We start from the raw sequence: 72,089 nt of genomic DNA on the forward strand, positions 1-72,089 counted from the left end.
GTCAGTGGCAACACCAACTTTGAAAGTCCTTCAATAAACTTCTGATAGTATCCCGCTAAACCGAGGAAGCTTCTGATCTCCGCTACAGATTTCGGAGAATTCCATTCCACCATCGTTCCTACTTTAGTAGGGTCTACAACAATTCCTTCGCTTGATATCACATGCCCAAGAAAATTCACCAATTCTAACCAAAATTCGAACTTTGACAGCTTGGCATAAAGTTGGTTGTCTTTCAAAAGCTAAAACACTATTCTCAGATGTTTCGTATGTTCCTCCTGATCCTTCGAATAAATCAGAATATCATCGATAAATACGACCACAAATGTGTCGAGGTATGGATGAAAAATCTGATTCATGCAATCCATAAACACTGAAGGAGCATTGGTTACACTAAATGGCATCACGAGATATTCGTAATGACCATATCACATCCGAAATTTTTTTTTCGGAATATCCTCTAACTTCATGCGTATTTGGTGGTATCCTCACCGAAGATCGATCTTTGAAAATATAGTAGCTCCTCTTAGTTGATTCATCAAGTCGTAAATTCTTGGCAATGGATACTTATTATTGATGGTGAATTTGTTCAATTGTCAGTAGTCAGTACACAACCGCATAGCGCCATTCTTCTTCTTCACAAATAGCACCAGAGCACCCCATGGTGAAACACTAGGTCTGACAAACTGTTTCCGTAGCAAGTCTTGCAATTGCTTTTTCAACTCCGTTAACTCCAATGGTGCCATCCTATAGGGAGCTATAGAGATCAGTCCAGTTCCAAGAACCATATCGATAGCAAACTCTATCTCTCGCACTTGGGGCAAACCAGGAATGTCATCCGGGAAAACTTCGGAGAAATCCCTAACCATAGGTAAGTACTGAATCTCTCCTCTACCTTTCTTCTCCAATGATGCCAACATCATAAATATTTGGTTGGCAATGGTTCTTTTGGTTTCATAACAGGATTCAATGAGGTTCTTAGGATCACTAAAGATTACTATTTTGCTAAAGCAGTTTATAAGAACATGGTTGTTAGACATCCAGTCCATCCCTAAGATGATATCTAATTGGGATAAGGGTAGCCATATCAGGTCTACTGCAATCATCAAAGTTATAGGACATTCAGGGCACATAGTTGACACTATGATGGGTTCATTAGTGGGTATGAATACAATTATGTCATAGGGTAGGGATACTATAGGCAATGTTAATCGGTTGACAACATCATTAGATATGAAAGAATGGGTCGCACCCGAATAAACAACATAGATAAGGCAGTCTCATTAATACGAAACATACCTTGTATGAGGTCCTCATTACCCTCAATCTCAGCTCAGCTCATGGTGAACATCCTTCATTTGGCCTTACGTCTTGATGCTTGAACAATATTCACTTATTCCATTTTCAATTTAGGGCACATCGGCTTGATGTGTTCAGGCTCGTTGCAGTGATAGCATACAGGGCAGTTGACACTGAAGTGCTTCTCATTGCACTTCGAACACCAGGGTGGCGTGTTATTGTAAGAGTTCCCAACCGAAAAAACTCATTTTGTTGTCGTTATTGTTGTTATTGTAGTTGGTGTTACTTTTGTTCCCTTGTTGGAAACCTCTATTGTTGTATGGACTGAAATTTCTCTGCTTATTTCCTGATGACGAAGCATGGGGTTTTTGGTTGCGGTTGAAGGGCTTTCCCCTTCCATGTCCTTGCCTAAAATTCCTTTCTGCACCATAGGAATTTCCGGGTGGTACGACACTTTTCAACGCCACATTCCTTGCCTTCACGCTTTACACATAAAGCCGTCATCGGATAACCATAGTTGCTAAATCCGGTATCTGGTGATGTACAAACATCACCTTCAAGTCCTGTCTGAGTCCATCCTCAAAGTTGGCACATTTGGATCTTTCATTCCCCACTTGATTGTAGTGTGAGGCACACCTCGCTAAATCTTCAAATTTGGCAATATACTCCCCAACTGTTATACTTCCCTGCTGCAGACGTAGGAACTCCATCTCTTTCTTGGTCCTCATATCCGCAAGAAATCGGTGTATTGATTTAAATAAAATGAATATGATTTAGGGAGGGGAAAGGCAAAGGTTTTTCAAATGGTGAATGGTGTAATAGGTAGATGAATGGTTTAAGGGATTTTGTGTAAGAGATGAGTATTTTTGTTTGCTTGACAAGCAAGTTTCACTCGTGAAAGTGATGTGACCTTTTCGGATAAATTTTTTTGATTGAACCATGTCCGAGCATTGTCGGCTTATACTCGACTCGATATTAAAAATCTTCCGATTTTGGTTTACGGTTAGAACTTCGAACACAGAATTTGGGGTGAAAAATATTTAGAAATGCGTCATGGACAAACTTGATGTCTATCTTGACTCGAAATAATATTTCAAATTCAATCGCGTACTCGGAATTCGATTTCGAGCTTTGGAACTCAAAAACAAGTTACCGAGCCGAATTTGAGCCCGACAGCAGCTCAAAAACTTTATGTCACAGAAAATATAAAAATTTACCAAAAATAGGAATTCACAAAACAAGACTAACACTCAATTACGGTTTAGCTAAATTATTACCGATTAATTTCTAAAATTATTTTTTGTTAAAATAAATAATTAATAAATCATACATCGAAAATTCATGGTGTTACAATTATATCCTACAATTGATTAATAGATCAAATGTTCGAGTTTTGGGTGCGACACTTTTTTGTAGAAGCAATCACAGACTTAAAAGGGATTAGTTTCTTGCCTAAAAAGGATGAGGGGATACCTTAGTTATACCAAAAATATTATCTATGATTCATTTCTTGTTTTGTTTGGAAACTCTTTAGACAAAAACTTCCAAGAAAAGTAGAGTTACTCAAAAGACAAGTTATTCATAGTATTTAAGATGTTAAGTGTGTCATTTGTATGAATCATGATGAATCTGTTGATCATCTTTTTCTCTTATGTGACTTGGTTGCTTATGTTTGGAAAGACTTCCATTCTTAGTTTCAGGTTACTTCTTCGATACCAACTTCATTATTAGATTTGTTGCATATTCATGCCATAATTCATACTAATGCCAACGGGTCAGATTTGTTGAGGATACTTTGGTTTGTTGTTGTGTGACATTTAAGGAATGATCTATTTTTTCATAGAAGACGTTTAATTATGTGCACATTATGAATTTGATCCAAGCTAGAACTTGAACTTAGTTTTTGACAAAAACAACCCCCAATTTACTAGTTTTTGCAAATTGGTGTAATGATCCAAACACTTGTATTTCTTTAACTTCTAAAAAGATCAATTGTTAATATTTCTTTTGATATTAGATTAACACCTCCTTCTCATTCTAATGTATTTCGCTTATAAAAAAAATATTGTATATTTAACCATAATGAGAAACATTTAAAGAGAAAATAATTTGTTAAATGATATTGTATGATTTTTAATGCTCTCAATATATTTTTCATTATTCATAATGCCAAAATAATTATTAATTCTTAAATAAATTAAAAATAATATAAATAAATGATAAATGATGTATTAATACGGTAAAAAACTTTATATTAACAAAATTCATTTTAGAAGTTATATTTAAAACATTCAACTCTCATTTCCTTATATAACAAACTCTTATAAGTACCCAAAAAAATGTACCCAAAAAACTCTTACTATAATTTTATCATTTAATTATAACTATCTACAAAATTATCATTTAATTTAAAATTATATTTAACTAATTATATGTTATATTTGTTAATCTAAAGTTTTTTATATAATCAATATATTATTTATTATTCATATATTATTTTAATTTTATAGTCAATAATAATTAATAGATCAATGGTAAGTAAGAGTGCAATATTAGTGTAATGTTAGCATAAAGATTTATATACACTTAATAATTATTCACCATTTATTTGTATTACTTTTTCAAAGAGTGTAGTTAATTATGATTAAACATGAATGATGAATAATGTACTAACAATATATAAAACTCATACAATGTTAACACATATATAGTAAATTTCATATGAGATGACAGAAGAAGAAAAAAAAGAGTGGCAGTATAGAGTTAAAAAAATCATGAAATGTAATCGTTCTAGGAGATAGGGGTGAAATTAAATGGAGTTATTACTCAAAAAATAGCTTACTTAAGTAAGTAATTAATGCTTGAAGTTATTCATGATTCTTATCACAATAAGTATCACTCTTATAAATCGAACATTTTGCATGATACAATACCTAGAGATATAGTGGAAGATCACTAGACTAACCATTTCTTGGTTTTATTATTATTATTATTATTATATATATATATATATATATATATATAAGAGATCTGTTGACACCCAAGTTAAGTTACATTAGTTACACTTAATTTCAACTATTCATTTTCTTAAATTCAACGGACCAGATGAGTGAGTGAAATAAATAATGAGAGACAAAAAAATAAATATTAAATAACTTTTAAGTTTCACTCATCTGATCAATTGGATTTATGAAAATAAATGACTGAGATAGAGTGTAACTAGTGTAAGTTAACTTGAGTGTAAATGGATCCTTCCATATATATATACATATATTTATATTTGAATGTATTGGGCAGTGTTGTTAAAACCGTATTGGTTATCAAACCGGTCAGGGTACTGGTATAGTGGTACAATGGTTCAACCGGAGGTTCAGTAATTAAACCGCATCCTGGTTAAACCAGACATACCTACTTATATTTATATATATACAAACCTATAACAAAAAAATTTCAAATAGGTAGATACTCAAATTTATAATCCATATTCATAATCTACTCAAAATTCACATAAACAAACAACTTTAAGTCTTTAACAAATTCAAAGTCTAAATTACAAAACATATATCAATTCAAAAGTTTCACTTAACAACCGCAAAATATAAATAAATGACACAAGTTCACAACTCACTCTACAAAACAAATAAATTTGGAGTTTTAACATTTAAACACCAAGGAGTCAAAGTTGTCTCATATCGATATTATATTTTTTCATCAAATCTTAGCTTCAGACATTACTCCAAGATGAACAAATGTCACTGAGATTACACACAATGTTAGGAACCAAAAGAAGTAATCTAAGTATGCCTTGAAAATATGTGTCTTGAAGTGTTGAAGAAGTGTTAGAAAGATGGGTCACCTTGTAATGAGTTTTTAAGTTTTTAAGTTTTTTCTTCAAAAAAAAATATGTGTATAAACCGGCTGATTTAGTCAAATACCGGCTAGTTCACCGATTTGACCAGTTTTGACCGGTTTTGATACTTGGTTAGTTCAACATCTGTACCGTACCAGTTATGGATCCGGTTCACCAGTTTTCCGATTGAACCGGTCAGTACGGTGCAGTTTTTACATCACTGGTATTGGGTTAGAGAAACACTTGTATCTATTATAAATAGTGAATCTTATGTTTTATTTATTTATTAATAGACACTCTTAAGTTTCAAAAAATTTACTATATCATTGGAGAAGTTTTTTATTATTTTCAAGGATAATATTAAATGCCATTTAACGTTTAAAAAATTATTACAGCTTGAACATGATTGAACTATAAATAATTATCAGTTTTAATTTCTTGATACTTATATAACGAGTAATTGGTTTAGTTTGTGTATGTGTAGATGTATATCCTTCTTTCTTCATTTTCACATATCAAATATATATAATAAAGCATATTCACTACATGAAACATGTAGACCCGCATGTATACACGAATAAATACTCTAGATTATTTTCCCTCAGTATTGCATATTTTATAATAATATGCTTGTGTGGTATGAGATAAATAAATTGCATGTTTTGATAGTATTAAACATCTGCTCCATTTTTTCCTTTAGTAAAAATCTTTTTATACATGAGCTCCATATTTTTTTTTCTTTTAGTAGAAATCTATTCATATATGATATTGAGATAGATTATAACATACATACATTCAAAATTGTAAAGATAGTTTATAATCTTGTTCATACATGGCTAACTATACCAGTATTCTTTAATAAAAGAGATATACTCCAAAATACATATAGAAGTAAGCAAGTTGTTAACATAGTTAGTAAATAATTGAGTTTTAATTTGTTTTTTATATAACCAGTTAATCGTTATTACGAGTGCATGTAAAAAAACATAGTTGACAAAAAAAGAAAATTTGATAATTTAACACCAAAAAGATATTATTTTTCATTTGCCTCGGTCGAAGCACATTACTGTGTGTAAAAAATTATTCATAACAATATATCTACATGTATTTTTGTTATTAGCCCTTTTTTTGTCAGTAATAAAATTTCTTAATAAGAAAAATTAAAACTAGGAGAACGAGGGGTATTTTTATCCACTACTATTACATTAACAAGTAGAAAGATACATAGATAAAGTTCAGCACCCAATCTAAAATAGAAAAATTAAAACTATTACAATGATTACTTGAGATGTCCCAAGAGGGTAAGAAAATAAGATCTAACACATCGTTAAAGTGGAACCGAGAGTTCTGAAATGTAACCTTATTCTTTACATGCTAAATAGTCCAAATAATGATAAGCCAAGGGGATATCTACCTTTTTTTTTACTCTTGGTCTCCAAACAAAGCAAACCCAAAAATGAGTAGAAAAGTTTACCTTAGTATTATTAAAAAAGAATTGAGGCCGAAGTTTTGCCAAACAAGGTAAGACTTTGAGCAAGTGAAAAAGGAGATGGTTTATTGCTTCCTCCTCTCCACAAAGAACACAACACATACAACTTGTGCATCTAAAACTCCTCTTTCAGCAAGACATAACTTTGTTGGAACTCCACCCAAGAAAATTTTTCACACTAAACATTTCATCTTTCGTGGGACATTACAATCCCATACCTTTTTGAAAGTCATATTGACAACTCCTCTACCTTCATGAGATAGCACTTTATATGCATTACGAACCGAGTAATGACCTCATTTGTGTCATGAATCCAAATCCATCTATCTTTTGTATCTTGAACCGGTATGGAATTCCCAAGAAGTTTTATGAGGTCCCCAAACTCTTCTTACTCCCAAAGGAAAAGATTTCGCCTCCATGTGAATTTCTCCATTTTTCCATTCTCCCAAAGAATTGATCGAGACATCTTTATCAAGAAACACATGAAATAATGTCACAAATAAATTTTTAAGAAGGTCCTTCACCCATAAATTTGACCAAAAACTAACTTCTCTTCCGGACCATAAGCTCATTGGCCTTTTATCATGGCACTTGCAACACATGCTAGGAAAATGTATTGTTGGATGTTCCCACTTCAGTACTTCACCATATTTTAGATAACTGATCTCTCACTTATTAAATATAAGATTACTCTTGTAATAAAAATGTTTGATTCTATATATGTTTATGTTGGATTTTCTAAGTGTGAAAAAATTTCATGTTGTGTGTAGAAGTAAATGAGTTGAAGAATATATGAGTGGATGAACCTATGGACTTAGTACCTTAAAGTTTTGGGTCAAAAGTGTAGTGTCAAACCACTCAACGAAGAATCTTGATGTGAAGTTTAGGATTATTTGAATAAAAAAATAAAAAATGTAACAATATAAGATTAATTGAGTAACATGTTAATTCCAAATAACAATAATTAACAATTAAAAACGTTAAAAAATTAAAAAATGGGCATTCATTTTAAATGTTGCTATTCGTTAAAGACGTCAACTCATCAATGATTAAATTAAGGGTAAAATTTACAGTTTTTATTTTCAATATAAATTACCATGTTGTCTACAATAAATTTATATTCTATTTTACTACATAGTTTTCTTTGGTTGTCTTTGTTGCCGAAAATAATCTTTATATAGTAGTTAAACCAGAATAGTGAAGATAAGACAAATAATTAGATCAAACAAATAATATGTATTAACATTTTTCATATCTTCAAGTTCCACTTAATTCAGATATGGTTGAGAGTTTTTTAAATATGAATGATTAATAACATCAACAATAAAACGTTGAAATTGACATATAAAGCAAAATGTCTCTCACTCGCTGTGTTGAAATCCACATTGTAGAATTTTTTCAAAAAATATTAATGTTTATTATTATTAAACGTTTTATAAAAATCCATAGAATCTTAGAACTTTTGGTGCAAAGTTTGACAAAGGCAAATTGTAATCCCATAATATATTTCATAAATGTAAAATCATTATGAAATCAAGCAAAGTAATAGTATTATAAGCAATATCAACATTTACATATGTAAAATTAGTATATCTATTATCTATACTTTTTAGAAGGACCATACAATTTGGAGAAGGTAAAAAAATTAAAAAAAAAAGTAAAAAGCAAATATTTAAAAAATTGAAATAAAAATCCAGGAGCACAGTTGCCCCAACTGCCTCAGCCAAGTTCCATCCCTGAACCTACTTATATCTTTTTTTCATTTGTTACATAAAATATGACATTCCATGGCCTTATCAATATATGTTCATGGAAGAATTTAAGTCACGTAAGTATATGATTGTTAGACTTATTTATACGTAAGGAACACAACTAAAGGATTAGACATGACAAGATATAGACAATAAATTAGTTTTTGATAGTCATCTATGCTACCGTTGAAAATTGTTTATTCAAATGATATACATTTGATTCTTTTTAAAAAAGGTGCTAAGGATATATAATCTGAGCATGTTATAAAACTTCTCAACTTAGATGTAATTGTCTATCTTCAAAAAATGCCCATATGGTCTTACAAAATATAGGACAACCTCTGCTGTACCATAAAGTGTCACTCCATATACCACTATTTGTGATTGGTTAAAAAAATATATTTAAATTAAAATTTTAATAGTTAATTACTTTTCTGACCAATCACAAGCAATGTCACATGGAGTGACACACTATTTTGAGACGGCAGATATTCACCCGGTGAGTTATTAGCTTTTCACTATGATCACCAATCAGAATTCTATCTAATACCATAGAGAGAAGATGTTATATTTTTTGTTCTTATTTTCAAGTATAAAAATATCATTATTATAGGTATAGTGCTATATATTTTTTTCTATTATTTTTTATATATTCTTCTCTCAATATTGTAGAGCATGGTCGATTATGATCACCTACCTAATTTAAGTGACCCAATAGACCCTACTTCATTGTCTAATCCTATAGATCTCCTTCAACATCTAACGCATTTTTATTGCCGTTGTTAGACTTTAGATGAAGAAAACGTCAAGTGAAATATTAAATATCATTTCGAATTTGTGATGTTGATTTGTGATTTAACTAAGAAGTCATCCAATCAAAATAATATTATTTACAACGGCTTGAATTAGAATAGATTACATCTATTATGAAAATCAAGCTAAATCATATTTATTTGAATGATGTTGAATCTATCATATTATTTTTTTATTAGAAATTTAAATAATAGAAAATATTTACATAAACTAATCCAATTAATAAGGATTTAACCAATGTTATTAAAACCGGTTCGAACCGGCCGGTTCAACCAGAGAACCGGTCAACCGGTCCCATAACCGGTACGAAACAAGTGTTGTGCCGGCTAAGCATCAAAACTGGTGTAAACCGGTGAAAAACCAGTGAACCGTGTCAAAACGGTGAACCGGCCGAAATTTGATTGAACCGGCCGGTTCATACATGTAATTTTAAAGAACCCCACATAGGCACACATAGGCACATACCACATAAAATTAGAAGATGATGATGATGCACAACTAATAACTAATTTGCTTTTTATTTTTTTTCATACATGTAATGTTTTTTATTGCATTATCAGTTTTGGTTCTAATAACTAATTTATTTTATTGATAACTTGTACGAAAATTGATGTATGAAAAAATGATATTGTTGTAGATCAATTAAATTTAGAAGATGATGATGATGAAATGTGAACCTAGTTGAAGACAACATTAGTCAAGTTTTGGACTTAAATAGTGAAGAAATGGAACGTCAATATGAAATAACTTTGACTCTTGGGTGTTAAAGTTTTAAATATATAATATGTTTTGTAGACTGAGTTATGAACTTGCGTCATATGTTTTGAGTTTGTTAAGTAAGACAATTACTTGTGGATTACTATTTGTATTTGTAATTTAGACTTTGGATTTATTAAAGTTGTTTGTTTATGAGAATTCTTACTTTGACTATAAGTATAGATTATAAATTTGAGTATCTACATATTAGATAATTTTTGTTACAGGTTTATACACACATATATTTAAGCATGTATGTCCGGTTTAACCTGTTTAATCCCATGCGGTTTAATTACTGAATCACTGGTTGAACCACTAAACCACTAAACCAGTACCCTCACCGGTTTGATGACCGGTCCGGTTTTAATAACATTGGATTTAACTCATATATCTCAATTACGAGAAATTGAATCTATGTGAGGATTTCATCACTTGATAATATATAAGTAGGGTTGAAAATGAATTGAACCATCTCGGTATTAGTTTGAAATTCGATTTATTATTTAGTTTGATAAACATAATTCATGAATCAAATGAGCTGAACTTGAGTTCGTTAAATAAATGAGTTGAACATGAGTTGTATATAGTTCGACTCGTTAGGTTTATGAGTTGTCTCAATATATAAACTAATTTTTATGTTTATTATCACTCATACATTATTTTTTATCTTTATTGTTATTATATATATATATAATTATATTTATATATATAAAAAACATTTCGTAGTATTTTTCAAAATTTAATTAATTATTTGAGTTGTGCAAATGAATCATTCGAACTGAACCAAACAGTTCGCAAACTTAAATCAGGTCGAATTTGAGCTAAAAGTATCAAAATCGAGTTGAGATTCGAGCTAGGTCAACCTTATCGAGCGGAACTGAGCTCAGCTCTAATTCAACTTGTTTTCAGCTCTATATATAAGTATATTTATAAAAACTTTGATAAAGTTATTACAATGTTTACTCTAAATGTGACAACCCTTAAGACCCAACTTATTTAAATTCATTCAAAGAAATAAGGTGTCAAATCTATTTCCTTGTTAAACCCATCTTTAGGTTATCTTATTTGGGAAAGAAATGGACAGAAGATTAAAAAATAATATACTAAAGAAGAGACCGGAGAGAAAAGAATGGTTTTTAAGTGTGGTCCATCTTTACTTTTTGGTACATCATCACCAACTAATGGCTTATACTTTTATTTTTTAAAAGTTTGGGTGAATTTGGTTTTGGGTTTTTATTAAATGTTGTTACATTTGCATATTTCAACTCATTCATTGCCAACAAGATTAACTTTTTTGGTACATTGGAAAAGTTAAAAGGGAAAACTAGAGGATAGTGTGTAGGTTCAATTGTAGGATGTCAAGAGCTCATGTTGGTAGCGTGTCCCAAGACTTTGAAAAGACATTGAGATTCATACTATGTTTGGTCATGAATTATGTCATTATGTTTTTCTCTCAAAAGATATGATGCACACGTACATCCCAATTCACGTTAAGCAAATGAGATATATTTTGAAGAACTTGAGCCAATTGTTGTAAGTGATTTTGCATCTTATCAGTGACTATATGGATTGTTTCAAGACAATTACTCTCTAAGGTTACAACACGATGACTCTGGTTCTAAGCCAATTGAAGATCGTGCTAAATAGCAAGTAACTCAGCTAGGATGAGAGACTCATGTCCAAACTTACGAGAAAATACTGAAAGTCATTGGCCGTCATGACCCATCCTTGCTCATAATCCATTAGTAACTAGAGTTAGCTGAATAATATCATGTTGGACTATCCTACCAAATCCAAAAAACCATACTGCTCAAGAAATACGAGAACTGGAATTGGTTGAATGGCATCCTTCAAGTGAATAGGAAGTAAAGTATACATAGAACTAAAATCCTAGGAACAATCCTTCCAAAAAGAATTCAACTGAAGCTGAGTGCATGTAATATGAATAAAATCCACTAGATTACAAATGTCATTGTAGATTTCACAATACTCTTCTAAACCGGAGAAGGGGGAGGCCTTGTGAATGCATACACCATACAACAATTGTTGTTGGTCAATATTATTCGTCAATTAGAGGAGATAAATACTTTTCGTTTTTACAATGGAGAGAATACAAGCTAGATTAGGACAAACATCAACACCTTAAATGATTCCCTATATGTTCTCCTTTCATTGTTACTTCAAAAAAAAAATACCGCTTTAGAAAATCAAGAAACACTAACTTTATTTTTTCTTCTTTTTTCCTTATTGGGGAATATAATATGATGATAAATATAAATAGTTAAAAATATTTGATTCAAAATATATAATTTTATTATTGATAATTAATATATTTAGTAATTATCTTAATATTTGTGGATTACCTTTAATATTACAAGAGTCAAATAATATGTATCATGGTGGTTGTCTAAATGTAAATCTCTTGGAGGTTAAAAGCACACATAAAATAAAAGTTGTAAAGTTTTTTAAACAATAAGTATATCATTCATTAATCATTTGTATTTGTTTCAGCCAGTTATTAAAAATATATAATGACGAATGATATGTAACAATATAAAAAACTCTTATACAAATGTATAGATATTAAATCTAAAAGTAAATACTTCAAAGGACATTTATTTAAAAAAGAGTAAATTATACTTATATCCTTGAGTTTTAATGAAATTATAAAAATTACTCATCCATTTTTTATACATACATAAATCACTTCTAATTTATATACATACATTACACCAACTATCAAGTAGAAGAAATAAACGTAATCTTTTTAAACAAAAATGTGATATTTGTAATTAAGACAAACAAAATATGATATATTATGGAAACAAATTCAAATAATATAAGAGTCATCGTAACTTCATTATTTTTGGTTCGTTACAAAATAGTATAAGAGTAGTTTAAACATTTTCTTAGAATTATTTATGTAGTTTTTAACGAACCAAAAAAATAAGAGTGAAGAAACATCGACTTTATACTATTCAGACTTGACAATAATATATCATATTTTGTTTAACTTTCTTGTACTTATTAACAACGTCACACTTATCTCTTCTGCAAGAATAGTCAATATAATTATGTATATAAATTAATGGTGATTTTTATAAGAACATAAAAAAAGATGAGTAATTTAGGGAATGTGTAATTTACTCTAAAAAGATATAAAATAGATATGCAATTTTCGAGAGTGGCAGCAAAATATGGCTGAGTTCATAAAACATTATTTCCAATGAAGAATGGAAAAAGGTCCTCTCATTTTGAATTATTTATAATTCGAGGGTATTAATTTTCATGATTTAACCATTCATATTATTATTAAAAAGGCCCACCCAAACACAACAATCCCATCCCACCACAACTATCAGAAACCAACCCAAGCTGAGGCCCAAAACTAAAAACCAAACATATAATTAAACCAAAGTAACAAACACCATTGTAGACGAATTAAAGTTACAGAATATACCATAGGTGGAACACCATGGAAATTATGCAAATTCACCACACATTAAATGGGTACAAGGTTCTGAAGAATAAAGTAGTACATAAGGAGGTCACACTAAGTATGAAAACGCATGTTTTGGTCACTTAAGATTTTATTTATGTGCCAGAGTGATAGAGCCCAATCAATATAACATATTAACAATAAAACACCAACTTTATATTTCAGCAAGCCAAAGAAAATAAAATAAAACAAATTGTGAATATAAGTTCATGGGTGAATTGGGATGCTTATATATCAATGGATATCACCAGTGGAGAATCACCCTTGTCAAGAACAAATGTCTTAGAAATTTTCTTTGTATCAGTCACAACTTGGACATTGTATGTTCCATGAAAGCCTCTGAAGTTGAATTGACCTTGCTCATCAACATTACCATGTCTGTGAGACAACCACTCTTGTTTAAGAGCTAGGAATCTATTCCCAGCTTCATTGATATCACCTTCTGCATTCACCAAGTGTGCATTGTCCCTGCTCATAAACAACTCCCAAAAACCCCACAGCATTATACCTTCAACTGCAGGGTGAGCCAAAGCTTCCCTTAGCATAACTTCCAGATCATCTGCTCTGATATATTCGTTAATGGCAGATACGTCAAGCTCCGTAAACCAGATAGGTAGACCAAGAATACCCAGTTTATCAAGGGAAGAACAAACTATAGGCCCCACTGGAGTGTCTATGTGGCCTTGAATTCCGATTCCCCCAACGGGTGCACCTTGCTCTTGCAAATCGAGAATATGTTGAATGTATTTTTCTGGACATGATCTGGTGTCACATCCATCTTCAACATGATAATCATTCACAAAAAGAGTAGCTGATGGGTCTAGTTGGTTTGCAGTTTTGAACATGTTGGCCCTGATATCCTTGCCGAGTCTATCCGGGTAAAATGAACCATGTAGCATTTCATTGTTGACATCATAGTGATTGAACTTGCCCTTGTAGCGAGTCAGCAGGCCAGTTAAGCGATTCTGGACAGCTGTCATCAAATCATTTTTGTTTAGTGACTTAATCCATTGCTGGACAGTATCATCCACATCCCAAAAGATACAATGACCCCGAGTTTGTATGCTGTTTTTCTGACACAAGGTTAACAGATCATCAGCATCCCTGTAATTGAAACTCCCTTGTTGTGGCTCAGTCCAATACCACTTCAACTCATTGCCAAACACAGCCCAGTTAAAATGTTTCACCACAAAGTTAACGAAATCTTCATTGTCAATATTTGTTCTACTGATACATGTTCCAATTGGGAAATCGTTTCGTATTTGTCTAACTTGCACCGAGGTTTTGGGGTAGCTGCTAGAGTCCAGCCCAGGGAATTTCAGGATAACATCACGCTTGCGGATCTGCAGTGCAGCAACTGGTTATGTAATAAAAGATATTAAGCAATACTACTAGAATATATAATAGATTCCTTTTTTTTTCTGCCATGTAACATTTTGTTTTGTTCATAAGAATGATTCTTTTTTGGTAACCTTGTGTGGAATCTAAAGATAGCATGCTATATGCAGTAAGTGAGTCGGAATATCATATATGACAAAATATGGAGACAAACATGTATTATATTTCGATTCGATGGACAGAATAACAGAAATCTTTAATCTATATTCTGGTACCATGCAGATGCATCCTAAATATTTGATCCATTAAAAATATTATCGATTGTGTTCTAAATTTGTCACATTTGTGTGGCATTTGGTTAAAATCCTGGCCCATCCCCTCATACCATGATATAGGAGTAACCGGGATATAATATAGATATTATCTTACAATAAAAATAATTATTAACTTTAGAAGTAACCGAGATGTTACCTTGTCTGTCTGCATCTTTAAATATCTAAACCTTGCATGTCTATCAACAGGAAAAATTTGAAGTCCGGCAACCATCAAATCTACACCAGCAGCAGGGCCTTGGACATAAACCATAACATTTGATGGCTGCTTTTCAATTCTAAAGGACCCACCAATTTCATGCCACCTGTCATCAGAAACCTCAGTTTGTCCTCCATTGACCCACTGGTTGTCAACACTAAGGGCTACATTCACATTCTGTGGCCCATTTGATCCTGAACCAATCCGGACCCAAGCAGACACTTGATAAGTCAAAAAGAGCTTCAGTTTTTCAGTGATTGTCTGAGCAGGACCATTCCATGTTTGTGTGCGATTGGTTACAAGGATGTAGCGCCCGCTTAGGAGTTCATGAGGCCCGAGAGAATCTCTTGCCAGAGGTGGAATTATATGTGGTGAACCAGTTCTAACACTTAAAGTGCAATTACCAAGGGGAAACCATCCATTATTGCCATCAGCCAGACTGCTGTTCTCAATTACGTTAACCCCAAAAGCAACATTCTGCAAAACAAAATAAATTGTTCGGTGATTGAAACATACAGAATTGGTTATACAACTAAAGTATATCAATGTAACAGTTCAGTTCTTGTACGATGACTGTGTCAAGCAAAAATCAAGAATTACAAATATATTTTAACGTTACAAAAACTGTTTAAGAAGTCCAACCTTTACATCTGGTGGGATTGAAGGAGGTGCTTTAGCTGCATGCTTTATAGACAAAGTATTGACAAGAATGTCAGTGCCTGGAGGGGGGCCTTCTAAATAAATTACTACTTTTGATGGGGAACCATTTAGAAGGAATTTTCCCTGCATATTGACCCAATCTTTATCTGTTACCTGCACACTTCAGGAAATACCAGTTTTGTTCAGGATGCTTTCTAATATCATTAATGCATAAAATTCAAGATATAATCACACTATAAGTTTCATTTTGTTCTGTTTACCAATATTCAAGAATTATAACCAGGAAAGTCACATTCCTCAGAGTCTATGTGATGATATATAAAAACCACCCAGTATATGAGGCTCCCACCTAGTGGGGTCCAGAGAGGGTAGATGTAGGGTTGTACAAGAAATAAGACAGAGACTTACTTAGCAATGCCTATATACTGCTCTCGAAGATCTGGTGTTTGGACCCACAAAGTAGCTCGGACATCAGAAGTAGTAACATTGTTGCCAAATATTCGAACTAAAGCAGTGACCTCATAGGCAAGCTTGCGCTGCACTCGTGCAGTGATCTCTTGCTGAATCCCATTCCAGCTTTGTGTGCGTTCTGTTGCAGATGCAAAGCTTTTCCCAGACTGAGGGAGAATTTTCCCATCTCCCATGGAGTCATGCAACATAATCTTGCAGCCTCTTCCAGACCAATTATTCAGGCCATCCTCAAATTGTGGATTTATTATGATGTTGTCATCTCCAGTGGAAACACATCCTGTGCTTGTGGCCTTACGAGATAATGAGAAAGGCATCGCAAATTAGTGTGTAATAAATATAGATTTCACAAGACAATCAAACTTTGAAACTAATGCAGATTTATTGTGATTTCAATCTAGCTACCAAAAAAGTAATAACCAATGCATAAGTATGAGCTTGATGTTCACTAAAAATTACTTTGTCAAAATGTAGAAATGCACAAAGACATAGTAATAGTGGTTAAAATACATAATTAGACAATATACATTATCATTTGAACTGGAAGAGTGGATCTCTACTAATCGTATAAGAAGGTCAACTCCAGAAGCAGGTCCTTCCAAATAAAATATAACCCGATCAGCCACAGTTGACAAAGAAAATGTCCCTTCCAACTTTTCCCAGCTATCCTTTACAACAGATGTTCTGTAGAAAATAATGGTATCCAGTGTAAGAATTTTCCTGAATTCCTTACAACAAGGGAGATGAACAATGAAATAATAAAATTCTATACCTTCCGATGAACAAGTAACTAGTGGGTTTATCATGATATTCTAGTTTCACAGTAGCAATAACATCAGCAGATCCCTGAGACAGACCAGATACTCCAACTGAAGCTGAAACCGTGTAAGTAGAACCAATGGAAATTCTGTCTGTAATATCTTGCTCGAGACCTTGCCAGCATTCCTTTCGATCGGTGATAACAGCATAATTACTATCTGACCCCATTGAAACTCCTTTGTGAGAACCTGCTTCAGCTGAAATTACATAGCCATTGCAGCAATTGAGACGCCAAGAGTCCAGCCCTCCAGAGAAGTCGTGATTAAGTAAAACATTAGTAGCCATGCTCTTACTTGAACCAGAGATATTTCCCGCTATGATCTGTCAAAGAAACCATTATCAAAAATCAATTGGAGCTATATACCAAGAAGAAACTTTGTATCTGGTTGATACATGAACTCTCCCATTTGTGATCTTCCATATAGCACAGAAAGAGGAGGCAAGAGATTCAACAGACCTAGTGTTTAGTGTTTAGTGCCCATCAAGTTTTTTTTTACTACAAGGATCACATAAACAAATGTCATATTTACTATAACTTGCTTTAAACATGAAATAAGGTAATACAAACGCACACCTAATGTATGATCAATTATTGATTTCAAGGGGTAGGCTTATAGGACGCCTTACACGAGGACCGGGAACGGGCATTAGGGAATGGAAAAGGGGTGGATCACACCTGCTGAGGTTTGAACCCACACACTCATAATTCATGTCTAACAGCTTAATTAACTAAGTTGACTCTAAGGGACTAATGCATGATCAATTCATCATCATTAAAGAACACACTACCTGACCCACACTGTATCTAAAGTTAATGTACCTGAGGCTGAGATTGCTTGTGCTTCTTGTGAGAAAGAAACTTGGAGATTTTGTTTGTGAAGCAGCAGGCAGTGAACCTCTTCATTATATACCCACTCTCACCAAATTTGAGAGTGAAGGCTACTCTTATTTCCTCTTATGATCTGTTTGGATATATATTACTATCCAAACTTTGAGATCAAAATAATTTCTAACCAATTATGTAAGCATGAGCTTGACGCAATAGTAAGGTTGTTTGCCACCTGTCATGGAGGTAATGACTTCAAATCCTGAAAGCAGTCTCTTCGTTTGTGAGGATAAAACTACATACATATACCCTCTCAAATCTTATTACGTGGGAAGCTCTTACGCTGGACTGCCCTTTTATTAATAAAATAAATAATTTTTTTGCCTTGACTTGCAGGTTTATGATGCTTGAATTGGAATGGAAGCCTAATTAAGGATCTCTGGTTAAGGAATGATATTCTTTGGTTCCTTAATTTTAAATTAAGATTAAATCTATGATCCATCTGTATGAGACTTAGGTTACAAGATTTTGCAGAGTTAGGTGCAGATAGCCTTCACATTCCTACATATATGAAGTTATAAACTAACTAACGCTTTTTCATTTTCTACCATTATTCATAATAGTGCAATTAAAAACCAATCATAATGTGTATTATAACTTGCCTTGCTAAATTAAAAATGAGAAAAAGATATATGATGGTTATGTATGAGTTTCATTCACTATTCATGTTTAATAATCATTCTTCAGAAAAAGTGATTAAGTAATGAATAATGTAACCACAATGTATAAATCTTTACAATATTACGATAAGAGAACAAATGTTACACTCTTTAACATTTCATTTTCAATATGCAATAATAACGAATGATGCGTAAACCGGAGTGATGGTTACCTGAATCGGTTATTTGGTGTGTGACTCGGGTCCGGTCCAACAAGAAAAACCAACGGTTCGTTGCATTGTGAGGCTTGTGCTATCTGATTTGTTTGGTATTGGTCCAGTTAAGGTAAGATACTGCATTCCATGGTTTTAGAGGATTTTGATTTTGGGATTCAACCTGACAAATAATAACGACACTGAACCGAAGGAATCGCTGGATCGAAGAGAAACACTTTTTTCTTTATCTACTTTTCTTTTTCCCATTGTTGACTAAGATACAACTTTTGCCCGTTTTTTACATTTTGGATCCAAATTGTTTTTAAATCCTAAAATACCCTTTAGTATCTCCACACATATACTCTCCATTATGTTTATTCTCTTGTTTTTTTGGTTGAAAAAATTCACAAAACCCCTTAAATTTTATGTGTTTTGTAATTAAATATTGTAAATTATTTTTTATTATTAATTATTCATTAAACTTTTATTATTAGTAAAATGAATCCCTGTGTACATAAAATTTTAAATTATTAAAATGGAATTAGAATTAACACATTAGAAACATTAGAAGGTGTAAGATTTACGTATGCTATTCTGTTTGCTGATATGAAGTTAACAATCATAAATTGTGTGGTTATGGATTTGGCAAGCATATGATCTCGTTTGGCCTTCTATATTTTCCTTTCTAGTTAGATATAGGCTGAGATTTTTTCATGGCATTTCTTGCAAATACCAGTATATTTCCAATACTATATATTCCTGTCCAGAATAATCTTTAGTTTAGTAATGGGTGCTCCCTAGAAATCTCAACATATATAAGTCTCCTAGACCCAACAAACAAATACAGGCCTTCTTGTTCATCGTATATCCATATAGTTGGGTAGTTAGATATTAACTAGTAGTATGTTATTGAACTGAAGAAATTTCTGTTTTCCATTTACCTCTTAGTTATTCAAAAATGTACGTAGGTAGATAGGGAATAATTAAAGTTTAAAAAGTAATTAGGGAGAAAAAATAGTTTATAGTGTCCTATGAAGTACAGATACTGATACGTGTGTCGGGTACGATACGTATCCGATACGTCGACGCGTATTTTTTCCAAAATATAGGATACAATACGTTCAGAGATACATGTATAATATAATAAAAACACATAAAATATAAAAAAATTACAAGTGTAAATCAAAATATCCAAAGTAAAAAATATAATGGAAATTTAAAATCGTTGTTGTCCATAACAAATCTATTTTATCCTATTTTAATGAAAACGAATCTATCATAAAATCATTGCCCTCCATAATAAATATATCTTATCATATTTTAATGAAAACGGATCTATCTTATCCTATTTTATTGAAAACGAATTTATCTTATCCTGTTTTATTGGAAAAGAATCTATCTTATTCTGTTTTATTGGAAACGAATCTATATATCCTATACTTTACTGAAAACGAATCCATATATCCTATATTTTATTGAAAACGAATCGGATACGTGTCTTAATATTTATTTATTTTTTTAAATTTTGGATACTCTATGGACACGTATCCTTCGCGAATCTGAGCGTATCCGTGGCGGATACGTGTCGGACACCGACACGTGAGGGTATTTGACGAATCTGTGCTTCATAGATAGTGTCTACTTGCAAAACACATAAAGTTTAAGGGGGTTTTGTGATTTTTCCCGCTTTTTAATGATAAAAGTGAAATTTCATTGTAATCAAAGTGATAAATACATTATTAAAAGTTGCATTTTTGTTTTTGTTTTTATTTTTTCAAGTACTTGATTCTCCATTAATAGAGATGATCACCCAATTCCTACTCTTCAAATCTTCAAAGGCCTTCAATCTCATATTCCCTCAAACTCAAACCAATTTATTACTGATGTGTCATAATATTAGTAAGGTGGTATAATAGTTTAATCCGTAATTAATTAAATTTTGTATCGATAGTTCACTAATTAAGGTAAATTTAGATATACATATATATTATATTAATATTAATATTGAAAATTAATAAATAAAAAATACAATAATTACTTTTATTTATACCATTTTTTAAAATAAAATGTGTCATTTGGTGGTAGATGATGTTTTAAAATTATAAACAAATATAGTAGTGGTATGAAGTGTTATAAAAATCGGTTCGTTTTGGTCGGCTCAACCAATAAACCAATGAACCAGTCTCAATACCAATACGGTACGATAATTATATCGGTCATACAATCATATCAGTCAAAACTGGCTAAAACGGTCATAACAGTCGGTTTTCAATTGAACCGTACCGGTCATACCGACCTGTTTTTATTTAAAATTAATTTTTAATGAAAATAAAAAAAAAATTATTTTTTATTGTTTTTTCAATGTTAATATATTATATATGTATATTTAATGTTGTCGATATGCGGTTTAATTAGTGAATCACCAGTTGAACCGCTATATCATTGTATCAGTACCCTAATCGATTTGATGACCGGGACGGTATTAATAACATTGGTTGTATGTTTGATCCTCCATACCAATATTTTGGTAAAAGTTAAGTCATTTTCAATAAAAAAAAAAAATTTTAAATGAGAACTGGTCGGCATGACTAGTACGATTCAATTGAGAATCGATTGATATAACTAGTATAATTGTTGTATCATACCAGTATCGTGACCGGTTTTCTAGTTGAACTGGCCGATATGAATCATGTTTTACAATACTCCTTATTTCTCAATCTCATGTCTTATTCTCACTTATCTTCTTTGTCAAACCATAAACATCGTACCAAGAAGACGATGGTATATGGTGTAAGGTTCCACTGGACCCAAATAGACCAAAAAATCAATGTTTCGACTCTTGGTAGTGACACTTGTTATGAGGGAAAGCTTAGTTCCTTACTCATAGACAAGAAGTCATTTGTCTGTGTCAATTCTTTTAGCGTCAGGTATGATTACTAGCATGAGAAGTAAAACTAAATGATGTTAAGGCAGGATGGTTCGATGAGTCCAATCGCGACCCAATAATAAAGGTTTCTTCGTTTTGCCTAGAAACTCAGACACTATTGATGTGTGCTTTAAACTATTTCCAACCAAGTCGAATCGGGTTAATCGATAATAACTCAAGTGGTTAAACCGAGTGGTTTAATTAGGTTAAAAAAGAAAAAGATAGATGAAAGGTCAAAAGTAGGAGGTCAGAAACCCTTTTAGAAATACTGAAAAATCTAAGGTCATAAACTCTTTCAATGTATCATCATCTCCATCCCTCCAAGCATCATTTCTCTCCCTCCAAGTCGTCTTAATGGTTGTCACAATCACCTCATTGATGTTTGAAATCGTCGTCTAAATGTAATCTGAAACCATCGTCTCATAGTCATATGAGCTTGTTGAACTATTAGTATAAAGTCTTATTGGATTCTCATGTATCGTACTAGGTCAAAGGTCAAAGATTTGATTACCAAAAACAATACTTCTTGAAGGAAAATCATACACCCCAAAAAGAGATAAGGATACTCATTATATACCAAAAAATATAATATTAGCTTACAAGGATATTTAATAACTAATCACAACAATCATTAGTTCATCACCCATTACCCATTACAGGCTGCAACTAGACTAACAAAGGCAACTTTACTATTCAGATATCAATCATTTAGTGCAACATACAAATTATTTTCAGTTTTCAATCAATTAAAAATTCAATTTGTCCATAAATAATAACCAAGCAAAATTTATAATACAGGGGTTGATTAGTTAAGGATTATTACAAGCAAACACATTGTTTTGTCTCATAGTTGACTAGGTCCTTCAACTTTAGATGCCACCAACTTTATAACACCTTCACCCGACTCTTGAATGTCACTGTCCACTTTTCAGTTGGAGTCCCTTTTTGTAAGAGTAGCCATGGGAAGAGCTCCTTGTTGTGACAAAGAAAATGTTAAGAGAGGGCCATGGTCTCCAGAAGAAGATGCAACACTTAGGAGTTATATAGAGACTCATGGCACTGGTGGAAATTGGATTGCATTGCCAAGAAAAGCTGGTTTTTCTCTCTTCCTGTTACCATATATTTATTATTCTAAGATCTTTATTGTGTACCTTTTTTATGATCTTCATTCCTGAGTTAGGGTAACCAATAAACCATTCAAGTGTAACACATGAATGATAGATAATATACTAACCATATAAAAAAAAGTTGTTGGTGCATAAATTATTTTCTTTTTTTTCTATATACAAGGGCAATATGATTCTATGAAGCTTTGCCATTTTATTTCATAAAAAGAAATTGTATGTTTAGCTAACTTGAAATCATTGACTATTTTGTTTGATTTTTCTTTCTCCTTTGTTTTAACAAAAATATCCCATCATGGTATATATATATTGTGTGCAGACCTTAGACGATGTGGCAAGAGTTGCCGTCTAAGGTGGCTCAATTATCTTAGGCCAGACATCAAACATGGCGGTTTTACTGAAGAGGAGGACAACATCATTTGCACCCTCTATAGTCAAATGGGAAGCAGGCAAGCACTTCCAAATTATTTACATTTAATACTACATAACTTTTTACCATGGTTCGATCTATCTAGCCGGCTATAGCTAGTGAGATAAAAGCTTGATTGTTGTTGTTATAATACTATATAACATTTTAAGAGGGTAACTCTCGGCATACCGATAAGGTTGTCTCTAAATGTACAAGAAGTCACAAATTCAAATCCTGAAAATAGTCTTTCCGCTTGCGTAATTATATGCTTTGTTTTTTTTACTTTTTATTAATTGTAGATAATTGCTAAGTATTATGCTTATATACAACTACTATATTAAAACTTTGACCTATGATATTCTCATGAAATTTGTGGTCCTGTTCAGATGGTCTGCTATAGCCTCTAAACTTAATGGGAGAACAGACAATGATGTGAAAAACTACTGGAACACAAAACTAAAGAAGAAGCTTATGGCAGGAAAAGTCTGCATCAAAACATTGACTGATAATAACACTCTTACTTCAACTCCATTATTAACTCAAAATTCAGACTTCCATGCTTCACAGAAACAAAATTCTATACCAAACTTAAGCACTGATGCTTGTTCTGAATTCAACATTAGTGGAAAAAACATGAGTTTTGGCCTAATTAATCAGCTATTTAATCCAGAAGTTGGCTCAAGTTCAAGGAATAATAATAATAACCCCTTGATGTCATTGTCTCAAGAAGGTTCAAGCATTTCAGGTTCATCTTCAATTGCATTGGACAACAAGTGTGTATTGCTGCCAGAACATTCTAGTGATCATGAATCTACAGAAATGTTGATAGATTTTGGGTTTGAATTTCCTTGTGATCTTATCAATGGTCTTGATTGTAATGAGAGTGAATTTTCTCTAAGTGGATATCCTGAATGGGTTGATTTTAGCTTTGTTGACATTAAGCCATAATTATTTAACCAAAATTAATGTTGTCTAGTATATGTAACCAGAGGGGAATATGCAAACGCAAAAGCATATTTTTTGTTGTCTTTCTGACATTTTTCTTGTTTGTTTTAGTATAAATTGGTACTTGTGCTATTTCCATAGATAGGAACTGCATAGTGTAGGGTCAAAGATTGAGTTAAGATAGATTATGGATAAGATGCTCTTGTGTCTTTGTTTAGGTTTATGCGTGGTGACAATGTTGTTGTGGGATCCATGGGAGGATGATCGGTTACTTTTGCTTTTTGTATTGGGATAAGATTGTATATATATGGAATACAAGTTCACATCCTCTTCCATACTAGAATACAATGAGAAAATGATTTTATTAATATTAAAATTTATTTTATTGAAGATTTTATGTGTCATAATCTTATCCGGTATATGGAGAGCATATCTTCTGTTCCAAGATGTATACCACTTCATATATCATTCTCATTCGTGAAGAAATGTAAAATTAATATGTATTATTAGATAGAAGACATGATCCACCATCACATATGGCATCATTGGATGAGACTATTCCCGTGACCGAGGAAGATGTGCTAGAGTATCAGGCCATGACCGAGAGAATTGCACCAAAGTACTAGATCAGAACCAAGCAAACTCACCGAGCCTTATGCACCAATGCAGGAAAATCAAGCGAAGCCTTATGCACCAGAAATCTAGAAGTTGCTCCACCAGAGTCTCATCAAAGACCACACACCAAATGGCCATCCAATGCCCATATAATTAGAAACATAAAAGGCACAATTGCACCACATGATCAAACCAACTTGGGCGATGACAGTCTACATTTCTTGGATCACAAGTCATCCAATTATTGTCACGTTTTCTCTATTCAATCACATGTGTAAATAGAAGTAGGTTTTATTTAGTTTGTTAGGTTGTTATTTCAGTTAGTCTTCTCATATAAATAATGCTAGTTGGTGTTTGATCAATCAATCAATAATATACATAAATTTCATTCATCTTCTTCGCATTCTCCTTCTTCCCTATTCTTTCATAGAAGTGTTATTCACTTCATTTTGTTTTCATAATAGTTGAAGTTCTTTGGTGGTATCAGAGCTCTTTTCTTTAAAAGAGCTCTGCTACATTCAAGATGTCTTCAGTCACTTCTTCCATAATACCACAAGGAGATTTTTCACAAGATCCCTACTATGTTCATCCATTAGAGAATCCAGGAATTGCACTGGTTTCTCCTCTTCTTGATGGTGTCAATTACCACCAATGGAGCAGGTCTATGAAGGTCAGACTCATCACCAAGCATAAACTTGGTTTTGTCGATGGCAATATTCAAATGCCATACAGGGAAGATCCAACCTATAAAGCCTGGGAAAGAGCAAAAAACATGGTTATATCCTGGATTACAAGATCAGTCTCACCCTCCATTGCTCAAGGCATTTTGTGGATTGAGAAAGCCAATGAAGCATAGGAAGAGCTTGGGGAAAGATTTTCACAAGGAAATCTTTTTAGGATTGTAGAACTTCAAGAAACCATAGCCAATTCGAAACAAGGAAGTCTTAGTATATCCAAATACTTCACAGAAATGAAGATACTTTGGGATGAATTGGAAATCTTCATACCTCTTCCTAATTGTACTTGTGAAAGTAGGGAATTTAGAATAGAAGACAAGTTAATCAAGTTCTTAAAAGGATTGAATGACACATATTCAGGTGTGAGGTCCCGAATTATGTTAATAACTTATTGGACAAGACTGTTCCCCTGACCGAGGAAGATGTGCTAGAGTATCAGGCCATGACCGAGGGAATTGCACCGAAGTACCAGACCAGAACCAAGCTAATTGACTGAGCCTTATGCATCATCACAGGAAAATTTTGTTTTCATAATAGTTAAAGTTCTTTTATGTATTTAATTTATATTTTACTTTTTTCACTAATGAAAAATAAGAGGTCTATGAAAGAAGATGTGGCTCCAAGGGTGGATTCATGGAATATATGATGATGACGTAAGCATCTTTGCCAGTTTTTGTGTTCACGAAAGTTGCATGGTGGTGTGGCCAATTCAAACTTCATAACTGAATATTGTGTCCATCTCATTCAATAACCATAAAAGATTCTCTATCTTTATCTCTTTCTCTTTCCTTGCCCCCCTTGTGATGCATTTTAAGGAGTCATAGTAAATGTTCGACTCTGAAATTTGGCGTATTTATTGTGAGAATAATCGCCAGTACATGTGCACTCCGAAATATTTAAACCATTACTATGAATGAGGAAGGGTTATGGCCTTATGGGCATACTAATTTTGGTGAAGGCAACTGCTAATTTGCCAACTACTAGTAGTTTGTATATATACAAATTGATCATGAGCCGTTGGCTTAAAAAATGTAGGAACCGGCTTCAGTATTTTTTAGAAATTATTATGCCAATATACTAAAGTCATAATATTCTTTAACAACTTCAAGGATTAGTAGTGTTTTACCCAAAAGTTGTATAGCTCTTTCACAACTTTTGGGTGTGATTTTTTATTGTGTAGAAGTCATTATGTCAATGTATGACTTCTATATAAAAGTCGTGATACTCTTTAACAATTTTTGTGTGTGATATTTTTATTGTGTAGAAGTCGTGTACGTTTTCACGACTTCCTCCTAAGTGTAAAAAAATTTATCATATAGAAGTTGTGTAGCTCTTTCACGACTTCTTAGGGTGATGTCAGTGTTTGACAATCCAACTTATCAAAGTATTTAAAATCATTACTTAGAAGTTGAATATTTTCAAACCAACTTTTATATTTTATCCATATTCCTCACAGAAGTTGTAGAGTGAGATCACAACTTCTAGAAAACTTTGACAGCCGGTCACAAATTTAACAGATGAGATTAATGATTATTCAATCTAATGACTAATAATGTAATTCACATGAATGTGAACTAACTTATAGTTTGCAAGTTAGTCATTGTCTTTGGTGAATGGAGAATGTTAACGATGAACTAATATTATTGAGTAATTGTATGGATTGTATTTTTTCCCAATCAGACTATTAAAGCATGTAATATTATTGTGATAATTATGCATAGTAAATTTAGGATCAACAGTATAGTTGTAAGATTAATCTTTAATTCGAGTTTTGTGGTTAAGTAATGTCTTCAAAGTAACTGTTGGAATGAGAAATAAGAATTGAGAAAAGGAAGAATGAAGAAATCGTGAAAAACAGTGAAGAAAACAGAGGTAGAAGATGATGAATAGGAAAGTTACTAAAAATGGCAATCTGTTATTAACTGATAACTGAATTTCAAAAATTCATTTCTATTTCTAGTAACTTCTGTAACTACCACATTTACAAAAGCCCACCCATTCAAGCTTGAATTACAATTCTATCCTACATCCTCCCTTAATTCAAGCTGGTTATGCTAATTACTCCAAGCCTTCTTCTCTGCGATTCAAACGTTTCCTTCCTTAGTGATTTTGTCAAAATATCTGCTTGTTGATTCTGTGAGGTACAGAATTCAACCTTCAAATTTCCCTTCTCCACATGATATCTTAAGAAGTGATACTTTGTTTCAATGTGTTTGTTGCGACCATGAGACACCGGATTTCTTGCCAGATTAATTGCAGATTGATTATCAATCAGAAGCAACATTGAGTCATTAGCATGAATCCCCAATTCCTTCAGCAGAGAGTTTAACCACAAACCTTGGCAACCCCCTAAGCAAGCAGCAATGTATTCAGCTTCGCATGATGATAGAGCAACTACCTTCTGCTTCTGAGAGCTCCAACTGATAGAAGCATCACCAAGCTTAAACAAGTAGCATGTGGTGCTCTTTCTATCATCCTTGTCTCCACACCAATCTGCATCAGTGTAGCCATGAATTGTTTTCACACTCCCTTCAATGCTTGCAGGAAAATGTACTCCAAAATCCATGGTTCCTTTGAGATATCTAAGCACCCTCTTTACTGCAATCAGATGAGAATGTTTAGGATTCTCCATATATCTACTAACCAAGCCAACTCCATAAGTGATGTCTGGTCTTGAGTTGCAGATATATCTAAGTGAACCAATCATCTATTTATAGAGCCTAGGATCAACTGATTCATCTTCCAAACCTTCTCTGTTTAGACTTGTTCCTGCTTCTACTGGTGTGGAGGATGGACTTGAATCAAACATGTTAAATCTCTTAAGTACATCAGAGGTATACTTCTTTTGATGCATTAGTATCCCTCTGCTATCCCTTATGAATTCCATACCCAAGAAATATGAAAGTGTGCCAAGATCAGTCATTTCAAATTCTGCTTTTAAACTGTTCTTGATGCTCTCAATCTCATCTATTTTGCAGCCTGATATTAGTAAGTCATCCACATAGAGGCATATGATTACTGATGCTGGTTCAGGTGTACACTTCACATAAATTCCATGCTCACTTGTGCACCTTGTAAGTCCTTGCTGAACAAGAAATGTGTCTATTCTCTTGTTCCATGCTCTAGGAGCTTGTTTCAACCCATAGAGTGCCTTGTGTAATTTGTAGACCTTTTGTTCCTGCCCCGAGACTTCAAAACCAGTAGGTTGGCTCACAAAAACTTCCTTGTCTAATGGACCATTTAGAAAGGCAGACTTCACATCCATTTGACTCAAGCTCCAATTTTCCAGACTAGCAATTGCTATGACCAACCTCACTGTTTCAATTCTGGCCACTGGTGCAAATACTTCCCCAAAGTCTAGTCCAGGTTTTTGTAGGAAACCTTTAGCTACCAATCTAGCCTTATGTTTGGCTATTGATCCATCATGCTTCAACTTGACTTTGTACACCCATTTCACATAGATCGCTTTCTTTCCTTTGGGTAGATTTGTTAGCTCCCAAGTCTTGTTTCTTTCAATAGAATTTATCTCTTATTGCATAGCCTCAACCCAACACCTTTGCTTTACTGCTTCATCAAAAGTAATGGGTTCCATCTATGCTAATAAAGCCATGTGCACCAAATCCCCTTCTGATGTGATGGAGTTATATGAGAACACTTCAAAATCTCTCAATCTAGGTGGCAATTGTCTTTGTCTCTGAGGTCTTGCATCTGAGTTTTCAACCAGTGTGTCTTGATTGTTTATCACATCTTTATTTGGTTCATGTCTAGGACTAGCAATTTCAATGTTCATCTGACCAGATCTGTTTGAGGCTTCTGGTTTTGCATTCCACTCCCATACTTGTGTCTCATCAAATATGACATCTCTACTGAAAGACAAAGAGTTATTAGTAGGGTTGAATAACTTGTAAGCTCCAGTTGAATGGTATCCTAGAAAGATCAACTTTTCACTCATATCATCAAGTTTCTTTCTTCTTGCATCAGGTACATGTTTGTAGCATATTGAGCCAAAGATTCTGAGGTGTGCCACACTAGGCTTGATCCCTGTCCACATCTCCTCAGGTGTCATGCCTTTGAGTCTCTTAGTTGGACTTCTATTGATCAGGTAGGTTGCAGTTGCCACAGCTTCCCCCCAAAATTGTTTTGGAAGATCCTTGGTTTTTAGCAGACTTCTTGTCATGTTTAGTATTGATCTATTTACTCTCTCTGCTGTTCCATTGTGTTGGGGTGTGTATGGAGCAACTACTTCATGAATTATGCCTTCCTTCTCACAAAATTGATTGAATTCATGAGAGACATATTCTCCCCCTCCATCACTCCTTAAACATGACAATTTCATTCCACTCTGATTTTCAGCAACCAATTTGAAACTTTTGAATTTAGCAAAGACCTCACTTTTCCTCTTTATCAAATAAATCCACATCTTCCTTGTGTAATCATCTTTGAAGGTTACAAAGTAGTAGTTCCCTCCAATTGATTGTTCCTCCATAGGTCCACATACATCTGTGTAAACCAGTGCCAAAGGCTTAGTGGATTTGGTTGGTATAAAGGACTTGAAGTTGTTCCTTGTTTGCTTACCAATGAGACATTCTCTGCAGGTTTCAGTTTCATTCTTGATGATAGGCATACCAAGAACCATCATGTCCCTGCTCAGTTGATGCATACTTCTGAAGCTTAAGTGCCCAAACCTGTGATGCCAAATCCAAGTTTCATCTGCAATTGATTTCAAACATTTGTGATCTGCTAGTTGAATTCCAATCTTGAAAGTTCTGTTTTGAGACAATGGAGCTTTCAAGATTGGATTTCCTTCCTCATTGTAGATCTTCAGCATTCTATCTTTCATGCATATATCATACCCTTTCTCAAGCAGTTGCCCAAGACTTATTAGATTATTCTTCATCTTAGGTACATATAACACATTGGAGATATAAGCTTCAACTCCATCCTTCCTTCTGATCACTATTTTGCCTATTCCTTCTGCTGTTATGAAACTATCATCAGCAAACTTGACTCTTGTTCTTACTGAATCATCTGGTTGTATGAACCAGTCCATATGGCCTGTCATATGATTTGAGCACCCTGTGTCTAGATACCAACTATCTGCATCATCTTTGGTGGTGACCATATGAGCTTTAACACCATCACTCAGCATCAATTCTGCAATTTCATTTTGTGCCATTAACAACACCTCTTCATCTGAGTTCTCATCCTTGGCAAGTCTTGCCTCCTCCACTTTGTGTACTCGTTTTGTTTTACACTCAGAGGCATAATGCCCATAATTCTTGCAGTTGAAGCACTGAATTCTACTCTTATCTTTCTTTTTCTTGGCATTGTTTTGATAACTGTTCTGATTGTTCCATTTCCTGCTGCTTCTGATATCAGGTTGCTTGGAGGATGAGGATTCTGTACCTTCCCTTTTCTCAGTTTGTACTCTATCAGTTTCCTTCTTCTTTGCATCATAATTGTTCATGCACTTCTTCTTGAATTGTGCACTTAGAGCTTGTTGTGTGAGCCTCCCATTCTGTCTTTCCATGAGTCTTTGCTCATGTGCTTCTAATGAACCCTGCAACTCATCTATCTTGATGGTCTCAAGATCCTTAGATTCCTCTATTGCTATTACCACATTGTCAAACTTGGTAGAGAGTGTCCTAAGGATCTTATCAACTATGCTTAGTTCATTCATTTGCTCACCACAACCTCTCATCAAATTGATGAGGCTTCTGATTCTTGCAAAGTAATCTGATATTCTTTCCTCCTCCTCCATCTGTAGCAGCTCAAACTGTCTTCTCATTAACTGCAGTTTGACTTTCCTTACCTTTGTGCTACCACCATAACACCTTTCTAAGGTCTCCCAAGCCTCCTTTGATGTTTGTGCTGCTGAGATCTTGTCGAAATTGGAGTTATCAACACATTGGTGTATTAGAAAGATTGCCTTGCAATCCTTCTTTACTGCTTCCCTGAATTCCAACTTCTGAGCCTCTGTTGGATCTTCACCAAGTTGTTGAACCCCTTCTAGCACAACTTCACGACATTCCTGAAAACCAAAAATTTCTTTCATCTGGATTGACCAGTGATCATAATTCTTCCCATCTAACACATGAAGATTCATTGCAAACCCATTTGAGGTTGTCATCTTCCTTATTCGATTTGGATCCTCCGTCCTTCCCTTCTTCTTCGATTGTTCACCCACTGGTTCGTGATCTATTAGCTCCTGATACCACTGTTGGAATGAGAAATAAGAATTGAGAAAAGGAAGAATGAAGAAATCGTGAAAAACAATGAAGAAAACAGAGGTAGAAGATGATGAATAGGAAAATTACTAAAAATGGCAATTTGTTATTAACTAATAACTGAATTTCAAAAATTCATTTCTATTTATAGTAACTTCTGTAACTACCACATTTACAAAAGCCCACCCATTCAAGCTTGAATTACAATTCTATCCTACAGTAACAACTATAAGACTTCGAACCTCTGATCGATAGTACAATTTACATGAAGAAATATATTTAATAGTTTCACTAGAAATGTTCATAAAAGGTAATCAACAAAATAAAAATGTCAGAATAGTTTTACAATTCCCATCGGTCATGATTAATTCCGTGCTAGAGTAGTTCATTTGTATAATAGGTTAGAGAAATATATATATATATATATATATATATATATATATTCATAATGTAAGAATTTTTATATTATTATTGTATTATTTATAATTCATTTTTAGTTATGATTGATTTACTAAAAAATAATTCAAATGAATGATAAATAATATAATGATTATATATAAATCATTATACTATTAATACATATTATAATTTCTATCAAGTACATCATTTCTCACGTTAACTCCAAACTCACTATCAACTTGTCTTATTTGCTTGAAGTCAAAAGATGGCGGTTAGTTTGTCTATTTCCATCAAAACTCGATTTAGTATTTAAGTTCCCCAAATATGGTTTATGAATCGATTGGATTAATTGTAAGCTAAAAATTAAATTTGTGAGATAAATAAGTTGAACTTAACTTAAATAAAGTTCAAATATAAGATTTATGAATTAGTTTGATTACATATATTAAATCTTTAAATTTATATATATTAAATATATAATGATGATATATACATAATATATATTATATATAGAATAAAATATCTTCTTATATTATGAGATAACTTATCTTCTTAAATTTACTCATTATTTGATATGTGTCTTCTTTCTCTTCTCCCTAGAAGTTTTCATTTAAAATATATTACAAAAATAAAAATAATACACATGTCAAACAATATTCAAGGAGATAAATATATATATATAGCTATCAGAAACTCTAAAATATGCTTTGCTTTTCTATATTGTTGAAAACAAAGACGTGAAGAGAGAATGTATTTTTGGCACCGCTCCTAGCCAGGTATTTCAAAGTACAAAATAGATAGAATTCTAATATAATTATCCATAATAATGTTATAATCTCATATGATATACAACGATAGAATTAATCATAAGCAATTTAAAAATAGAATAGAATATTATGACATTTTCTAATATTCTTTTTGTCTACAAACAAAAAGATTCATCATGACTCCATGCATCTAAGATTTCTCAAAATGATACTTGATTAATTTATGACTTGTCACAAACTTTCTTACGGTCTTCTATTTAAATACTATAAGATTTTCTTCAATTAGTTCTTTTGTCAAACTAAATTCTTCCTTTATTCTAAATGAATTTAAATCATAAATGCTTTATTTGATGGGCGTGATACAATAAGCAACAAGGAAACAATAGGATCAAATAAAATATGAGTAAAATAAATTCTTTTTATATCAATTGTTTGGTTTTTATTAGATAACAATAACATTGATATGGTGGTGGCTAATTTGTGAGAGTATGAGGAGAAAAACCATACTATCATATCTTAATTTTAACTCACTTGACACCTTAATAATTGATATGAGTCAAATTTTAATTTGAGTTTAAAGCATATTATCTTTTCAGTTCAAGATTAACTCAATTAAATTTGACGAACTTTCAAATAGTTTAATGATACATCTAATATTTCTCGGAATAATATTTTATTAATTTATGATTTGTCACAAACTTTCTTACGATCCTCTGCTTAATGCTATAAGATTTTCTTCAATTAGTTCTTTTGCCAAACTAAATTCTTCCTTTATTCTGAATGAATTTAAATCTGCTATGTTTTGTTTGGTAATCATCAATGCTTTGTTTGGTGGGCATGACACAATAAGCAAAAGGATACACTAGGAGAGATTAAAATATGAGTAAGATAAACTCTTTGGCACATCAAGTGTTTGTGTTTATCAGATAGCAATAACATTGATGTGATGGTGGCAATAGTGGTACTCAGATGGACAGTATGAGGAGAAAAACTGCATTACCACATCTCAATTCTAACTTAGTTAGACACCTTAAAGATTGATACAAGTTGAGTTTTAATGAGTTTAATGCATATTATATTTTCAGCCCAAATTAATTCAATTAAATTTGACTAACTTTTAAACAGGTTAAGAGTACATCTAATATTTCTTGGAATGATACTTGATTAATTTATGACTTGTCATTAGCTTTCTTACTGTCTTTTGTTTAAATACCATAAGATTTTATTTAATTAGTTCTTTTGTCAAACTAAATTCTTCCCTTATTCTCAATGAATTTAAATCATCAATGCTTTGTTTAGTAGGCATGATACAATAAGCAATAGAGACACAATATGAACGGATAAGATATGAGTAAAATAAACTTTTGTTATATTATTGCGAATTTATGACTCAATATATCTCATGATTTTATTATATTTTGTGTTGTTTAGTTCATAAGCCATTGGCTTACTTATATACCAGAAGGTTCAACCCCTATAGTTTCTTGTAAAAGAAGCAACCTAACTAAAAGTGGTGAAAACCCCAACTAATAAACTAACAAATTTCCCTAACTAACTTACAATGAAGACCCTTCTAGAATATACAAAGTGTGCCCATATAAAACACATATGCCAATTTATAGCCTATGTGTGTAAATTCTGATTGAGGATGCTCCATGGCTTGGCAAGGAATTTGGTGTGCCAAGGTTGGCCAGGGTCACGAGTCTGACCGTATGATGTTGATGTGCCCAGCTAGGCCTCTGATGCGCCAAGCTTGGTATTTGATGCGCTAGGGTAACAAGCCTAACCGTGTGATGTTGATGCGCCCAACTATGCCTTTGATGCGCCAAGCTTGGCATTTGGTGTGCTAGGGTCAAAAGTCTAACTATATAATGATGATGCGTCTGATGCGCCTGATCAAGCTAATTTGGTGTGCCCTGCTTATTTATGTCTAATGCATCATGTTGAGCAGCCTGACCGACGGACATGTGTCTGACTCAAGTAACTTGACTAAGGGGCATGCGCCTGATGCTTGGCGTGACTTGAGCTATTCTGACCGCGTTGTCTCGGTCAGGGTCTTGAACCTGATGCATCGTGGTGCATAGTATTATGACCGTGATGGTTGGGCCAATGACTCGTGTTGGATCATGAGATAAATCTTGGGTGTTTTTGTTGGGACCATGTGATGCATTACCATGTTGCTTGGTTGGCAAGTCACCATGCTCATGTTGCTTGGTTGGCAAGTCACCATGCTCATTATGCTCCAATAGCCCCCCGCAAGCTGGAGCATAAATGTTGATTGTGCCCAGCTTGGATAGTAAGTGGTGGAAAGGTGTAGGATCCAAAGCTTTTGTGAGTATGTGTGATGTTTGCTGAGTTGTTTGGATGGGGAAAAGATGGAAGATCTTGTTTTGGAGTCGTTCTCGAACCACATGGCAATCAATATCAATGTGTGTAGTTCTCTCATGGAAAACAAAATTTGCAGCAATATATCTAGCTGAATCATTATCACAATATAAGAGGGCATGTTGAGTGAATTGTACCTGGAAATTTGTAAGCAAATATGCGAGCCATTTAATTTCACATTAGGTGGATGCCAAAGCTCTATATTCTGCTACTGAGGAAGAATGAGATATTGTTGTTTGTTTCTTGGATTTCCAAGAAACTAGGGAGTTGCCAAGGAACACACATGATCCTGTGATGGATTTTCGTGAGTCTAGGCAAGTTGCCCAGTTTGAATCGCTGAAAGCTTTGAGTTGAAGAGGTGATGTTGAAGAGTATAAGAGCCCTTGTCTGAGGCTGCCTTTGATGTATCTCAAGACACGAGTTAAAGCTTGATGATGAGTGATGGATGGTTGTACCATGAACTGGCTCAATTGTTGCACAACATAATTGATATCAAGTCTTGTATTGGTTAGATATAGGAGTTTTCCTACCAATCTTCTGTATGTTGCTGGATCAGAGTGAGGAGTTGAGGTGTCTTGATGCAATTTTGTGGTATTTACAATAGGTGTAGGTGTTGGTCTTGATGTCAAGAAACTAGTATCTACAAGTATATCAAGGGCATATTTTCTTTGGCATATACTGATGCCTAGTGTAGATCTAGCAATCTCTAGGCCTAGGAAGTACTTGAATGGGCCTAGATCTTTAATTTTAAAATGAGTGTCCAAGCAAAGTTTAACCAAATCAATTTCCTTTTGGTTGTTACCAGCCAAAACCAAATCATCAACATATATAAGCATGACAGTCAAAATAGAACCTAAGGCTTTAGTGAATAAAGAATGGTCATAGTGAGGTTGTGTGTATCCAAGGGATAATAAGCATTTGGTTAACCTAGTGAACCATTGCCTTCCAGATTGTTTAAGTCATAGAGAGACTTGTGAAGTTTACAAACCTTGTTTGGTGTGGTTCACATGACACCTTGAGGAATTGTCATATAAACTTCCTCAAATAGGTCACCATGTAAAAAGACATTGTTAACATCTAGTTGATGTACAAGCCAATGTTGTAAGGCTGTTATAGCCAGCAAGAGTCTTACTGTGGTAAGTTTAATAACTGGGGCAAAAATGTCAAAGTAGTCGAGGCCCTTTGTTTGGTTGTATCATTTGGCAACTAATCTTGCCTTATATCTCTCAATTGTGCCATCAGACCTATACTTAATTTTATAAACTCATTTAGATCTTATATGTGTTTTATGAGGTGGTAGGTCAAATATGCTCCAAGTTCTATTAACCTCGAGGGCATTCAATTCATTCTTCATAGCCTCTATCTAGTGTTGGTGTTTTACTGCCTGAAAATAATGTTTAGGCTCTATGTTGGTGTGGACAGGTAAGATGTGTTTCAAGTGGTTAGAAGAAACAATGTCATAAGATAGAACAGTGGATAAAGGGTGACAAACCTTGGTTGATTTGTCAGTTTTGGTATGGCTAAAAGAGAGAAGATTACAATGAAAGTCTTGCAGGTATGCAGCGGCATGCCTATTCCTTTGAGATTGTTAAGTGTCAAATTATTAATGAAATGTATATGACTTTTGGGGCACTTAGTGCGTATTTATGTTGTAATTGTGTACACATCCCGATAACTTAGTTAATCTTGTATTGTTTAGGAATTTAATTGTGTTGTGTTGTTTGCAGGTTAGGAAATGATGAACAAAGGAGAGAAAAATGAGAAGAATGAAGTTTCTGAACAATAAAAGGGCAAGGGAATGGTCGCCCAAGCCACAGTTCAGAAGAAATCATCAGAAATCACTGCTTTCCCTTGCCCAAGCGAGGGACTATCGCCCAAGCGATAATTAGGGCACCTCGCCCAGGCGAGGTGTTCAAGCATGTGAATGGCATTTTCTCTCGCTCAAGCGAGAATCCCTAGATTGAGCGAGAGACTAGCAGTTGGAACTTGATGTAGGCAGTTCAGGACAACATGAGAGAGGTATCAAGCACTTTCTGAAGCATTCTTGGAAGAAAATTGAGAGAAACACGGTGGAGATTAGGATATACGTCATGGGAATGATTCTCATTCATATTTCCTTGTATAATCTCATGATTCGCGCATTGTAATGGCGAGGATGAATGAATAGTGCTCGTTGTGGGTTTCGAAATGTAATCTTCTAACCTTTGTACTCCTGGATTCGATTCTATTGTAATTGTTATTTGATTTTGGGAAGTTTATCTCGTTCTTAATGCTTGAATTTACTTTGCTACTAAGTTCTTGCTCTTGGGTTCAAGTTTAATTGGAAAGTTAAACTTGATACCGGATCTGGATCATCTCCCTTCATACATCCTTGCTCTAGGAATGGACAATGATGCATGAATTGCTTTCACATGGAACTTAATGCTAGTTAATCGGTCAAATATCTAATGAATTTGTATTTGAATGATTATCCAAGGATTTTACACTCAAGGAATTGATGTGAATGATTTGAAGAAAATGCGCATCTGAATCAGTAACTTCACAAGTTACTTGGAATTGAATCCATGGATGTCAATGTGAAAGAATGATGCATTTTGATCCCAACTTATTTTAAATCTTTTTAGTTCGATTTATGATTTTCCAAAACCAATTAAAAAATTTCACAAACCAATTCTTGTAAATATTTACTCAATTCATTCTTGTAGGAATTAGTGTAAATCCATTCTACTCCTTGAGGACGATATCCCGGTATTTTGCCGAATTTTATTACTTGGACAATACGGTGCGCTTGTCGTTATATAAATATCTAACATAGATCTTCTGATAATATTACTAGTGTTCTCAGAATCAGTAGGAGTGTCAAGGGTTTGATCAATATTATTGGGTTCTAGAGACAAATTGTTGTCTTTTTGATTCATTGTTTTATTGATATTTGGATTTTGGTATAGAAAATTGAAATCATCATTCTCTATAGATGTAGTTGACCAGTCCTTGGTTTGTTTGGTGTTATAGGGAAAAATATGTTCATGGAAGATGACATGTCTAGAAATAAAGATGTCTCTATTCCTCAAGTAAAAAAGAATGCATCCCTTAGTAGTGTCCTTAAAACCAAGAAACATGCACTTTCTAGCCCTGGGGTCAAGTTTAGTCCTATGTTGTGTTAGAGTACTGGCAAAGCATAGAGAGCCAAAGACTCTCACGTTTTGTAGGTTGGGTAGCTTTCCATTAAGAAGTTCATAGGGTGACTTGTGTTGAAGGTTTGGAGTAGGAAGTCTGTTTATAAAATAGACTGCATGTTGAACTGCATAGGACCAGAAAGCCTTAGGAAGTTTTGATTGAAAGAGTAAGGTTCTGGCCACATTCAATATATGCATATGCTTTCTCTCAACAACAGAGTTTTGATGAAGGGTTTCTACACATGATGTTTGGTGAACTATTCTTTTCTCCATAAAAAACCAGGGGTGTTGAACTCAACACCATTGTATGTCCTAATGATTTTAATTAATCTATCAAACTGAGTGTAAGTCATTTGGACAAAAGCATGCATCAGATGTCTAGCCTCTACCTTAGATTTCATAAGGAATAACCAAGTATGCCTAGTATGATCATCAACTATAGTAAGGAAGTATTTATGGTCATGTATGGAAATATTTGCTATATGTTCCTAAATATCCATATAGATTATATCAATGGCACATAAACTTCTATGCATATTATTTGGAAAAGAAAGCTTGACTTGTTTACCCAAGTGGCAGTAATCACATACAAGTTTTGATTCAGAGTTTACATAGTTAAAGGTTTTGCATATAGAGTTCAGTATGTTTATTGAGGGATGACCTAGCCTAAAATGCCACAAGTAAAAAAAAGTACAATATTTAAGGCATTTACATTGTGTAATATATCCAAGTTATTCCTAAAATCTCTTCTAAGCATGTATATTCCATTTATAACATCAGCATGTCCAACCATTCTCAAGGTAGTCATATCTTGGATAGAACAATTTGAGTCATCAAACATCAGTTTACAGTGCAATGAGGATATTAGTTTATGTATTGAGATGAAGTTGTATTTAAAAGCAGGCACATACAATACATTGTGTAAGGTTAGTGGTTCGGAAAAAGTTATGGTGCCTGATATTTTGGTCAATATAGTGGTTCCATTAGGCAAATTTATAGTGATATGCCTTATATGTTTGAAGGTATTAAACTTTGACAGGGAGGGACACACATGGTCAGTGGCCCCTGTGTCAAGTATTCAGTGATCATTCATATTTGAGGGTTCTTGATGTTCTTAGGTAAGTTTTCTTTGAGTGCCACTGCTTGGTATAACACTTAGTTGATTCACATTATGTCTACTGCTTGATCCACTACTTGATCCAATGCTTTTGAAGAGTGGTTCTAGTTGAGCATATTGTTCTGGCCTAAAATTGAAGCCTATGTTTCATGTCTCAGAGGTTGGTGCCTAATCCTTCTCATTTTTATCTGAGGTCCTTTCTTGAGTTGTTGTTATGTTGACTGGTCCATTGTCAACATCATATGGTCAGGCTCGTGACCCTGGCCAACCTTGGCGCACCAAATTCCTTCCTAGGCCATGAAGCATCCTCGGTCAGAATTTACACATATGAGCTATTAATTGGCACATGTGTTTTATATGGGAACACTTTGTATATTCTAGATGGGTCTTCATTGTAAGTTAGTTAGGGAAGTTTGTTAGTTGGGATTTTCACCACTTTTAGTTAGGTTGCTTCCTTTACAAGCAACTATAGGGGTTGAACCTTCTAGTATATAAGTAAGCCAATGGCTTATGAACAAAACAACACAAAGTATAATAAAATCATGAGGTATATTAAGTCACAAATTCACAATATAGTATCAGAGCTTTCTCTATGAAGGCTCTGTTTACCCAAGTTGCAAATAAGCTTTACGCACCTCACCCAAAGAAAGACTAGCCAAAAATCATGGCAAAGGAAGAAAAGGAGCCAAGATCAGCAATGGAGCAAGAAAGAAGCATGCTAACAATGTTGAGCACCAATGAGGTACAAAGCCCATATTTCCTCCATCCGGGAGAGAATCCAGGGGCTGTATTGGTCACGCCACCGCTAGAAGGAACCAATTATCACTCAGGGATGAGATCCATGAAGAGAACACTAAAGACTAAGAACAAACTGAATGGCTCTAACACACTTCCACCACAATCATCACTAGAATATGATATGTGAGATAGATGTAACACTATTGTCATATTATGGATCACAAGATCTCTTTCAACAGAGATTGCACAAAACACTATATACATTGAAAGTGAACAAGAGTTATGGGCAGATTTAAAGGAGAGATTCTCAAAAGGGGATTATTTTATGATTTCATATGTATTGCAAGAATTGCACTCAATCAAGCAGGGAGACAGGAGCATATCAACTTACCACACAAAATTGAAGACACTCTGGGAAGAGCTAGAGTCCTTGAGAATGATACCCATATGTGTTTGTGAAGTCAAATGCAACTATAGGTCAACCAAAGCTATTAAGGACCAAATAGAAGTGGAACATGTCATCTGTTTTCTGAAGCAATTTGGTGCGTCAAGGTTGGCCAGGGTCACGAGCCTGACTGAATGATGTTGATGCACCCAGCTAGGCCTCTGATGCGCCAAGCTTGGTATTTGGTGCGCCAGGGTAACGAGCTTGATCATATGATATTGATGTGCCCAACTATGCCTCTGATGCGCCAAGCTTGGCATTTGGTGTGCCAGGGTCACAAGTCTGACCATATAATATTGGTGCATCTTATGTGCCTGATCAAGCTGATTTGGTGTGCCCTACTTATTCTGGCCTGATGCATCACGCTGAGCAGCCTGACCGAGGGACATGCGCCTGACTCGAGTAACCTGACTGAGGGGCATGCACCTAATGCTTGGCGTGGCTTAAGCTATTCTGACTGTACTGTCTCGATCAAGGTCTTGAACCTGATGCGTCGTGGTGCATAGTAATCTGACCGTGCTAGTTGGGCCAATGACCCGTGTTTGATCATAAGATAAACCTTGGGTGTTTTTGCTGGGACCATGTAATGCATTACTATGTTGCTTGGTTGGCAAGTCACCATGCCCATGTTGCTTGGTTGGCAAGTCATCATGCTCATTATGCTCCAACACATATCAAATGTTTGGTGTTTATTAGATGGTGATAACATTGATGTGGTGGTGGCAATAATTGTGTTCAGGTGTGAGAATATGAAGAGAAAAACTGCACTACCATTTCTCAATTCCAACTCAGCTCGACACCTCAAGGATTGCTACAAGTAGAATTTTAATTTGAGTTTAATGCATATTATATTTTCAATACAAGATTAACTCAATTAAATTTGATAAGAAAATATATAGAATTGAATTGAGAATTAAATTAAAAATAAGACATATTAATGATAATGATAATGATAAAATTGGAACATAAAAATCATATATATTCAATTATGTATTCATCTCCAAATCATATTTTAACTTTATAGATTAGTATAGATAGATATATAATCTAGTTAACTTATATATTCACCAAAGAGTTTAAAACATGCGCACCGACAACAGTGTAAAGTTTTTTTGTTTGAGAGTCAAATAATAAATAATAAATTAATAGTGAATAATTAATTGACTAAGAGTGTAAAGATCATTGACACTGTCAGTGCATACATCTTAAATCTTTCACCAACTCATTTTATTTTACTCCATCCAAGTAAATGGCTAAACAATTTCAAAAGAATGCAATAATGTCCCATTAGTTGGATTTATTTCCCATCAGAGCTACTGCCTGAACAACCTAAGCCATCGAATTTGCTTCAATCTTATATCACCATTCCTTTACCTTTTAACCTCATTTCTTCATTTCAAATCAGATCTACAAACACAAACACCTCATTTTGCAGATTCACCATGGATTTCATGAAGGTCTTCGATCAAACCGTCCGAGAAATGTGAGCTTTTTATTTTCATCATAAAACCGTTGCATATGTGTTTGTGAAGTCAAATGCAACTATAGGTCAACCAAAGCTATTAAGGACCAAATAGAAGTGGAACATGTCATCTGTTTTCTGAAGCAATTTGGTGCGTCAAGGTTGGCCAGGGTCACGAGCCTGACTGAATGATGTTGATGCACCCAGCTAGGCCTCTGATGCGCCAAGCTTGGTATTTGGTGCGCCAGGGTAACGAGCTTGATCATATGATATTGATGTGCCCAACTATGCCTCTGATGCGCCAAGCTTGGCATTTGGTGTGCCAGGGTCACAAGTCTGACCATATAATATTGGTGCATCTTATGTGCCTGATCAAGCTGATTTGGTGTGCCCTACTTATTCTGGCCTGATGCATCACGCTGAGCAGCCTGACCGAGGGACATGCGCCTGACTCGAGTAACCTGACTGAGGGGCATGCACCTAATGCTTGGCGTGGCTTAAGCTATTCTGACTGTACTGTCTCGATCAAGGTCTTGAACCTGATGCGTCGTGGTGCATAGTAATCTGACCGTGCTAGTTGGGCCAATGACCCGTGTTTGATCATAAGATAAACCTTGGGTGTTTTTGCTGGGACCATGTAATGCATTACTATGTTGCTTGGTTGGCAAGTCACCATGCCCATGTTGCTTGGTTGGCAAGTCATCATGCTCATTATGCTCCAACACATATCAAATGTTTGGTGTTTATTAGATGGTGATAACATTGATGTGGTGGTGGCAATAATTGTGTTCAGGTGTGAGAATATGAAGAGAAAAACTGCACTACCATTTCTCAATTCCAACTCAGCTCGACACCTCAAGGATTGCTACAAGTAGAATTTTAATTTGAGTTTAATGCATATTATATTTTCAATACAAGATTAACTCAATTAAATTTGATAAGAAAATATATAGAATTGAATTGAGAATTAAATTAAAAATAAGACATATTAATGATAATGATAATGATAAAATTGGAACATAAAAATCATATATATTCAATTATGTATTCATCTCCAAATCATATTTTAACTTTATAGATTAGTATAGATAGATATATAATCTAGTTAACTTATATATTCACCAAAGAGTTTAAAACATGCGCACCGACAACAGTGTAAAGTTTTTTTGTTTGAGAGTCAAATAATAAATAATAAATTAATAGTGAATAATTAATTGACTAAGAGTGTAAAGATCATTGACACTGTCAGTGCATACATCTTAAATCTTTCACCAACTCATTTTATTTTACTCCATCCAAGTAAATGGCTAAACAATTTCAAAAGAATGCAATAATGTCCCATTAGTTGGATTTATTTCCCATCAGAGCTACTGCCTGAACAACCTAAGCCATCGAATTTGCTTCAATCTTATATCACCATTCCTTTACCTTTTAACCTCATTTCTTCATTTCAAATCAGATCTACAAACACAAACACCTCATTTTGCAGATTCACCATGGATTTCATGAAGGTCTTCGATCAAACCGTCCGAGAAATGTGAGCTTTTTATTTTCATCATAAAACCGTTGCGATTTTTCTACTTCTTCTTAAACGGAAATCTAATCTATGTTATGATTGTGAAAACAGAAAGAGGGAGGTGAATTTGAAGGTGCTCAAGGTTCCTGAAATAGAACAGAAGGTAGAATTTAAGCTTCATTCGTTTCTGTTATTTTTGTGGATTTGATTCAATTTCTTACTATTTCTGTTTGAGTTTTTTTTTGTTTATATGAAATCCTCGTATTTTGATTTGAATATTCGTTGTTAAATTTCAAAAATACAATGCGTTTCTCTAGAATTGATTTGTTTGTGAATGCATCTGTGAATTGTTTTTGTTGCTCTGGAGAGAATTTCCGATATTGCACTTCTGTTTGATTTTGATTTATTGTTTTCATTTTGATTTTTCAAATTTAGTTACAATATGTTTGGTACAATATGTTTGGGAACAGTGGACCAACAAATTTTTTGTTTTCATTTCAAATCATAATTACAATGTTGCCACTTGCATTTTCATCCTCTCATTTCAGAAACAATTGCCTACCAAACACTTTTTTCAATCACTTTCTATTTGTTATTGACAACAGGAAATTTGCAAACTGAACAGCAACTTCCGTTAATGGAATTTAGACCCACTCATATTGCATAATTAGACCTGTTGGACATAGAGAGATACTGAATTTTATTACTCAAACTTTAACCTTGTTTGGGAAAGCAACTTGGAAAGTAAGATATTGAGAGGATTGAAAGTTAGCATTGTAGGAATGCATATATCATGTCTATAACCATTGCCAATTTTCTTTCCCTTTCCATTTCGTTTCCCTAACAAAGTCCAAAGATACTTTGATCTGTGTATGCATTCTTCACAATATTTAATTTCAACTTAAGGTAAAGTTGGCCTGTGTATTATCCATGCTTCAAGCCCAAAGGACTCTTGCATGTGGGGACATGTCGGAGAGATAAATCATTTTTAGCCTTCACTAAATAACTTATGTTTTGGGTAGAGTTTGTCGTTGACAACTCCGACCTGACATAGTTTACGACAATGTTCTAGTCTCAAAGAGTGGGGGGATGCCTTAAATAACCTTAATGTATGCCCTTTATCTCCATTTTAGATAAACTCATGCCAGCATGTCCTGATTGTTCGTTTAAAAGTTTAGTTTTGAGCCTCATTCCTGTGCAAATACAAAGTAATTATCATTCACCGGTGGAGATGGCATATTTTTTATAATATCATGTGGAACTTTCTCTACGGAACATAGTTACCTAGTACATGGTTCACCCGGGTTTGCAATTCTTCACTTTTTACATTAATTTTATGTGACCTTCTTTATAATGAACCTTGTACGTGGTACGGTGAATTTGGTATGCGATATGTAGGGTAAATGAGATAATTATGTAACTATGGTACGGAATGATATTCTTAGATATGGGTTGTTGTAACTTTGTGAGTTATGTTATCAGGTTACAAATTTTGAAATTCACAATTCAATTTTGGTCCCTTTTCCCTTTAACTTGGTGGCCTAAGTAAAATTGTTGTAGAATGAATGATATGTTGTGGCCATCTTTCTCTGCCGAAACTGATTGTGGAATGCTTATATAACTCAAATATTCAAACTTCAAAGTTGGCGAACAATAAAATTACTGGCATTATTTGTTGATATTTTTTACCATTGTTAAAAATTCAGGTGTTGGATGCAACTGATAATGAACCATGGGGTCCTCATGGTTCTGCGCTGGCAGAAATTGCACAGGCTACCAAAAAATTGTAAACCGCCATCTCTTTTCTGGCTATATCACTTTAAAATGTTTTCCCTCATATTTTGACAAAATTGCTTACATTATTATAGTAGTTGATTGCTTCTGGTATACTTTCCAGTACTGAATGTCAAATGGTCATGAATGTCCTTTGGACACGACTAAGTGAAACCGGAAAGGATTGGCGTTATGTATACAAGGTAACATTTTCCATATAACCATGTTATTGCCTAAGATTTTAAGATACAAGGAAAATGCCTTTTTACATTTTCTATGTTGATACATTATTACACTTGTTTTTTCACTTCAATAACTTAAAGTACTGCTGTGTCAGGCATTAGCTGTTATAGAGTATTTGATATCACATGGATCTGAACGAGCAGTTGATGACATTATCGAACATACTTTTCAGATCTCAGTAAGTGCCATTTATTTGGCTAATTTTTCTTGATGCAATTCTCTTGTTGACAATGGAAAAAAGTATATTTTTCGTACATAATCATCATTTACTTATTGGTGAAGGCACTATCAAGTTTTGAGTATGTTGAGCCTAATGGGAAGGATGTCGGACTCAATGTCAGGAAGAAGTCAGAAAACATTGTAGCCCTTTTAAATGATAGAGATAAGATACAAGAAGTCAGAAATAAAGCTGCGTCAAACCGTGACAAGTAGGTCAAATTTGTCAATATTTTATTCATCAGTTATGAGGTTAACTAAACTATTATAGATTCTGTTGTCAGCAAATGATTTTTTGGTTTTTTGTTTGTGGTGCTTATTTTAGGTTCATTGGAGTTTCTTCTAGTGGGATCACATACAAGTCTGGGTCAGCCTCATTTAGTAGTGGAAGCTTTCAGAGCAATACTAAATATGGAGGCTTTGGATCAAGAGATGATGACAGGTTTAGAGATAGCTATAGAGACAAGGGGAACTATGAAGAACAAAAGGTTAAGAAAGATCAAGATAACTCCTTCAAAAAGCATTCTGCACGATCTGCCAGGTAAGGCATATCTAACTGCTATTATGGTCTGCAAATAATGGTAAATGTATTTTATGTTTGTCCCATACTAAAATAATTGGACTACATTGCCATAAGCCTAGGCAAGATCAAATTTGGACCATTTAGTGTCTATTTTAGAACTTAATACATAAGTTATGTTATTATTGCATATATTTTAATACTTGTTTTCTGATGCTCCATATATTGCCATTGGTTGTCAAGTTGTTGCCCTGAATTTGTAGAATTTTTTAAATGCCTCATACTAAGGCATTTATATGATTTTGGTGGCAAATTTGCTTTAAAAATTATTTTTTTAGTACTTTAAACTATTTTGGTTGAAAATATACCCAATGATATTTCATTAATGATTAGCGTATGGACATGCATTCTCTTTCATATGTGCAATTTTCAACTCACTGTATCTCGTAAGAGTATTAAAATGTTGTTGGTAACTTGGTATGCACTCAAATGTCTTCATATCTAAAACAATATTCCAGGCTCAACACTAATTGCAATACTAATCCCTCAGAAAGGCAAAATATTACTTGAAAACAAATTTTCTTTAGAATAAAGCATCTCTTTGAACATGAGAGTAAGGCATCCCAAAGGTTTTATGGATAATGTTGACTTGAGAATAGATTATTTCTTATAGATCTATTGAAATGTTAGGGAATTATGCATAATATAATATTTAAATTAATAATATTTATAAATGCTGAAAAGATTGAGTTTTTATGTTGAGTCAAAGACTTGTTATCTGACCCTGGTGCATGATATCAATAGACATAAGCCACATTCTCGTAACAGGGCACATGTAGAAACTCAAGCCTTTCATCCTTAGGGTTAGTTTGGGAGTTGGATTTTGGAGGGGAAGAAAGGGAAATGGAAGACTTGGGAGTTGGGAGTCATCTCACAAGTGTGTTTTCTGGCTCTCAACTCTTCCCTTTCCCTTCCCTCCCCTCCAAAATCCAACTCCCAAACTAACCCTTACTCTTCCTTGCATAGTTCAACAAGGTTGTTTGGACTTTTGAGAACATTTTTAGGTGTGAAAATTGGTGAGGTGGTGGAGATGCTTATCTCATGTCCCACCTTTTACTGGCACTGGCTATATTCTATGCACAGAGATATGTTATTGCCTCTCCATACTGCAATGGTTGTTATACTTGCCCATATTCTTATTCCAGAATTTCTATCTTGCAGCAAAAGTCAAGAGAAGATGTCATCTGGAGTATCAAAATCATCTACTAATGCAGATGTATATGATAGCTATAATTCAGTTCCTTCTCAGAGTGCAGGTGCAAACAATACTGAAGATAACTTTGATGATTTTGATCCAAGAGGAACTTCTACAAGTAAGTATTATGAACAGTCTCCCATGTTTCTGTTATATGTGTGATGCAACATTGCACATGCAAGGCCTCCGAGTTTGTTTTGGATTTCTTTGCCCACAAACATGAGTCTGTATGCATTAGAACTTACAAGAGCATTTATCAAAAGCAAGAATGGTATTGTTATTTCTATGAGGTGTTGCACTAATCTATCTATATTGGTAATAGTAATTAGTAAACATGAACAATTTTTTGAAAACTTTTTTTATTAGACGAGAATTTGCAAGAGCATTTATCAAAAGGAAGAATAGTATTGTTATTGCTATTGTTGTAGCGCTAATCTATCTATAGTGATAGTAAACATGAGTAACCTTTTCTTTTTGTGAACATTTTTATTAGGTGAGATTTTGAGCAATTTGTACTCCATGACTCGTATTTGCTTGCTGAACATGACCTAGAAAGGGCTGTTCTCGCTTGTTTAGTAAAGTCACGCTTTTTATTTTGATAGGAGTAGGTGCTTGCTAGGGCAGGGCACTCTTCATTCTTCATTCGAAACTCAACTAATGAATGTCGGGTCGGGGCTTTCTGCCTTGTTATCAAAAAGGGAGTTGGGTAAAGCAAACTCCCTCCCTGGACGAGCACGGGGCTTAGTCAAGTAGAACCGGGTTGCGCTGCTTGATGCTCCGATCGAAAACAAATCAGTGGGGCCATGCCGGTACGACTGAATATGCGTTAAAAAGGTCAATCCCTCCCCTACGACACCAAAAAAACCGGGCCGAACTTCTAACAGCCCGCCCGCTTCCATAGAACAATATCGTGGCAACGTAGACCTAAGTGGTCATATTGGATCTTTGGGAACCATCACAAGTGCGGCCGGCCTATCTTTAAACGAGAATGCCGTGTCGTCCAGCGGAGCCTAGAAGAAGGTGACTCGCGCAGACAGCTGACTCCTTCTTTTCAATAGAAAGGAATAGCCAAACCAACCCAGCTGGCTGGTCAATCTCAGAAATATTATCGGCCGGCAAACCGGAGACGGACGACCACGGTCCCGACCTTATCAGCACCGGAGGTGTACTAATCAATGAACCCACCCCCGAAACCTACTTTATTTTCTGACAAAATAAACCAAGCCTAACCGGTCACGACATGTTGTTGATATTGATTGAGTTTGAGGGACTTTCGCTGACTAAATCCATCCATAAACCTAGACCCCGGCTACTTTCGTAACCAAAGCATCAAGACAACAGCCAAAGGTTACCTTTGGATTCTTAAGTAGGGGGCAAAGAGGAGCACGTAGGAATGCCGACCACTACATAAGCCACTGGTGGCTGAGAGAAAGCGAGCAGCACCTTGTATAGGTTGGGCGGAGCTTGAAGAAGCGAGCCCCTATAAGATAAAGCCATTGCTAGCTAGCCTAGCTAGCTAGCGTTTTTCAGCTGGCTGTTATGTTAGTTGTAGCGCGCCTTCCCTCCTTCTCTCACTTCGGAAAGATTTAGCAGTCTTTTCTTATGATGACCTGGTCGAGAGAGTACGATACATCGGTGTAAAAGATGGAGTGGGATCTGTGAGGTTGGTTATAGTAAGTCGGAAATTGTTCTTGCCTTTATCATTGAAGGAAAGGTTGGTCAACAATTTTGAGAGTTTGCTTCTACACGGAAACGAAGACTTTCGAGAACAAATATTAAACCGGGAAGAAAAAAGGGGAAAAAGTAAATAAAGTCTAAGCGCATATGGCACGAAAAGGAAATCCGATTTCGGTAAGACTCGATCTGAATCGTAGTTCAGATTCAAGTCGGTTTAGTGAGGGCGACCGCGAAAGTCACCGAATGGGTCAGTCTTTTCCTTAAGTTTGTCCTATATATCTGTTGAATAAAAAAGCGTGGGAGGACGTTGCAGATGTCCGGGACGGACACGACTTCTTCTAAGGCTAGAAGACCACTGGAAGACACCCGGGACCAGAGCATGTCGTGAAAGAAGCACACTGGGCGGGCGTGCTTCGACCGTGTCTCCGGGGCACAGTTGAATGTAGATATCATGAACGCGAGGTGCAGGATACCAGGCCGAGAAACCCGGGCAACCACCCCCTATGTGCCGATCGCTAGCGCATCCAGGGCCCCAGCGCCCAGCCTCCGCTGGAGAGGCCTAGCCTGATCTGAGAAGTGCTAATTCGGTTCGGATAGACTTCATTCAAGAACGCCGCCGCCCCTGGAATCAATAAGAAAACAAGTGCTAAGTTTCAGATCAGTGAATAAACCGAAACGAAAGAAGAAAGAGACGTTTCTCGCTCGGCGCCTAAAGCGCACTATGCTCCGCTTCAACAAATGAGAGTTTTCGGTGGAACCGGTGAACCACGCGAGCTGGTTAGATGCGTGGGACAGAGGGCTCATAGTACCTGCTAGCGCAGCTATGCAGTGGAAGGGAAGGAGCCTAAATCGACCCCCTTCTTTTTGATTTAAAAAATAAAAAAGCAGTACAAAGAGATTAGACTCTCGGATGAGACTAAGCAGCCACCGACCGTTCCGACGCGCCCCTGACCTATTTTTTTTATTAAGACCGAAAACCTATCTAAAATGGAGCCTAGTTTAGGCTGTCAAACAAATGATAAAATGGAAAATTTGAAAGATAACCACTAGTAGGGATATGGATGGAGTCTCGCTCAGTAAAGAGAGTTGTAGATTCGTAGAAAAGGAGAGGAGCCTTGACTTTCTATGATGTTATTAGTCAAGAAGCGCTAACGCTGCAATCTTTCTAAAGCAAGAAGCGAGAAACTTTACTTTGAGAAAGAAGGTGCTTGTTGCCGCTTTATTTTTTTAGTAAGTAAACTTGTTTTCTTTTATTTGTTTTATAAGGCGAAAGGTTGCTATTTTTATAAAATTATTATAGCGTTAGCGCTTTAGTTTTCAATAAGTTTAGGCGCTTGACTAATAACATAGAAATTTTGAATCAGGGTGCGCAGGTTTGGAACCCTATACAAAGGGCCTTTCCTTTCAAATGACAACTGCCTCTTCCTGCTGCGAAGGCCTTGCACGAAACCAACCCCCCCACCCCCGATCCAGTACCAGTAGTTTCGCTGGTAGGCCCACTTAGGTTAGGGGGGCATTGTCCCTCAGTTCTTACCAACCTCCGGTGTGTAATCGACATGTTGCTAACTTCAACTCGGTTGAATAAGAATCATTGATTCCCTTTGCTATCCATTTCTTATTCATTCAGGGCGCTCGGCCGGTGCTCCTTTTTTAAACCAGAACAACTCTGAACGTTAGAGAAGATAAGGGAAGACCACCTGAGCGAACCGACCGAGGGGACTTGACTTATTTTATTCGAACCGAACGATAGCGGCTTAAAGCTAAGCCTATCACGAGCAGCGTCGCTGCTTGATCGGCGGGGATAAGCATCTCAAAGTATGGGGCAAAGGATCAAGCGCTTTTACTTTGTCTCCCGGGACACAGGTTGGGTTTGAGAGCCGTGTGATGGGTGACTATCCAGCACGGTTCGGAGAGCACTTTTAGTCTGCGTTGGTGAATGGAAGCCCCTCTATAAAGCAAGAAAGAAGCGGCTATTCCCCCTATGTCACCAATTGGGGAGTCACCATTGACTCTATTTATTATTATGGTAAATTTGTGTATCAAGATGTCAATCTGAGATCTTATTTCGGTTCGATACGTCCACCTGCGAGACTCACCTTTGGCTTTCGTCTCGGTAGGTGTATTCTTATACATTTTCCCAAAAGAACATTCATTAATTTCTTTCTTCCCCGTCGACCACGACGACTGAAACGACGCGAAAAATCCAGACCCGGAAAGGAGAAGGGCCGGTGGTGGGCATTTGGGAAAGTCGGGCCGATCGGGTGTCTTCATTCCAGCGACAATACAGAAGAAGAACGAAACGAAGTGAGAGGCCGGAGGGCAGGGAAAAGAGTCGAGTCGATCAGGCTCGACGCCATTAAGCAAAAAGATGAGAAGCAAAACGAAATTTTGATTTGGCCGAAAAAGAAGCAACGCTATGGATACCATGACCGATCACCATCGATAAAGAAGAATCTTTCTAAATCACTTCGGGTCAGCGGGGCCTTCAAGCATCCGAAAGACGCCGGGGTTGTAAATGACATAGCGTTCCTGATAGAAAATGACGACTCCTTCAGAAAAAGTAAGTTTTTTAAGTTATTTTTCCCCAAGAAGTCCCGCAGTCATCTATTTAAAAGGACCCTCCCTGCAGTGCGCCCCTCCTTGAATTATTCGGTCATGCAATACTTATTGAATAGAAAGAACATAATTCATTTCGACCCCGTCGTAGTTCTCAATCATTTCGTGGCACCGGGCGTGGCTGAACCATCTACGATGGGGGGAGCGAATGCGCAGGGAAGAAGCTTAGATAAGAGAATACGTTCTCGCATCGCTTTTTTTGTAGAAAGCTCGACCAGCGAGAAAAAGTCTTTGGCCGAAGCCAAAAAGAGGTTGACCCACTTCATTCGCTTGGCGAATGATCTTCGCTTCGCGGGAACAACAAAAACCACCATCTCGCTCTTTCCTTTCTTCGGTGCTACCTTTTTCTTTCCAAGGGATAGAGTTGGGATGTATAATCACCTTTTTTTTGAGGATGCCCGGGAACCACTCCTAGGTCAATTAAGGAGAAAATGTTGGAACCTCATGGGTAAGGATAAGGTAATGGAATTGATAGATAAATTCATAGACCTAGGTAGGATAGGAGAATGGATAAAGGGAATAGAGATGATGATAGAGATCATACTGAGAAACAGAAGAATTCCGTACGGGTACAACTCTTATTTGAACGAAGTGAAAAAAATGCGATCTTTGTTGTCTAATAGAACAAAGACTAATACCTTAATTGAGTCGGTCAAGATAAAATCTGTTTATCAAAGTGCTTCTCCGATTGCTCAAGACATCTCTTTTCAACTTAGAAAGAAAACAAGATCATTTCGTTCCATTTTAAGTAGAATAGTGAAGGATATTCCATTAGTAATGAAAAAAGGGGTTGAGGGGATCCGTATATGTTGTTCAGGTCGATCAGAAGGCGCAGAAATAGCAAGAACTGAATGCGGAAAGTATGGAAAAACATCTCGTAATGTATTTAACCAGAAAATCGATTATGCTTCTGCGGAAGTATCTACTCGTTACGGAATCTCAGGTGTCAAAGTGTGGATTTCATATAGTAAAAAAAAAAAGGGACGTGCTATATCCGAAACGTACGAAATATAGTAAATATCGTAAAGGCAGATGTAGTAGGGGTTGCAAACCAGACGGAACAAAACTTGGTTTTGGAAGATATGGCACTCAAAGTTGTAGAGCTGGTCGTCTTTCATATCGAGCCATTGAAGCAGCGCGTCGGGCTATAATCGGACACTTCCATCGTGCTATGAGCGGACAATTCCGAAAAAATGGTAAGATATGGGTAAGAGTTTTCGCAGATATCCCTATTACCGGGAAACCTACAGAAGTAAGAATGGGAAGAGGAAAAGGAAATCCTACGGGTTGGATTGCTCGTGTGTCCACGGGGCAAGTCCTATTTGAAATGGATGGTGTGAGTTTGTCAAATGCTCGACAAGCCGCTACATTAGCGGCGCATAAACCATGTTCGTCAACCAAGTTTGTTCAGTGGTCGTAACGTAATTGGTTAGTGGGGAAAAACCGGGCCGGGATTCAAAAGAATTAGGCGAAGGGTTTGTTCCTGAACGAGGGAAGTGGAAAGACACTAAGGGATAGGGATATACTCCTTTTTTAATCGCCGAAATTGTACGACTCAGGCGTACTACCCGGATACTTAAAGGTTATTTTTTTAAGGTACTCTTTCCTTTGATTGTATTGGATATGAATCTTTATGATCACAAGGTGGTGCTTGGGCAGCCCTTCTTTTTGGTCGTTATCCCGGGTAGTTTGCTCCGAAGTGAAGAGTTGCTACTGAGTTCTTCTTTCTTTGTTGATTGTCCTTGATTTATGCTTTACTTAGGAAGGGCTTAACTGCTCAAGTCCTTGTATGGACAATCTCTATTGTTGTAGAGGTACTTTCTCTGGGTTCTTCCCGGGGGGTCTAACCATCTTACTAGCTCGTACTTCCTTGATCCCTTTTGGCTTGAGCAAAGGACTTTCTGATAGGGTGCTAGATAGGGTGATGGAAGAGCTATCTATAGCTATCGTGTACTTGCTTTCTTCTCTTCTTTCTCTTTCGTTAACAGGTTCTTCTTCCTAGTATGCATGGGTCTCTCTTGTGAGTAGCTCCATCACTATTTAATTTCTTCTTGAAAGAGGCTTTGCCCTTAGGTTTAGGTTAGGGTCTTTCCTTTCAAAGTAGTTAGGAAGCCAAGATCTGAAATAGCACTCCAACGAGCTAAGAGTCGGTCCTGTCCTAAAGGCCTATCAGTTCTACCAATCCCCTTCCAGTATGTGGTCGAATCTATTGCAGCTTTCGACTGGGCTGTGGAATGCTCTTTCATGCGAGGTGAAAACAATTCCTTACTAAAGAAGTGAATTGAAGAGTCTAGAAGATGGACTTTTTCTTTCTCGTCTCGTTGTAAGCTTCATCTTCATTCCGGCTTGTGAAAAGAGCTGATCCCCTCCTTTGACTGACCGGCCCTTTCCTTTGAAATCAGGCTTTGTCCCGGCCTACTCATTGTGATGCAAAGAAAGAGAGGAAGTCAACCTTCTTTTCCCTTCTACTTGAGAGCCCTACCCTAAAGTTCTTTGGAATCCATTTCATCACAAGAAAGAAAGCTCTATGCTAGGATCTCCTGGAATCGCTTTCATCAGGCAATCACATTCTATTCAGATAGAAGAAGAACACCCTCCATGGCGGTACAAGGGATTGAGTCAGAGCCTTAGCTTGACTACAGGAACTAAAGCAAAGGACTTCCATTTCAGAAGACGGATAACCGGACTCGAAGATAAATAATTATAGGAGGATAGAAAAGGAGCGAGTGGAATGGTTCCATCGAAAGAGATAGCTATAACTATTCTAGGGGCTGACTATTCTCTAGTTCGCGTGGCATTCTAGACTGAATCTTCTATAGTAGGGAAGGAAAGCCCTTTCTTATTTTCTGAAAGCAGGAGCGCACGCAGTCTAAATTGATTCAACAATTGCGATACTCTCTTTATTCAAATAGAAAATAAAACTCTTCTTCAGGTTCAAACCGTAAGCCTTGTTCAAGGGGTATACGTTTTATCCAGGGAGCATAGCGACTGATAAGTCGATTAAAGTTCTCCTTAATCGAACCAACCAGCCCCACCACCTCGTCAATCTTATCGGGTGGGGATCTTTGAAGAAAACGTTTATTTATCAACCTTCTTTGCCAAAGTAATGATCTTTGACAGAGAGAATCTTTTTTAATAAAACTTCACCAGCATGTCCGCTTTCTCATCCTTCTTCAGAATCATACGCCTATGATGAGACGGAATGATCCGAGGGTAACCGGACCGAGTGAGAGAAACTGGTACCGCATTGTCAGGATGAACGAATTCATCACCACCATAGGCCATCATCAAGGATGAAGCTGCTTGCTTAAAATATAAAGCGCAGAACAACCACCCTGATTTCCGACCAAGGTGAACAATGCGAATAACAACAAGATGGATCCCCACACAGAGTTCCTTGTTCAGACCATCAAAGATCACTAAAGCACCTTTTGGTATGTATTGACCCCTAAAGATCAGATCCACCAGACGATAAACTCAATTCCGCACAGCTGCTGAGTCGTCGGACTTATCCACCAAGGGATTCGTGGAATTTCTATGGATTGCGTTGGGGAAAATCTACCAAAGCTAGGCAGATAGATAGACTCCTTTCCCGCTGCTAAGGGAAAGTAAGAAAAATAAAAAATTATTGTTTTTTAATCAGCGCCTCCTTTTCTTTTGGGTATGCAGGTACTACGAGTCCTCTCACTACCAACCAGCAGACATCATCTGGCTGGGTCTTGCCGGTATCAACAACAAGAAAAAAACAATTTAAACAGCAATTCACTATGGCTCTTGGCCCAGACAACGTCCTAGGCGTCGGGGAGATCGGAGCAAGAAGGAAAGCCTAGACGACGTTTTTATTCCTGGGCTGCAGTAAGCAGATCGAGAGGTCGTTCCGCCCCTTGTCCCCGAAGATGGGTAATATGTTCTCAAAAATTATTGCTCCAATCTGACCTAGCTGGCGAGCGATCCCAGTTCGCGGCAGAGAACAAGACAGCAAGCGAGCGTACCTTTGTTCGCTTCTTCTCCACCAAGCACGGAAGTTTAAGGATAACTGTAGGTCGGTGGCTACCTAAGGAAACTCCGATTCGATCCGCCCCCCAGCTGGGAGGCATCTACCTCATCCCGATCACAAGGAGAGGTTCACCATGATGGGGGTACTTTTTTTTTTGTTTTCCCTTCCGGAAAGAATGAAATGCATAGGGGACCATCCTTTTGTTGTGTTGCGGCATGCTCCTCAGATTTACGGATTCGCAGGGGGCGGAACGACCTACTTAGTTGACTGACAATGACAAAGGCTTGCGAAACTCACTAAGTAGGGCCCTTTGAATTGAATCTGAAGTAGTCTATCAGTGGTGCAAAGCGGCTTTGTGCCCCTTTTAACATCATCTGGCTGGGTCTTGTCGGTATCAACAACAAGAAAAAAACAATTTAAACAGAAATTCACTATGGCTCTTGGCCCAGACAACGTCCTAGGCGTCGGGGAGATCGGAGCAAGAAGGAAAGCCTAGACGACGTTTTTATTCCTGGGCTGCAGTAAGCAGATCGAGAGGTCGTTCCGCCCCTTGTCCCCGAAGATGGGTAATATGTTCTCAAAAATTATTGCTCCAATCTGACCTAGCTGGCGAGCGATCCCAGTTCGCGGCAGAGAACAAGACAGCAAGCGAGCGTACCTTTGTTCGCTTCTTCTCCACCAAGCACGGAAGTTTAAGGATAACTGTAGGTCGGTGGCTACCTAAGGAAACTCCGATTCGATCCGCCCCCCAGCTGGGAGGCATCTACCTCATCCCGATCACAAGGAGAGGTTCACCATGATGGGGGTACTTTTTTTTTTGTTTTCCCTTCCGGAAAGAATGAAATGCATAGGGGACCATCCTTTTGTTGTGTTGCAGCATGCTCCTCAGATTTACGGATTCGTAGGGGGCGGAACGACCTACTTAGTTGACTGACAATGACAAAGGCTTGCGAAACTCACTAAGTAGGGCCCTTTGAATTGAATCTGAAGTAGTCTATCAGTGGTGCAAAGCGGCTTTGTGCCCCTTTTCAGTAGGGGAGCTAAAGGTTAGACCTTAGAAAGNAGGATAACTGTAGGTCGGTGGCTACCTAAGGAAACTCCGATTCGATCCGCCCCCCAGCTGGGAGGCATCTACCTCATCCCGATCACAAGGAGAGGTTCACCATGATGGGGGTACTTTTTTTTTTGTTTTCCCTTCCGGAAAGAATGAAATGCATAGGGGACCATCCTTTTGTTGTGTTGCGGCATGCTCCTCAGATTTACGGATTCGCAGGGGGCGGAACGACCTACTTAGTTGACTGACAATGACAAAGGCTTGCGAAACTCACTAAGTAGGGCCCTTTGAATTGAATCTGAAGTAGTCTATCAGTGGTGCAAAGCGGCTTTGTGCCCCTTTTCAGTAGGGGAGCTAAAGGTTAGACCTTAGAAAGTCAGCGAACAGCGGTTCTTCTATGTAGGTATGGCCTTCCCCCTTGACTCTCCTAACGTCGAGCTAAGTTACTTCGTAACCTTTGCGTAGCGTAGTAGAATGAAGGCTACGCACTGACGCTCTCTTCTCTATTAGCCTAAGCGTCTTCGCTAACTCGCTCGCCTACTATACTATAAACTACTATACAATACATTAGTAGGGTCGGCTAAGCCATAGGTCCTTAGTAGCGTTGACAAAGAAGAACAGCCGGTTAAAAGACAGTGAATCTTTATAAATATGTATAAATATATTTATATTATATAGGCCAGCTTGACAAGCTACCCTTCCTCTTGATCTTAGGTGCGAAGAGAAAGATCTCTTTTTTATGACTTCCACTTATCTATCGATCCCGGCCCGGAAAAGTGACCGACCAGGGCCCTCTTTTTGAATGAAAGAAAGGGTTTATGAGCCCTAGCCCTGTAAGCCCACACCTGTGTAGAGTAGATCGTTCAACACCTGCGGCACAAACCAATTTTTGACCTATTGGTCCTAGTATCATAGGCGACCGAACGGCCGCCCCCTAATTACTAGACCAACCTGCTGTAATAATTCCATAAACACCTAACGAAGATATGGCAAACAAATAAAGTAGCCCTATGTTCGAATCTGACAATACCATACCATAATCAAAAGGTACAACGGCCCGAGCGACCAGACTTAACATAAATGTAGCCACTGGAGCCATTCTAAAAAGGGATAAATTAGCACTACTTGGTGAAATAGGTTCTTTTAGAATCAATTTCAAACCATCTGCTAGAGGTTGTAACAATCCGAACGATCCCACTACATCAGGACCCTTTCGACGTTGCACAAAAGCCATTACTTTACGTTCAGCTAGCACTAAAAAGGCTACTCCTAGTAGAAGTGGTAGAATTATTCCAAGTATTTCAGCTGGAACAGCTATGTACGTTTTCGATTTTCTATTCACTCATGATCTGGCCTGGTCGACCCAATCATGAGATTGNCCCAAAACGAATGCGCGTTAGCCCTTTATTAGTAATGGAGGCTTTCTTTTTTTCAGCTCAATCCCTTGCTTCTTCGCTTCGCATAGGCTACACAAGCGGTAGACTTCACACCAACCCAATCTCGATGATAATCAGTAGAAGCAACTACATCTGTGAACTGGGAGGGACGGAATCCTAGCTACTAGGTAGGGTAGCCTGAATCTACGCTACCAGCTTTATTCTTATTCAATTTCCGCTTCGCCCTTTTCCGGGGAGCAGGACAGAGAAGAAAAGACTACATCGACAGGAAAATCTTTTAATTGGGAAGGCTTCTTTTCCTCAACTCAACATTATTCTCTGGGTCAAGCCAGCTAGGCCCTCTTCTGTCTATATACGTAATAGAGTGCCATCCCGCTTCTGCCAGAATCGAAGCCAATACGTGGACGCTTAAATGATTTGTTTCACGTCTTTCAATGCCTTAAGTTAGTTATTTTCTTAGCCGAGTGACTGAATTCCATAGTTCATTCCTAAACCGGAAAGATCGTCCCAAACTAAAAGAGAGTCTACCAAACAAGGATCTTCCCAGCCTTCCACCAAAGCCACAACACTTCCTGTATCACCATCCCCGCTCACAGAGGGATAAGCGGACTAGCCGGCTGAAAGGCAAAGAGAAGAACTGCCTACTCAATTACAACTAACTAACCGCCTGAGCTAATTGCCGATCTCTTTCCCAAGGGATGATCTTCCTTTCATTCAGAAAGGCCTCCATCTTGCATTTTAACGCGCTCAATCGGAATTGGTTAGGTAGATGTTAGGAAAGAGCAGTGCTTTATTAATAGTCGTGGGGGTCTGTAGGCCCAATTGTCTTGTTGTTGTGTAGCTACTATTTTAGAGTGTTGGAGCTGAGCTGATTGGAGCTCGGGATTTCCTTAAGCGAGTTCAAGGAAGTGAGGTGAAGGTAACCTTAGGTAAGGAGCTGACGAGATAAACAGGTCTCCACGTCTTTTGGTAGTGGAGGACAGAAGGCGGACTTAATTGAGTTGTGGTCTTGTTGGGGGGCTCTAGTAAGGTATGGGGCCCCCAAAGGGGGGAAATTCACCCAGTCTAAGCCAGGCAAGCAATGCAAAGCTAGACGAACCCAGACAGAGAAAGATCGGGCTTTGGAAGCGGGATGACATACGGACAATGCACAATTCCGTCACGTGCGGGTAGACCAGAAAGAATGTAGACCTGTCATTCCTTAACCGGGATGGTAAGGCCCTTGAAGCTGAATTGGATCAAAGGCTGCGCATCTCGCACCTTGCTACTTATTTCGTAACAAAGCGAATGAGTAATCGAATGCCCTAGCCCGAAGAAGCTGCTTGAAACTGTCCTGGAATCCCTACTCGCCCATGTCGGGATTCAACCTAAGGCTTGTTCGAAGTCCGAATGAATGGATAATACATAAATAATATGAAGCACAATCTCCAACTCTTAACCGGTGGCATCTTTGCTTGTTCCTGATGCTTAAATTTATGTAGGGCTCCGTCCCGGAAGTGGACTTCTCTTCTCCTTTCGTTCTCTTCCTTCTTTTTTTGTTATATATTAATACATAGTAGTGGTAAAAGAGTCTTTGTCAGTACGGAAAGCTAGTCTGATTATTTTTAATAGCCTTATTTTTGCCTATTACTTTATTTTTTGATACTCCCTTCGCGGATCTCCCCTCTTATCCAATCAACCAACTGTCCCAGGCCGGGAAATAGCGTTCCCGGAAGAAGCTTTCGCCGCCCCTAGCTCTTAGCTGTCTCCTTTTAGTCAGAGGTAAAAAAACTGGAATTCGACATCAATGGAGAAGAAAGCAGACTTGTTCGCTCACTCTTCTTGCCAAAGTGATTGATCTCTCTTTATTTTCGGACTGGTATTCCCGCCGAGGAGACCCGCCCCGACCTTGATTAGCTCACTCTTTTCTTAGCTGGTCTTTGCTTTCCAGTGAACATTATCTTTATAGAGAGAACTGGTGTGCACCAGAGCTGGAGCAATTCATGGAAAGCATCCTTATCTGATTAAAGAACGGAGAGTCTCATCTCCTGGGGCCTGACCCTGTGATGTAGAATCCTTTGCTCTTTCACGCATTGATCTTGATTCGGGTTTCAATTAATTTCTTTCTCAGCCTTGCACCCGGTAATAACGGAACTTGAAGTCTTACTCATCTCCGCGCGTCTACTGTGGGGAAATGTGTTCTTACGGAGATAAAAGCTACTAATCCAACAGTTCCAGAAGAGTCTCACCGGCCGGGAATGAAAGAGATGTACCGAAGCTCTCAAGCGGCCCGGCCTATGCCGAGAGGGTTACAGCGGGCAATCATTAATATGCCTTGGGGAAAGTCATGCACCTGGCCTAGACGGATAAAGGAAAGATTCTCTCACTGAAAACAAGTAAACGAAATAATTACGTCTGCCCTAAGACAAGGAAATGTCACTTCCTTGCCTTAGGGCAGGGTTTGACACTATATAAGGACCTGGTAATTTCTTAAAGAATGCCTTTACCTCCTTTACTTACTTTCTTGGCCCCGCTCCGCACCTGTCTTGCTTGTCTTTCTTCCTCCTCTTCTCCTTCGATACGTGCCTGCTACTGCAGCAGCTAGAGAGAGAAAAGTACGGATTCGGACATGGGAGCATTAGGAAGATTCTTTCTAGCTTATGTGATTCACTCCTTAAAGAAGGTAGTTGGCTTACTTGCTTTTGAGAGGACAGGTAGTTTACGAAGAGAAGACAGACGCAAGACTCATCCCGATGGATGCGAGACAGCAGAGGATGTGGGAGCTTTCTTTCCCAAGGAAGAGCCCAAGCAATGCCCTTGGGAGCGCATTGCTTTCGTTTCGGTGCAATCCAACTCTCTTCCCCTGCTTCGCCTAACTGAGAAAAGACAGAAGCAGCACCGCTAGTGCACTTTAAGCTATTTCCTGTAAGGTATAGACCAAGTCATTTAATTAATTGTACCGGTCCTGCTCTTTTCTTTGTGCCAACCTTCTCGCCCTAGCCCTGTGTCCACAATTCCAGGCCTTAAATCAAAGTCTTGGAGTCAACTAGAAGGTGGAAGGCCCTAACCGAGAGAGGGTCCACGGTGGCTACGGGGAACCAGAGCCCGCACGAAGGATTCAATGCAGAATTAGTTATTATCTTTCTTATGATATTAGCAGTAATCAATTGAATGACAAATCTCTTGAAAAACGAAGACCTTGACTAGTAGCCGGCTGACTTACGAATACCAGCATCTCTAAAAGAGGGCTTTCTCCGGCTTTCTCTAATAGGGGAAAAGCATTGGCATTCTATTAAAGCGGCGCAGTCAGAAAGTAAAGCAGGAGGCAGAAGGTGGGGAAGGAATGATTATCAGAAAAAGGGTAGGGTTAGGGGATTGGTATGGAGTGGAGCCGGGGTAAGGAGCGAGTTCAGTTCCCCTCGGGAAAGAATCAATTCTTCGAAAATATAAATAAATAGATATGAGCTGATCGTCTCCCCCCAGAAAGGGCAGAAGTTCGTATAATGATCAGTAAGATGAGTAGGCAATACCATGACTATTTCGATTTCCAAGCGATGACCACTTATGATTGATTGAACCACCCGTATTGAAATCTACAATGGGACTCATGGATCACAGGTCAAAAGGGCAGATCCAAAAGGAAAGAAGATAGCCCTGGGAGGAAGAAGCAAGAACAGTGAAGTCAATGTCTTGTCTGACGGAAAGCCAAAGACACCCAGAACTTTAACTCCGTTAGGCATAACTCTCAGCCGCACCTTGGAAAGGCTTCAAAAGCATGGTGTACTCACGCCTCTTCCCCCATCTCCGTCACCAGATCCTCTTCCTCCTAGGTACAAAGCCCATGCCTACTGCAAGTACCTTTAGACAAATGGCCAAAAGACTGACCGATGTTTAAGGCTGAAACATGACATCCAAGACCTTCTTAATTCAGGGAAAATTGAGCCACCAAGGGCAAAGCGTTCCAATGTCACTACCAATCCCCTACCCACTCATGCTTTACCTCCTCCTGCCAATATAAAGATGATCGAGCCGACATTGCCTATGTTGTTGGAGTCGTGAGTCAATTCATGCAGAAACCAAGAACGATACATCTAGATGTTGCATACAGAATNCTTTTCCCATCTTCCAGTTCCCTTCAGATGACAGGAGACTCCGATGCAGATTGGGCAGGAGATGCGCTGGACAGGGAATCCATCACTGGAAATAAAGATTTCATTGTCATTGGAGTCTATATCGTGGAAGAGCAAGAAGTAACAGCTTGAAAGTGATTGATCAAGGAAGGGCGAAATAAAGTTCTTTCGCTAAGTATAGGGCGATGCCCACTAAAGCTGGGAATCCCCGCATCAAACTCCTGCCGAAGATTGATGAAAGACAAGACGATCTGGTACATCGAAACTGTTCGTAATAGGCCGAAGAATGGTGCATTAGATCCGGTAGCTCGCAGAGGGAATTAGATCCAGTAAAGGCCAGCCCTTAGGCTTAGGTACAACCTTACCGGTGCTTTCTTCGTGAGTTTTTCTTTCTTTTTTTTTTATAGAAGTTTATGCCCTTACTCGCCTAGAAGGAACGGGATTAAGGGAGTATAGGTAGAGTCCCGATAGACTGGGAAGGTAGTTTTTCCACTCCTCTTTCTCGATGCTTTTCATAGCCCAGTTTCGTAAACAAGGGAATGACCCATGGCATCAGTTGACTTAAACGAGTTGGGGAGCGAAGCAACTCCGGTAGCTACCGAGCGTAGAGTTAGCTTTTGGCAGCTCATGAACCGACCGAAGGAGGGGTTGACTCTGCTGCCGGGCTTTGAGGAATGGGAGCAGCTTTGGAATCAGCGTAAGTAGAAGTGGGTCACCCCATATATAAGTAATATGGGCAAGTACGCGAGATGTAACCAAGATCTTTCTATTTTTCAACGAAGTCCTTCTTTCAGCAAAATCGAAGCCCCTTAGTGCAATCGATTTCAGTATGCCGGTTTAATTTGAAGAGAAAGGAGGGCAGACATCCTTACAATCTCAGAACCAAGGAGAGAAGGTGGCGAAGGATCCGGATTCACTTTTTTTTATTTGATTCATACCCGGCTCAAAGCGTAAAGGGCTTTTCCTGATTAAGAAAGAAGCCTAGAAGAACTCTGAACTAAGCCCAAAGGCTAGATCCCATTTCAGTAGTTCAAGTAGATATTTTAGGCTAGCCAGCTTTCAGTGCAAAGGAAAGATGTATTGATAATCTATAGCATATTCTATAAGACTGAGCTACCAAGCAAAGAAGTTAAAGGCCTATCATTTATAAAGTAGTCCTACCCTGTCTAAGAGTTTGAACAGGTCTAAGAGCTAATCATTCTACCCGTTATAATATTTATAGCAGTAATTAATAAGTAGTACTAGGATTGGCGTAAGAAGTCACAATCTCTTACTAGCTCCTTTCTTATTCCCCGTAAATGGCATATCCCTAGGTAGACAACTAGTTCTGGGTATAGTGATACAATTGGGTCTAGTCATACTAAAAGGGTAGGTGTAACGGTACTTTTCTTACCCGGTGAATTGATTGCTGTCCCTCTGGCATAACCCCATCACCGAAGTGATCAAGCAAGTGACACTAGTTATAAGGGTAGAAAAAAATAGCTTCTAGAAAGAAAATGAAAGATTTTTTTTCCCTATTTAGTTGAAGTCCTATCCAATCCAGTTCAAGTGCTAGGGTAAAGCTATCTAAAGGAGCGAGAGAATGGGTTGGCGAGGTTTCCCTTGCCTACGATCTTTCCCCAAGAGTGCCCTAATATAGAATACGAGTAAGAAGACTAGGCCTCTTAGTTCTCCCCATAGGAGAAGATAAAACCTAGCAGTTCTTCCAATGAAAGACTAGCAGTTAGCGAGCCAGCTAGATAGATAAATGGCAAAAGATTTTATTCCTTCATTCAAACCTGAACTCGAAAGAGCCTATTCGAGAACAGTAGCAAGAGTGAATGAATGGCGGATTCGCATGCGGACGATGCTTTGGTCATTCAACTCCGCCAGTCCGTGCTTGCTGTCATGCTGGCAAAAGCAGGGCTTTCGGCCTTACCTACTATTGGATTTGAACCAATGACTCTCGCCGTATGAAAGCGATACTCTAACCGCTGAGTCAAGTAGGTCAAGCTGAGTCAAGTCAGAGAAAAGAGACCCCTATAAGAAAGAGAAAGCGTTATCACTATACGAAAGATCGGCCTATTCACTCAGCTAGGGAATAAGACAAACCTAAGTTCCCTATTCACTGAACCCAAGACTAAGGGCAAAGATAACTTCCTTTGCTCCCTTCCTTCAACTTATAGGATGGAACCCGGACTCCTAACTAAACCCTCTTCCGATTGATTGTCTCGATTTCACTGCCTTGGTTGGCCACCATGCCTACTTCTCTCCAATGCCTCCTTCTTAAACCCCTTCGTACTGCAATCCAATCAATCGATCGATCAAGAGGCTAATCTCTTTTGTTTGGGCCGGTAGCTAAAAGAAAGTCCTCGCCTTCTCTTGAACAAGGGAAGGGCAGCATAGCATTAGCTTCCATTGAACAAGCTCAACCTTGAAAAAGAAAGGTGGTAGGCCGAAGAACCGTTGAACGCTTCAACTTGGCCACTGAAGAAGGCGAAGGCTGGGCAAGAGACTAGGCCAACTTACTGCTGCCAATTCTGAGTCAAGCATGCCATGGTTTAAGCTTTAAGCTCCATAGACGGAACTTTTTTTTAGGTATTAGGGAGGGGAGGACACCACTCAGCACCTAAGGTGGGGTTCAATGCCTAAGAAAAACGGCCAAAAGAAAAAAAAAAAAGAGATGTATGGCTGAGGGGAGGAGAGAAAGAACGCATGCATGGGGATTCTGTCTGTCGGAGGTTCGATAATCTATGATAGGACATCTAAGGCTAAGGAAGAATTAAAGGAAGTCCATTACTGAGAGAAGTGGTGATCTCGTCTTGCTTGCTGGGAGAGAGAAAGCTTCCGGACCACCTTTTCAAGCCAGATAGCGAGCGATCACTCAGCAATGAACACTAACTGAAAGCGGCCGGGAAAGAGTAGCCATCCCTTACGGGAATCGAACCCGTGTCTTCGACATGAAAAGACGATGTCCTAACCACTGGACGAAAGGGACCAAAAAGCCATTCTTCATATACCTCAGCTCCGAGAATAGAAGTGGTTCGTTTTATTTCTATACGCAATTCAAGATTTCGTTTGTGTTCTGGCGATTTCTGATGTTAATTCGGCGGGTCGTCCCCCCTTCCTACGGGTTCCCCCACCAGAGCCCGCTTACGGCACGCATGACGCATGGTTACAACCTTTGCCTTAGCGTACAGCGAGTTATATAGAAAGCATGAACCACCTCGAACTCACTCGATCGATGGTTCATGGTTCTACGTAATTAGTAGGATCGAGTTTCTACTCCAATCTAAGTTAGGGTTGTGAACTCAAGAGTACCGGTACGAGTTCTTTGAGTAAGGAACTGGTAGCTTTTACTTATGTCAATGAGTGAGAACAGTAGTAGTAGATTGAGTTAAAGAGTTTGATCTTCCCCCAAAAAGGGATATAGAGGGGTAAGGGTCCTTTCTTTTGTTGTTGCACTGAACTAAGTAAGTGTCCTCTTCTCAGAGAGGAGGAGTTGCCTAAAGGATTAGTTCCTCGAGTCTAGTTAACTCGACAGCTTAACACGAATAAGGCGCGAGCTTTCCTCGACTATAGCGCGAGTAGAGTCTAGCTCGACAAGAGGAACTGCTTAACTTGACAATAGCTCGACTAGGTCGCTTCGCTTCCAAAAATAAACTTCCCTTGCCTCCTCCTGGCCTTGACACTCTAGTTGTTGTAGCTCTTGTTTACTCCTAGTTTTCCTTCTTTCTCTTGCTTGTTAGGAGTTTAGAGTATGTCTAGAACGAGTGGAACGAAGTGCTTCCCTTAACTTAAGAAGCCCGAGTCCACGATCTAAAGAGGAGCCGAAGGGAGATGGCTAATAGATTGACTTGCTTTTTACCTTTCGTATTCGGCGGAAGTCAATGGGAAGACCAGGAGCAGCAACAGGCACAAGCAAGACCAGAAAAATAAATCGGATAATAATAATATATATATAAAGAATCTCTGCTCTGCTTGTTCACTCCCGATACGCCTAAGCCGAATAGAGGGATATGGTCTTTACCTAAGTGGAACGGCAGCGCAAGCTCACTCTTGAAGAGACTTACATACCACTAGTCGTTTTTCTTTGTGTATTGAACTTTGTTGATGCTCTCTTCTGTGGAAAGTAATGAAAATGCTTCGGTGGTCAGGCTCTTAATGTTTATTGTATATTTATGGTCCTTCCATTAACTACTCCTTGCTCCCACACCAGACGCTACTACTCCTTCGGACCCTGTTGCTTAGTCCGTTCGTGTGGTACCTTTGACTCTTTCTGGTGCTGCGCTGCTTAAAACGAGGGTCCGTGAAGGTAAGGATTGCTTTCAAAGGTAATGGACGGTCAGGATGACGGGTGCTGAACCTCCCTTTCCTTTCATGGTCCGGGTTTATTTGCTTCTGCCCGGGCTGGTGACCTTTCCGATGTTGCGATGATCTGGGTGGCAGCCCCTGCTCGGAAATGGGTCCATATGTATGTGGGTTCAGGAGGAGGAGGACTTCGACTCCCAACTCTTTCTTGATCAGAGAGTTGCTGCTCTTTGAATGTCAACAGCTTGTTGATTCCTTGCGATAAGTAAGAAAACGTCCACCATCGGACATATTCCAAGACCATCTTGCCCTCTCTGTCATCCGGCATTATCACGAAAGCAGCCCCGGTGCCCTTTCTCATCATATGTGCCCAGTACCCCGCCAGTTCCGAAAGGTTAAAGATGACGCGCTTGACGTTGTGACCGGGTGCCGGAATGAATTGGTCAAAACAAAATGGTCTTGCAAACCGGTGGGGATTTGACGGTTCTGCCCTAAGTTGCCCTGTCGTAACGTCAGAATGCCGCATCGCATGGAGATCTGATCAGAGACTATCCTGGATGCATTTTCACAACAGCAATAAGTAGCAAGGGCCCTTTTCATCGACCTTGTCGACCAATCATACACAAGATTTAGGGCCTCTCTTAAATACCATGCTTGTAGGGCCGCCACGTGAAGCTCCTCGGATGGTATTTCAACGGATAATGCGGATAGAGTGGATGGACGCCTAGCCGAAGAATCCACGGACACCTATGCTACCTGCCTTTACGGAAGAGGTGAGGCTCAAAATCCTTAGAAATCAGTCTTTCATTCCCGGATCTCCGAACATTACACCTTGTAGAACTTTAGTAAGTAAGGGAACCTCTGATAGCCCCAGTTAAAGATACTGCTCAACCTTGACTGGACTGCCATAACAATTGATGGGTAGGAGCCTACTCTAACTAAGAGCAGCTTCTCCTCCACCGGAACCTGGTTCCGATGCGATGCTTGCTAGGGGACGACCAGGAGATGAGAGATTTGAGAAGGGCTTTTCACACCTCAGAAAGCAGATAAAGCTAGCTCATTCGAACCTGCAAATAAGGTAGTGATGCCTCTTAACCAAAAGAGGGGGCGCCCTACTTAAAAAAAAAAGCCCTCCATCTATCGATTCTTGAGATGCGACTGAACTAAGACCTGTACGTGTACGGTGTTTAGAGTGAAGACATACGCTTTCTGAAAGAGAGAATCTCCACCCTAGCATGCACGTCCTTAGCCCGCATTGATCAATATCAATAAGAATAGCAGTCGTATAGGTATAGGTTAGCGCTTCCTTGCTTGCATCCTTTCCTCTCTTTCTTATAATGAAATAGATATAGATGTCTCGACTGCCGAATCCCTATCCTGCAAACAACTCGATTCTGTTGATTCACTGTCCATTTGTCCTTCAACCGGATTAATGGTCAACGACTTTGACAGCCTTTCCTTCACACAAGGTTTTTAATACTTCTCCCCCGCTTAGGACAGAAAGGGGAAGTAGCGAGATTACGATTACTTCGTGGGAAATCAACGAAGGCAGTCGCTCCAGCAGCTTTAGTACTTAGTTAAGGCCCCAGCCCTTAGCCCGGTTCTTCTCCGGCTCCACCAGCAGCCTTTATCAGCTGCTATGGTTCCCTTCCCGCAATGCGAATCTCTATCTCTTTGCGGCTACGGCCTATTCTAATAGGACCCATATTCAATCTCTTAAGTGACTTCTGAACACTAGCTAGCTCTGGACCTACCTATATTAGCCATGAGCGATCGCCAAGCGGAGTTGAAAGAAAAGTGAAAACATGGCCTTAAAAACTTATCTAAACGCGACCGACCGCCCGATGAGAAAGAAGCGTCATCCTTCAAGCCTCAATCGCCATCCTCTATTCTATTATGTATCGCCGCTAGCTCATACCATGTGTCTTTGAACCGCAATTGCATTCCTCTGTGTCCGAATTCACTATGCTATGGCTAACTGAACTAGGACCATTGGAAAGAGAGAATCTATTGCCTGTCCAGAAGTAGCTTATGTCATGTCGTGCTACGAATGAAAGAGGTCCCTACGCTCATGCCTAGCTCCCGCAACCTGTAAATACGAGGCTTTCAGATGTGCTACTTCGGGAAGAAGATTGAATCCGCTCGACCATAAGGAAGGGAGAGGAGATAGTACTCAAGTTAGTTCAAATACCCACACATGCATGATGCTTACGTCCTGTATTTGTAAAAGCGGTTTTCGGGTAGTTACTTCGGTGAAGAGGGGTTTACGGCTCTATTATTACAATCCACCAAAGGAGGCGCCTCTGGTCTCGACCTTATTTTCATAAAGCGCTTAGCTGCTTCTTACTCGGAAGTATAAGATATGAACCAGACAGAACAGCAAATCTATCTTCAACGAGAGTTGCTTACCCCCTCTATTAGTTTAGTAAAGCATAGGCTGCCTTCTCTCTTAAAGGGAATTGCTGATGATCCTCCTTATGCTAGTTGGGTATTGGGACATGCTAACTTCTATTTTAACGCTATTAACTCTACGGCCATCTCATACATAGCCATCTTTTTAGTAGAGTTGCTTCCCCCTATTTATTTATAAGGCGAACAACCCGCACAAGCTCTTGAAATAGGTCGAGCTGATCTCATCTCTTGAATGAAAAAAAATAAGTGGATCAGATTGCATCTCCTATCCTGTGACCAAGTAGAAGAAGTAGAGCTGATTGAACAACTTACTTGATGAGATCGGCGCCTCTGCTTTCAAAGGTTCTATCCGGAAAGGGACTTCCTTCAGAGGAACTGCAATTGGCATAGCTTAACGCTTTCCGTTTGTACCCACGGAGCGGTATTACGAGTTCGCTACACTTCCTTATAGGGATACTGTCTTCTCGGGACTGATGGGCTCCTCTTTCGTTCTAAGGTCTAACGAAGGGCCTATTCTCATTCAAAAGAGCAGGACTGGGATCACCGAAAAAGGGGAAAGATGAAGCACAGCACAGAAAGGGCTGAAAAAGAAAGGGATTTCGTCCACTATTTATACCGAGATCGCTAGGCTTATCAAGCCAAGGTAGGTCTATTCTATTCATAGCCACCACTTCCGTAACCTCAAATCCTAGGAGCGAGACAAAGTAGACGGGCATACTCACTCGACTCTTAATCCGAGGAGACGGAAGACCAAATAAAAGTTCCATAGGCGATTGCTTAACCCGTGCTTGTAGTCCTTCTTTCTGATAGAGATGAGAGTCACATGCACCCACTGCTTGTTCTAAGGCGAAAGAGCTTTCTAGTCCCACCCGCTTAAGCCCGAATGGTAGAAGGCGGAATAGCATAAAATCTATCTTCAATAGGAATTGCTACCCTTGGTTCATGGGTTCCCTTACCTTATAATCCCCAGTGAAATCAGAGCTGGAGGGCAGCCCTCGCTCATCAGTCTAACATGAGCAACTACTCTATGTATGAATTGAAAGCTCTCACGACAAACGACCCACTAATGCTTGACTTAAATACGTTGCCTTCTTTTGGCTTCTTTGGTTGACTATCCCCTTCTTGCTGGTCTCTTTCCTTGGATTCAAAAAGATGGCCTAATGGCATTCTTGTTTAAGCAGCTGAAAAGAGATCTTAATGTCTTTACTGGGTTACAGGAGTGACTCGTGGAAGAGCAGCTACTAGTAGGTCTTTCCTAATATCTGTCTTACTACCTTTAAGCAGGGTCCCTCGAAAGGGATGGTCTAAAGAAGAACTTGATCTTGCCCTCGGCCGTTAGCTACTTTCAGACCTTCCAAAGCTCCTACCAGTCATTCATCCGTTATGGATTCTCTGCAGCGCCTTTTGTCTGAGGATAATAACTCCCTGAAATGGTTCAGATGTCTGAATACTCTACTTTGTCAACAGTCAGCTCAGATCCCCTTGCATCAGGTGTCGGTAGAAAGGAATCCTCTCGTCCTCAGACCAGGGATAATGGACCTAAATAGTCTAGTGGAAAATCGCTTTAAGGTGGGCTAGCTCAACTTCTGAGGCTACCCTGGATGCTTCTTAGATACAGGGATAACTTGAAATGAAAGTAAAGTTGAGTTGGGTCAGGTGAAGAGGCAACTAGCTCCAACTGCTAGATGAAGCTACATTCTGGAAGCGAAGTAGGAACTAGTCAGAGAGGTCCTCAACCCCCTCACCTAGAAGAGCTTTTATCAAGGCAAAAGATCTCTAGACCTATCATCAGCTGTTGTCACTCCTGGAATTCCAAGTATGAGCTAGTCAGAGCTTTGATCATCTCTCTTTCTAACTCTAATAGAACATCCGAAACTAAGAAGCTTCCTTTTGTTAAGGAAAAGTCAATTGCTCAATAACTAGCCAACGGGAAAGGAATCTATAGATCAGGGAAGATCTCACTGATGAGTTAGGAGCAGGAGTCTGGTAGCTAGGTAGCTGGGGAGTTAGGAAGCAAGTGTGAAAGCATCTCTTCTTTTTGCTATTTCCAGAGGTAGTTCAAAGAGAGGGGAGAAGGAATAGCACAGTACAAAGAGGGAAAGCCTAGCCTTTAGGCACCCAAACTTACTAATAGAAAGAGTAGGGGAATAGTCAGCCGCTGTAATCTAATCCGCCAATCATGGAAGGGAGGCCCAAAAGACGTCGTCAGTTATTATTTAATTATATTATCAATAGACTTGGCAGCCCCAGACCACGGTAAGCTACTCGACCAATCAAAAGGGAGCCGAGCCGGTTCAGATTCCTAACCACTGGAATAACTGGATGCGATGGCTTCGCTTTCTGAGCTCGGTTGGCAGCCCATCCCTCCCCTCCTTTCTATCATTCATCAAGGCCCGCTGGCTGAAAGGTTACATCCTATTAACTTGTTTTGAATCGATCTTTGGTGATTGGGAAAGAGCCCTAGCCTTCGGTTCCGATCTTTTGACTTTTCTAAGGAGCTAGCAACAGGGGTCTCGGTTAGCTACTGACTGGTAGACAGAACAGACTGGCCTCCTCGATGACGACAGTTACC

The 72,089-nt window shown here is 37.6% G+C and overlaps 4 protein-coding genes, 2 long non-coding RNA genes and 1 other non-coding gene across 9 annotated transcripts; 3 read left to right on the plus strand and 4 right to left on the minus strand.

Annotated features, from left to right (window-relative positions):
* LOC109343238 lies at positions 13,526–18,358 on the minus strand. 3 transcript variants are annotated; one of them, XM_019581456.1, is made up of 8 exons: positions 18,091–18,358; positions 17,224–17,591; positions 16,979–17,135; positions 16,392–16,744; positions 15,966–16,143; positions 15,264–15,800; positions 13,668–14,797; positions 13,526–13,630 (listed from the first exon to the last, which is right to left on the minus strand). In XM_019581456.1, the coding sequence occupies exons 1-7, from the start codon at positions 18,172–18,174 to the stop codon at positions 13,682–13,684; spliced, it is 2,793 nt and encodes a 930-aa protein (XP_019437001.1). In that variant the 5' UTR covers positions 18,175–18,358; the 3' UTR covers positions 13,526–13,630; positions 13,668–13,681. The 3 variants fall into 3 exon arrangements, with proteins under 3 accessions (XP_019437001.1, XP_019436998.1, XP_019436999.1); XM_019581453.1 differs by having other exon boundaries at positions 13,530–13,647; positions 13,682–14,797; XM_019581454.1 differs by having other exon boundaries at positions 13,530–14,797.
* LOC109342545 (transcription factor RAX2-like) lies at positions 22,760–24,620 on the plus strand. Its single transcript, XM_019580516.1, has 3 exons — positions 22,760–22,991; positions 23,340–23,469; positions 23,816–24,620. The coding sequence occupies exons 1-3, from the start codon at positions 22,808–22,810 to the stop codon at positions 24,375–24,377; spliced, it is 876 nt and encodes a 291-aa protein (XP_019436061.1). The 5' UTR covers positions 22,760–22,807; the 3' UTR covers positions 24,378–24,620.
* On the minus strand, positions 35,684–36,340 carry LOC109342297 (uncharacterized mitochondrial protein AtMg00810-like). Its single transcript, XM_019580308.1, has one exon. The coding sequence runs from the start codon at positions 36,338–36,340 to the stop codon at positions 35,684–35,686; it is 657 nt and encodes a 218-aa protein (XP_019435853.1).
* LOC109343242 (clathrin interactor EPSIN 1-like) lies at positions 43,782–48,251 on the plus strand. The gene is made up of 8 exons (XM_019581459.1): positions 43,782–43,979; positions 44,070–44,121; positions 45,665–45,744; positions 45,856–45,934; positions 46,069–46,152; positions 46,257–46,402; positions 46,516–46,731; positions 47,932–48,251. The coding sequence occupies exons 1-8, from the start codon at positions 43,939–43,941 to the stop codon at positions 48,125–48,127; spliced, it is 894 nt and encodes a 297-aa protein (XP_019437004.1). The 5' UTR covers positions 43,782–43,938; the 3' UTR covers positions 48,128–48,251.
* On the plus strand, positions 52,432–58,418 carry LOC109343243. The gene is made up of 2 exons (XR_002107181.1): positions 52,432–56,300; positions 57,332–58,418. It is a non-coding gene; the product is annotated as an uncharacterized LOC109343243 (long non-coding RNA).
* Positions 56,973–57,727, minus strand: LOC109343245. The gene is made up of 2 exons (XR_002107183.1): positions 57,677–57,727; positions 56,973–57,308 (listed from the first exon to the last, which is right to left on the minus strand). It is a non-coding gene; the product is annotated as an uncharacterized LOC109343245 (long non-coding RNA).
* On the minus strand, positions 65,721–65,792 carry TRNAE-UUC. The gene has a single exon. It is a non-coding gene; the product is annotated as a tRNA-Glu (tRNA).

This window comes from Lupinus angustifolius, chromosome LG03 (assembly GCF_001865875.1).
Source record: "Lupinus angustifolius cultivar Tanjil chromosome LG03, LupAngTanjil_v1.0, whole genome shotgun sequence".
Lineage (NCBI taxonomy): Eukaryota > Viridiplantae > Streptophyta > Magnoliopsida > Fabales > Fabaceae > Lupinus > Lupinus angustifolius.

Bases quoted from the DNA above. Each gene is read 5' to 3' on its own strand.
- LOC109343238 (XM_019581456.1), bottom strand. From the start codon at position 18,174: ATGAAGAGGTTCACTGCCTGCTGCTTCACAAACAAAATCTCCAAGTTT. The intron at 17,592-18,090 runs GTACATTAACTT...TTTCTTTGACAG, and splicing joins ACAAGCAATCTCAGCCTCAG to ATCATAGCGGGAAATATCTC. The intron at 15,801-15,965 runs GTTGGACTTCTT...TTTGTTTTGCAG, and splicing joins CAATCCCACCAGATGTAAAG to AATGTTGCTTTTGGGGTTAA.
- LOC109342545 (XM_019580516.1), top strand. From the start codon at position 22,808: ATGTCACTGTCCACTTTTCAGTTGGAGTCCCTTTTTGTAAGAGTAGCC. The intron at 22,992-23,339 runs GTTTTTCTCTCT...TATTGTGTGCAG, and splicing joins TGCATTGCCAAGAAAAGCTG to ACCTTAGACGATGTGGCAAG. The intron at 23,470-23,815 runs GCAAGCACTTCC...GGTCCTGTTCAG, and splicing joins TATAGTCAAATGGGAAGCAG to ATGGTCTGCTATAGCCTCTA.
- LOC109342297 (XM_019580308.1), bottom strand. From the start codon at position 36,340: ATGCTTATATATGTTGATGATTTGGTTTTGGCTGGTAACAACCAAAAG.
- LOC109343242 (XM_019581459.1), top strand. From the start codon at position 43,939: ATGGATTTCATGAAGGTCTTCGATCAAACCGTCCGAGAAAT. The intron at 44,122-45,664 runs GTAGAATTTAAG...TTAAAAATTCAG, and splicing joins TTCCTGAAATAGAACAGAAG to GTGTTGGATGCAACTGATAA. The intron at 45,745-45,855 runs GTAAACCGCCAT...TATACTTTCCAG, and splicing joins GCACAGGCTACCAAAAAATT to TACTGAATGTCAAATGGTCA.